Below are 72089 nucleotides of genomic sequence, written 5' to 3' on the forward strand. Positions count from 1 at the left end.
TTTAGATGATGCAAACTGGCATTCAACGCTAGTTCCATGCTGTATTCTGGAGTTAAACGCCAGAAACAGGTTGCAAAGTGGAGTTAAACGCCAGAAACAGGTTACAAACTGGCGTTCAACTCCAAAAGAAGCCTCTACACGTGTAAAGCTCAATGCTCAGCCCATGCACACACAAAGTGGGTCCCAGAAGTGAATTTCTACATCAATTACTCATTTCTGTAAATCCTAGTAACTAGTTTAGTATAAGTAGGACTTTTTACTATTGTATTTACATCTGGAGTTTCATCTTTAGATCACGTTTGGGGGCTGGCCTCTCGGCCATGCCTGGACCTTCATCACTTATGTATTTTCAACGGTAGAGTTTCTACACACCATAGATTAAGGTGTGGAGCTCTGCTGTTCCTCTTGAATTAATACAAAGTACTATTGTTTTTCTATTCAATTCAAGCTTATTCCGATTCTAAGATATTCATTTGTATCTCAATATGAATGTGATGATCGTGACAGTCATCATCATTCCCAACTATGAACGCGTGCCTGACAACCACTTCCGTTCTACCTTAGATTGAATGAGTATCTCTGGGATTCCTTAATCAGAATCTTCGTAGTATAAGTTAGAATCCATGGACGGCCATTCTTGAGATCTGAAAAGTTTAAACCTTGTCTGTGGTATTCCGAGTAGGATCTGGGAAGGGATGGCTGCGACGAGCTTCAAACTCGCAAGTACTGGGCGTAGTGACAGACGCAAAAGGATCAATGGATCCTATTCCAGTATGATCGAGAACCGACAGATGATTAGCCATGAAGTGACAGCGCATTGGACCATTTTCACTGAGAGGACAAGATGTAGCCATTGACAACGGTGATGCCTAACATACAGCTTGCCATATAAGGGAGTATGAATGATTGGATGAAGATAATAGGAAAGCAAAGGTTCAAAATGAACGCACGCATCTCTATACGCTTAATTCTCACCAATGAATTACATAAGTATCACTATCTTTATTTTATTTTATATTTATCTTTTAATTATTAAATCTCTATAATCAATTGAATCCGCCTGACTGAGATTTACAAGGTGACCATAGCTTGCTTCAAGCCAACAATCTCCGTGGGATCGACCCTTACTCACGTAAGGTTTATTATTTGGACGACCCAGTGCACTTGCTGGTTAGTTGTGCGAAGTTGTGACAAAGAACTAAGATTATGAACGTGCGTATTGAGTTTTTAGCGCCGTTACCAAGGAATGGAACCGTCATGATTTCTGCGCACCAAGTTTTTGGCACCGTTGCTGGGGATTGTTCGAGTTTGGACAACTGACGGTTCATCTTGTTGCTTAGATTAGGTAATTTTATTTTATTTTTAAGCTTTTTATTTCTTATTTTCGAAAATAATATAAAAAATTTTTTTTCTTCTTTTTCGTTTTTCCAAAATAATTTTCGAAAAATCCAAAAAAATTAATAAATCATAAAATCAAAAATAACTTTGTGTTTCTTCTTTGAGTCTTGTGTCAATTTTTAAGTTTGGTGTCAATTGCATTCTTTTATTTTTCTTAAAATTTTTTCGAAAACACATGCATTGAGTTTCTTTCTTGTTCTTCATGATCTTCAAGTTGTTCTTGATAAGTCTTCTTATTTGATCTTTAAAATTTCTTGTTTTGTGTCTTTTCTTGTTTTTCATGTGCATTTTTGCATTCATAGTGTCTAAGCATTAAAAACTTCTAAGTTTGGTGTCTTGCATGTTTTTCTTTTCTAAAAATTTTTTTCCAAAATAAGTTCTTGGTGTTCATCATCATCTTGACATTCAAAGTGTTCTTGGTGTTCATCTTGACATTCATAGTGTTCTTGCATGCATCATTTATTTTGATCCAAAATTTTCATGCATTGAGTCTTTTCGGTGTTTTTCTCTCTCATCATTAAAAATTCAAAAATAAAAAAAATATCTTTCCCTTTTTCACTCATAAATTTTCGAAAATTTGAGTTGACTTTTTCAAAATTTTTTAAAATTTAGTTGTTTCTTATGAGTCAAATCAAATTTTCAATTTAAAAATTCTATCTTTTTAAAATCTTTTTTATTTATTTTTATATATTTTCGAATTTTTTTTAAAAATTTATTTTCAAAATCTTTTTCCTATTCTTACTTCATATTTTCGAAAATCTCACTAGCATTTAATTTTTAGATTAAAAAAAATTTCAAGTTGTTACTTGCCTATTAAGAAAGGTTCAACCTTTAAATTTTAAAATCATATCTTTTTGTTTCTTGTTAGTCAACTAATCAACTTTGATTTTCAAAATCATATCTTTTTAATTTTTAATCATATCTTTTTGATTACTAATTTCAAAATCTTTTTCAAAAATCAAATCTTTTTAATCTCTTCTTCAATCGTATCTTTTCAATAATATCTTTTTTATAAATTGCAATCATATCTTCTCAATCAAATCTTTTTCAAAATAAATTTCAATCACATCTTTTTCAAAATCAATTTCAAAATCTTTTCTAACTTCTTATCTTTTCAAAAAATTGATTTTCAAATTTTTTTCAATTAACTACTTGATTTTTTGTTTGATTCTTATCTTTTTCAAAACTACCTAACTAACTCTCTCTCTCTAATTTTCGAAAATCACCTTCCCCTTTTTCAAAATTCCTTTTTAATTAACTATTTGTTTTAAATTTTAATTTGATTTAATTTTATTTTCCTTTCTTAATTTTCGAATTTTAACTTTAATTTTTAATTAAAAATAAAAATATTTTTTATTTTCATTTATTTAATTTTCGAAATTCTCTCCCCCTCATCTCTTTCTAATTATTTTAATTATCTACTAACGCTTCTCTTCTTCTTAAAAATTTGAACCCTCTCCCTCTTTCTGTGTTCGAATTTCTTTTCTTCTTCTACTCACATAAAGGAATCTCTATACTGTGACATAGAGGATTCCATATTTTCTTTTCCGTTTTCTTCTTTTTCATATGAGCAGGAACAAGGATAAGAACATTCTTGTTGAGGCTGATCCTAAACCTGAAAGGACTCTGAAGAGGAAGCTAAGGGAAGCTAAAGCACAACTCTCTGGAGAAAATCTGACAGAAATTTTCGAAAAAGAAGGAGGCATGGCCGAAAATAATAACAATGCAAGGAAGATGCTTGGTGACTTTACTGCACCTAATTCCAATTTACATGGAAGAAACATCTCAATCTCTGCCATTGGAGCAAACAATTTTGAGCTGAAACCTCAACTAGTTTCTCTGATGCAACAGAATTGCAAGTTTTATGGACTTCCATCCGAAGATCCCTTTCAGTTCTTAACTGAATTCTTGCAGATCTGTGATACTGTTAAGACCAATGGGGTTGATCCCGAGGTCTACAGGCTTATGCTTTTCCCATTTTCTGTAAGAGACAGAGCTAGAATATGGTTGGACTCTCAACCTAAGGACAACCTGAACTCTTGAGATAAGCTGGTCACGGCTTTCTTAGCCAAGTTCTTTCCTCCTCAAAAGCTTAGTAAGCTTAGAGTGAATGTTCAAACCTTCAGACAAAAAGAAGGTGAATCCCTCTATGAAGCTTGGGAGAGATACAAGGAACTGACCAAAAAGTGTCCTTTTGATATGCTTTCAGAATGGACCATCCTGGATATATTCTATGATGGTCTGTCTGAATTATCAAAGATGTCATTGGACCATTCTGCAGGTGGATCCATTCACCTAAAGAAAACACCTGCAGAAGCTCAAGAACTCATTGACATGGTTGTAAATAACCAGTTCATGTACACTTCTGAAAGGAATCCTGTGAGTAATGGGACGCCTCAGAGGAAGGGAGTTCTTGAAATTGATACTCTGAATGCCATATTGGCTCAGAATAAAATATTGACTTAGCAAGTCAATATGATCTCTCAGAGTCTGAATGGATTGAAGGAATCATCCAATAGTACTAAAGAGGCATCTTCTGAAGAAGAAGCTTATGATCTTGAGAACCCTGCAATAGCAGAGGTGAATTACATGGGTGAACCCTATGGAAACACCTATAATCCCTCATGGAGAAATCATCCAAATTTCTCATGGAAGGATCAACAAAAGCCTCAACAAGGCTTTAATAATGGTGGAAGAAACAGGTTTAGCAATAGCAAGCCTTTTCCATCATCCACTCAGCAACAGACAGAGAATTCTGAGCAGAATCCATCTAGCTTAGCAAATATAGTCTCTGATCTATCTAAGGCCACTGTAAGTTTCATGAATGAAACAAGGTCCTCCATTAGGAATTTGGAGGCACAAGTGGACCAGCTGAGTAAAAGAGTCACTGAAACTCCTCCTAGTACTCTCCCAAGCAATACAGAAGAAAATTCAAAGAGAGAGTGCAAGGCCATTGATTTAACCATCATGGCCGAACCTACAAGGGAGGGGGATGACGTGAATCCTAGTAAGGAAGACCCCCTGGGACGTCCAGTGACCAATAAGGAGTATTCCTTTGAGGAACCAAAGGAATCTGAGGCTCAATTAGAGACCATAGAGATTCCATTGAACCTCCTTCTGCCCTTCATGAGCTCTGATGAGTATTCTTCCTCTGAAGAGGATGAGGACATTACTGAAGCGCAAGTTGCTAAATACCTTGGTGCAATCATGAAGCTGAATGCCAAATTATTTGGTAATGAGACTTGGGAAGATGAATCTCCCTTGCTCACCAATGAACTGAATGCATTAGATAGGCAGAAATTACCTCAAAAGAAACAGGATCCTGGCAAATTCTTAATACCCTATACCATAGGCACCATGACCTTTGAGAAGGCTCTGTGTGACCTGGGGTCATGAATAAACTTAATGCCACTCTTTGTAATGGAGGAACTTGGGATCTTTGAGGTGCAAGCTGCCAGAATCTCATTAGAGATGGCAGACAACTCAAGAAAACAGGCTTATGGACAAGTAGAGGACGTGTTAGTAAAGGTTGAAGGCCTTTACATCCCTGCTGATTTCATAATCCTAGACACTGGGAAGGAAGAGGATGAATCCATCATCCTTGGAAGACCCTTCCTAGCCACAGCAAGAGCTGTGATTGATGTGGACAGAGGAGAGTTAGTCCTTCAACTGAATGAGGACAACCTTGTGTTTGAAACTCAAGGATCTCCTTCTGTAACCATGGAGAGGAAGCATGAAAAGCTTCTCTCACTGCAGAGTCAACTAAAGCCCCACAGTCAAACTCTAAGTTTGGTGTTAGGAGGCCACAACCAAACTCTAAGTTTGGTGTTGAACCCCCACATTCAAACTCTAAGTTTGGTGTTGGGAGGTTCCAACCTTTCTCTGATTATCTGTGATACTCCATGAGAGCTCACTGTCAAGCTATTGACATTAAAGAAGCGCTTGTTGGGAGGCAACCCAATGTTATTTAATCATATCTATTTTATTTTCTTTTTGTTATTTCGTGTTTTATTAGGTTGATGATCATGTGAAGTCACAAAAACTACTGAAAAATAAAAAACAGAATGAAAAATAGCATTGAAAACAGCACACCCTGGAGGAGAGCAGTCTGGCATTTAAATGCCAGAAACAAGCATCTATCTGGCGTTTAACGCCAGAAACAGGCACCAAGCTGGCGTTAAACGCCAGAAACAAGCTACATTTGGGCGTTTAACGCCAGAAACAAGCTACAGTCTGGCGTTAAACGCCAGGATTGCACAGCAAGGGCATTTTACACGCCTAATTGGAGCAGGGATGCTAAGTCCTTGACCCCACTTGATCTGTGGACCCCACAGAATCCCTTCAGGATCTGTGGACCCCACAGGATTCCCACATCTTCTTCTCTCCTCTTCACACCTTTTCATAACTCTCTTCCCCAAATATCCTTCACCAATCACCTCAATCACTCTTTCCCATCGCTTCTTCACCACTCACATCCATCCTCTCTTCCCCATAAACCCCACCTACCTTCAAAATTCAAACTAATTTCCCTCCCAAACCCAACCCTAATGGCCGAACCCTACACCCTCCCTCACTCCTATATAAACCCCTCACTCCTTCTTCATTTTCACACAATACAACCCTCTCTTCTTCTCCTTGGCCGAATACATCTTCTTCCCCCATCTCCTCCATTTTCTTCTTCTTCTACTACTTTCTTTCTTCTTTTGCTCGGGGACGAGCAAACATTTTAAGTTTGGTGTGGTAAAAGCATAGCTTTTTGTTTTTTCATAACCATTTATGGCACCTAAGGCCAGAAAAACCTCTAGAAAGAGGAAAGGGAAGGCAATTGCTTCCACCTCTGAGTCATGGGAGATGGAGAGATTCATCTCAAAGGTCCATCAAGACCACTTCTATGAAGTTGTGGCCAAGAAAAAAGTGATCCCTGAGGTTCCTTTCAAGCTAAAAAAGAATGAGTATCCGGAGATCCGACTTGAGATCCAAAGAAGAGGTTGGGAAGTTCTCACCAACCCCATTCAACAAGTCGGGATCCTAATGGTTCAAGAGTTCTATGCAAATGCATGGATCACTAGGAACCATGATCAAAGTGTGAACCCAAATCCAAAGCATTGGCTTACCATGGTTCGGGAGAAATACTTAGATTTCAGTCCGGAAAATGTAAGGCTGGCGTTCAACTTGCCAATGATGGAAGAGAATGCACGCCCCTACAGAAGAAGGGTCAACTTTGATCAAAGGTTGGACCAAGTCCTCATAGACATATGTGAGGAAGGAGCTCAATGGAAAATTGACTCAAGAGGCAAGTCGGTTCAACTAAGAAGGCATGACCTCAAACCAGTGGCTAGGGGATGGCTAGAGTTCATTCAACGCTCAATCATTCCTACTAGTAACCAGTCTGAAGTTACTATAGACTGGGCCATCATGATCCATAGTATCATGATTGGAGAGGAGGTGGAAGTTCATGAGATTATACCTCAAGAACTTTACAAGGTGGCTAACAAGTCCTCCACTTGGGCAAGGTTAGCCTTTCCTCACCTCATATGCCACCTCTGCAATTCGGCTGGAATTGACATAGAGGGAGACATCTTCATTGAAGAGGACAAGCCCATCACTAAGAAAAGGATGGAGCAAATAAGAGATCATGGACCTCAACATGAGCATGAGGAAATTCCTCACCATGAAATCCCTGAGATGCCTCAAGGGATGCACTTTTCTCCACAAAACTATTGGGAGCAAATCAACACTTCCCTAGGAGAATTAAGTTCCAACATGGGACAACTAAGGGTGGAGCACCAAGAGCACTCCATCATCCTCCATGAGATTAGAGAAGATCAAAGAGCCATGAGGGAGGAGCAACAAAGGCAAGGAAGAGACATAGAGGAGCTCAAAAGCACCATTGGTTCTTCAAGAAGAGGAAGACGTCACCCTCACTAAGGTGGACTCATTCCTTAATCTCCTTGTCTATTTATTTTACTGTTTTTCGATTTTTGAACTTTATGTTTTATTTATGTTTGTGTCTTTACTATATGATTACTAGTGTCTAAGTGTCTATGCCTTAAAGTTATGAATGTCCTATAAATCCATCACCTTCTTAAATGAAAAATGTTTTAATTACAAAAGAACAAGAAGTACATGGTTTCGAATTCATCCTTGAAACTAGTTTAATTATTTTGATGTGGTGATAATACTTTTTGTTTTCTGAATGAATGCTTGAACAGTGCATATGTCTTTTGAATTTGATGTTTATGAATGTTAAATATGTTGGCTCTTGAAGAATAAGGAAAAAGAAGAAATGTTATTTGATAATATGAAAAGTAATAAAAATGATTCTTGAAGCAAGAAAAAGCAGTGAATACAAAAGCTTGCAGAAAAAAAAAAGAAAAAAATATAGCGAAAAAAAAGAAAGAAAAAGAAAAAGCAAGCAGAAAAAACCAATAGCTCTTAAAACCAAAAGGCAAGGGTAATAAAAAGGATCCAAGGCTTTGAGCATCAGTGGATAGGAGGGCCTAAAGGAATAAAATCCTGGCCTAAGTGGCTAAACTAAGCTGTCCCTAACCATGTGCTTGTGGCGTGAAGGTGTCAAGCCAAAAGCTTGAGACTGAGCGGTTAAAGTCGAGGTCCAAAGCAAAAAAAAAAGTGTGCTTAAGAACCCTGGACACCTCTAATTGGGGACTTTAGCAAAGCTGAGTCACAATCTGAAAAGGTTCACCCAGTTATATGTCTATGGCATTTATGTATCCGGTGGTAATACTGGAAAACAAAGTGCTTAGGGCCACGGCCAAGACTCATAAAGTAGCTATGTTCAAGAATCAACATACTGAACTAGGAGAATCAATAACACTATCTGAACTCTGAGTTCCTATAGATGCCAATCATTCTGAACTTCAATGGATAAAGTGAGATGCCAAAACTATTCAAGAGGCAAAAAGCTACAAGTCCCGCTCATCTGATTGGAGCTAAGTTTCATTGATATTTTGGAATCTATAGTATATTCTCTTCTTTTTATCCTATTTGATTTTTAGTTGCTTGGGGACAAGCAACAATTTAAGTTTGGTGTTGTGATGAGCGGATAATTTATACGCTTTTTGGCATTATTTTCACATAGTTTTTAGTATAATTTAGTTAGTTTTTAGTATATTTTTATTAGTTTTTAAATAAAAATCACATTTCTGGACTTTACTATGAGTTTGTGTGTTTTTCTGTGATTTCAAGTATTTTCTGGCTGAAATTGAGGGACTTGAGCAAAAATCAGATTCAGAGGTTGAAGAAGGACTGCAGATGTTGTTGGATTCTGACCTCCCTGCACTCAAAGTGGATTTTCTGGAGCTACAGAACTCCAAAGGGCACGCTCTTAATTGCGTTGGAAAGTAGACATCCAGGGCTTTCCAGAAATATATAATAGTTCATACTTTGCTCGAGTTTAGATGACACAAACTAGCGTTCAACGCCAGTTCCATACTGCATTCTGGAGTTAAACGCCAGAAACAGGTTACAAAGTGGAGTTAAACGCCAGAAACAGGTTACAAACTGGCGTTTAACTCCAAAAGAAGCCTATACACGTGTAAAGCTCAATGCTCAGCCCATGCACACACCAAGTGAACCCCAGAAGTGAATTTCTGCATCAATTACTCATTTCTGTAAACCCTAGTAACTAGTTTAGTATAAGTATGATTTTTTACTATTGTATTTACATCTGGAGTTTCATCTTTAGATCAAGTTTGGGGACTGGCCTCTCGGCCATGCCTGGACCTTCATCACTTATGTATTTTCAACGGTAGAGTTTCTACACACCATAGATTAAGGTGTGGAGCTCTGCTATTCCTCATGAATTAATACAAAGTACTATTGTTTTTCTATTCAATTCAAGCTTATTCCGATTCTAAGATATTCATTCGCACTTCAATATGAATGTGATGATCGTGACAGTCATCATCATTCCCAACTATGAACACGTGCCTGACAACCACTTCCGTTCTACCTTAGATTGAATGAGTATCTCTGGGATTCCTTAATCAGAATCTTCGTGGTATAAGTTAGAATCCATGGACGGCCATTCTTGAGATCCGGAAAGTCTAAACCTTGTCTGTGGTATTCCGAGTAGGATCTGGGAAGGGATGGCTGCGACGAGCTTCAAACTCGCGAGTGCTGGGCGTAGTGACAGACGCAAAAGGATCAATAGATCCTATTCCAGTATGATCGAGAACTGACAGATGATTAGCCATGCAGTGACAGCACATTGGACCATTTTCACTGAGAGGACAGGATGTAGCCATTGACAACGGTGATGCCTAACATACAGCTTGCCATAGAAGGGAGTATGAATGATTGGATGAAGATAATAGGAAAGCAGAGGTTCAGGAGGAATGAACGCATCTCTATACGCTTATCTGAAATTCTCACCAATGAATTACATAAGTATCACTATCTTTATTTTATTTTATATTTATCTTTTAATTATTAAATCTCTATAATCAATTGAATCCGCCTGATTGAGATTTACAAGGTGACCATAGCTTGCTTCAAGCCGACAATCTCCGTGGGATCGACCCTTACTCATGTAAGGTTTATTACTTGGACGACCCAGTGCACTTGCTGGTTAGTTGTGCAAAGTTGTGACAAAGAACTAAGATTATGAACGTGCGTATTGAGTTTTTAGCGCTGTTATCAAGGAATGGAACCATCACGATTTTTGCGCACCATCCCCAAGGCACACTTATGACCGTAGATGTACAGCAGTGAAGAGCAGAGATCATCTTTCCCATGTAACCCAGAATAGATAGGCAGAACGTTGAAGATGAAGAGAAGAAGATATGATGTATGTATAAGGAAATGAAATAACCTTTTAGCTTCTGACTTCTTGATGCAGTTTGATGTGGGTGATTAGACTTCAACCTTTTGCTTAACCTTCTCTTTCTTGCTTCTTTGGTGAACAACTTAGGGACTAAGCTTTCTCTTTCTTCTCTGATTTCTGACCAAGAGGGAGAAAGTGTACGTTGCTTTTGGTGAAAGCACATGGGAGGGTTTGAATGAGAGAAGCAATCGGGCTTGGATCGGGTCTTTTCACTTTAGACTGTTGATTCCCTTTTTGCTTTACTCATTGGAGAATTCAGCTTGTGAGGGATAACTTGGGCTTGGATTGAATTCACTTACCTTTCAGCCCATTTTGAATTTCTTTGTCTATTTTTCTGGGCTACTGCAATATGGATTTTTGGCCTGCAATACGTAACAAAAAAAATTAAAACTAATTGGGTAATTAACCCAATAATCTAATGTTTGTCATCATCAATTATATTTATTAATTTCTTAACTCAACAATCTCTCCCTTGATGACAAACATAATTAAACATTAACCAAAAAGAATTAAATTTTAGTAGAGTTGAGAAACTTCCCTTTGAATGATGTTTCTTGCTTATGTGTTGCTCCCCCTTTCCTTTTCAAGAGTAGCTCCCCCTGGATTTATGCTCTTCTTTTTGTTCATGTTTACATTACACTTATAGATAGCACAATAAAGAGCTACACAAATTCATCTTGACTAAGGGAGTTTATACAATCAGCACCACAAATCCAGCCCAATACTGAACATATCATTTTAGCAACAAGACAAAGCATCAAGTTCCAATATTCATGCCAAAAAAATCTCAGCAGTAGCAAAAATTTGCAAATCAAATTTTCATGCCAAAACCATTGTGGCACCAGCAATAAAAAATCACAAAGAAAAAATCACAAGAAATTCAGTAGCAGCAATTAAATTCACCCAAAAAAATTCACTGCTCATGCTATTACTCCCCCTTTTGTCATCAAGGGTGGTGCATAGCCAACACCAAGTAAAATCCGTACCTTAAAACATGCAAGAAAGTGTTAATGCATAGTATAAAAACACCAAATTAATATAAAGTAAATGCAGCAATTGTTAAGGTATTACAGTCATCTGAATTAACAAAAGTAGTTCAAAAGTAACAAAAGAAACAGTTTTTATGAGACAAAAGTGAGCAAACAACAGCAGTTTCATAAGACAAATCTAGGCATCTGAACCAGTTCCCTCCGAATCAGCTTCCTCTTCAGCATCAGTGGCATGATCTTCATCTTGTTAAAGATTATCAATAAACTTCATAAATACGGCCACTCTATCCCTTGATTTTCGGAGGAAATTCTCATGCTTGCTTGCTAGCTTCCTTTGTTCCTTACTCATGGCAATCATGTGATTGGATTGGGAGAAAAACTCTTGGACCATGTCCAGAACAACATTAAACAGAGCAGATTTTTGTCCAGTGGATATGGAAGTGCCTTCAGTGGAAGGAAGAGGAGATTCCTCAGGAATGAACTCATCATCTTCATCATCTAGAACCACTCTCTCAGACCGAGTTGGTCCTTTTTGCTGTTTCACTGCACCACCTCCCTTTAGATATGAATGTTTATTTTCATAATCCTCATTGGACAAGTCAACACCAAAATGCTCAAAAATACAAGTTAGAAACATGCCATAAGGAAGGGCTTTGTCTTTTTCACTTCTAACAGAGTCAAACATGTATCTAACCATCAAATAAGCAAAAGAAATTTCTGTTTTAGTGAGCAGGGCATACAAAACAAGAGTGTCAATATAAGATACCCTTTGATATGAACCACATTGAGGAAGTATGATGTGGTTGACAATTTGGTGTAACTGAGCACATTCATATCCTAGGACTTTGTGAGTGGGTGTGATGCCATCAATCAAGGAAACATGTTCACAAATATGAGCCAAAGCATCATTGAAAGAGATGCCAACTCCTTCATCCCACTTAATAGAAGTATAAGCACAAGCCCCAACATCAGTATATTTCAATGAATCACTGATTGTAAAATAATATCTCGGCCCTTGACATAAGAATGCACACTACCCTCATGATATGTCATGTTAGCATAAAACTCTTTGACCAAAAGAGGGTAAACATGCTTTTTGATGTTAAAAAAGTAATTCCAGTCTAAAAATTTCAAATTTTCAACAAATGGAAAACCTTTCTTTTTTAGGTTTGGCAAATCAACAAGAAAATAGGGACACAAGGTACGGTACTTAATAACTCCTTCATAAAAGTCATTATTCATGACAGACTTAAATCTATAAGAATTATAATTGGAGTGAGATGTCATGAAATGGGATTTATGTGCAAAGGGATCAATGTCTGGTTCTCTAAGTGATTTAAGAGGGAGTCGAGGTTTACCTCTTTGAGAACGCAAGGGAACAGACCTTGTCTTAGGTTGAGTGGGCTCAGAGGAGGGTTCAGTCGCGGCTGGGCATTTCCCTTCGATGAACTTGGCTTTGATGAACCAGGTTTGGATGGAGGTTCCTTCGGTGGTGGCGTCTGCTTGGCTGAAGGAGGAAACCTTGAAGGGTTCTTAGTGCGTGCCATGGGATCAGATTGAGGAGGTGAGGTAGGAGGAGAAGGAGACGGAGTGAAGGTTCGGTCCTGAGAGTGAGTTGAGAGTTTTGGTTTTGCAGGAAGTTTGTATATCTTTTCACGAGGAGGCTTTTGAGATATGGTTTTCTTCCTTATTTGGTTGGTTTCAGACTTTTGAAGGAAGAGAAGCAGTAAAGGTAGTGGAGAGAAACCAAAGGGTTGGAGGAGTTATGGAAGGAGAAGAAGAAGTATTGGTAACCGTACTCAAAAGAAAATTTTTTAAACCATGCAACTGCATCACCTTCTTATTTGACTTGAAATGACTTGACATAATAAAAAGAAAGATTTGATTTTATTTAAAAATTAAAACGAAAATTAATTTTTAAAAAATTGAAATCTTTTTGGACTAAAGGACAAAAAGAAATAAACCAAAGCAAACAGGCCAACAAAAATAAAACAAAAAATATATATCATTCATATTGGGCCCAGAGGTGGTTGGATTTAAGGAAACACATAGGACCACTCATGTTCTGATTTTTGAGATTGGCCTAGATAAATCTGCACGTGCAACAAGCCCAGAGAATGCTGTTTGAAGAGAACGTTCTTCACTTGCCCAGAATTGTGTCACACCTGTTTGTGAGACAAAAACTCCAACAAATACATCAGCAACTTTCAAACAATGAATCATAGCTTAAAATTCCTAGGCTAGTCCTAAGCATGCAGAATCTATCCTCAGCTAGTGGTTTAGTAAAAATGTCTACTAATTGTTCCTCAGATTTAACAAATTGAATGATAATATCCCCTTTTTGAACATGTTCTCTAATTGAGTGAAACTTCATTTTAATATGTTTGGTCCTAGAGTGCAAAACTAAACTTTTAGAGATATTAATGGCACTCATATTATCACACAACAAGAGAATATTTACAGCATTTAACTTGTAATCTGCAAGCTGTGTTTTTAACCACATGAGCTGAGAACAACAAGAAGAAGCAGCTATATACTCAGCCTCTGCAGTGGATAAAGCCACTGTTGGCTGTTTCTTACTTGACCAAATATTCAAGGACTTTCCAAGGAAGCAACATAAGCCTGATGTGCTCCTTCTATCAACTCTATCATCGGCAAAATCTGCATCACAATAACCAACTGTAGAAAAATTATCAATCTTAGGATACCAAAGACCAAAATTAGATGCGTGATGAACATATCTAATGATCTTTTTAACTGCAGAAAGATGAGACTATTTTGGTTTAGATTGGAATCTTGAACACATTCCAACACTTTGTACAATATTGGGTCTAGAGGAAGTTAAATATATAAGAGAGCCAATCATTCTTCTATACCTAGTCTCATCTACATCTTTCTCAGTTTCTCCCTTGTCTAATTTTGAATTAGGGTGCATGGGAGTTCCCATGGGTTTGCTGTTTCCATACCAAATTTCTTAACTAGTTCCTTGACATACTTCTCTTGATGAATGAAAATACCATTTTCAGTTTGTTTAATTTGCAGCCCAAGGAAAAAATTAAGTTTACCCATTATACTCATGTCAAATTCACTTGTCATGAGTTTTCCAAATTCAGTACAAAGGGATTCATTGGCTGATCCAAAAATTATGTCATCAACATATATTTGGACTAGAATGAAAGAATCACTAGAATTTTTTATAAATAGAGTAGTGTCTGTGGTGCCTCTTTGAAAACCATTTTTCAAAAGAAAAGTGCTAAGTCTCTCATACCAAGCTCTAGAAGCTTGTCTCAAACCATAGAAAGCTTTTGATAATTTGAAAACATGGTTGGAAAATTCTTTATTTTCAAAACCTGGTGGCTGCTCCACATACACTTCTCTATCTATCACACCATTTAAGAATGCACATTTCACATCCATTTGATATAATTTAAAACCACAAAACGCAGCATAAGCTAAGAGAAGTCTTATGGCTTCCATTCGGGCAACAGGGGCAAAGGATTCATCAAAGTCTATTCCTTCTTCTTAGTCATATCCTTGTGCCACTAGCTTTGCTTTGTTTCTTGCAATGCTACCATACTCTCCTAGCTTGTTCCGAAATATCCACTTGGTGTCGGTCACTTTCTTTCCATTCGGCCTTGGAACCAATGTCTAAACTTGGTTCTTCTCAAACTCATGAAGCTTATCCTCCATTGCCTTTACCTATGAAGGGTCATCTAGGGCTTCCTTGACATTCTTAGGCTCCATTTGAGAGAGAAGAGCAACATTTGACTCTTCACTTGCCTTTCTAGTTGAAGACTGAGTTTTAACCCCATGAGAGATGTCCCTAATTACAAATTCCTCAGGATAATTCTTCAAGAATCTCCATTCACGAGGTCTGGTGGACTTGGAGGTAGATTCAGTCACCAAGGGATTAAGGGAATTGCTGGTTTCAGGTTCTCCTACAGATTCATGAGACAAAATGAAATTGTCTCTTAAATTTTTAGCTACAGCAGTTTCTGGTTCAGCTTGTCCAGAATTTCATTTTCATGATTTTGTGCAGTCTCATTGTCCTTTTGAGCTTGATTCCCTGCTTCACAATCTTCCAAAACACTTTGTACCAAGTTAGTATCACAAAATGTAACATGTATGGACTCCTCGATTATCCTAGTATCTTGATGATAAACTCTATATGCTTTACTAGTTGTGGAATATCCTACAAATAGACACTCATACGCCTTTGGATCAAATTTCCCTAAATTATATTTGTTATTAAGAACAAAGCATTTGCATCCAAAGATGTGCAAGTAATCCAAGTTTGGTGGGTAACCTTTCCAAAGTTCATAAGGAGTTTTTTTCAAAAATTTCCTTATGATTGTTCTATTCAAAATGTGGCAAGCTGTGTTAACTGCTTCAGCCCAAAGGAATTTCAGAACATTGCTCTCACAAAGCATAGCTCTTGTCATTTCTTGAATGCTTCTATTTCTTCTTTCCACAACACCATTTTGTTGTGGTGTCCTTGGACAAGAGAAGTTGTGAGATATTCTAAATTCCTCACAAAAGGATTCAAATAAATGGTTTTCAAATTCGGTTCCATGATCACTTCTTATAGAAGAGATCTTTAAATCCTTTTCATTTTGAATTTTCTTGCAAAAAGGTTCAAAGGCCGAAAAGGCTTAATTTTTGTGTGTAAGAAATAAAACCCAACCAAACCTAGTATAGTCATCCACAATCACTAAACCATAATGTTTACCACCTAGGCTTTGAGTTCTTGTTGGACCAAATAAATCAATATGTAGCAATTCAAGTGGCCTTTTAGTAGAGATGTCTTCCTTTGACTTAAATGAACTTTTTGTTTGTTTTCCCATTTGGCAAGCATCACAAGTGATGTCCTTGTCAAACCTTATCAAAGGAAGACCTCTTACTAAACCTTTCTTTACAAGTTTGTTTATTTGAAACATACTTGCGTGACCCATTCTCTTGTGCCATAGCCACTTTTCAGATTCTTTAGAATGAAAACAAGCTACATTTTGATCCTTTAGTTCATCAAGGGTAAGTCCATACACATTATTGCAGCGCTTAGCAATAAAAAGTACTTCATTGGTATTTTCATTTACCACACAATATTCAAGTCTTTTGAAAATCACTAAATATCCTAGATCACAAAGTTGACTTATACTTAAAAGGTTGTGCCTCAAGCTATTTACCAAAAAGACATCATCAATGAAAGTGGACTGATTATTACCTACTTTTCCAACAGTCACTATTTTACCTTTACCATCATATACAAAGGTCACAAAACCTCCATCATACTTGTTTAGTTTGATGAAGCAAGTTGATCTTCCAGTCATGTGCCTTGAGCATCTGCTATCCAAGTACCACATATCCCTTTTGTTCTTGGATGTTAGGCAAATCTGCAACAAAAACTTCAAGTAACCTTAGGTATCCAAATTAATTTGGATCCTTTGAAGTTAATCCATTTTGGTTGCCCAAGTGCATCGAAATCACACACAACATTGTGAATTTAGTTTCCTACAATTCTTTTTTCAATGAAACATTATGAATATGAGTGACCAAATTTTTTACAATTAAAGCAATAATTTTCTGATGCATGTTGCTGAAATTGAGGTGAGCTATTATGCTGGAAATGATTAAAGGATTGAAATTTTCTGGTTTTTGAAAGAGGTGCATGATAAACCCATATTTTATTATATATTTTGTGCTCAATTTAAGTGATTTATTCAATCCTTCACTCACTTATTCATGTTAATTGCATGGTTTTACTTTCCCTTCCTTATTATGTGATGTATGTGAAAAACATGTTTCCTATACTTTAAAAATAATTATTTTAATTACCCTTTTATTACCATTCGATGCCGTGATTTGTGTGTTGAGTAGTTTCAGATCTTCTAAGGCAGGAATGACTTAAAGGATGGAAAGAAAACATACAAAAATAGAAGGAAAGCACAAAATGGAGTTTTTGAAGAAGCTGGCAGCGACGCGAATGCATGGACGACGCAGCCGCATGCCTAGAGCGAAAAGGCAGCGACGCGAACGCGTGAATGACGCGAACACGCGCCACGAGCAAAACGTAGATGACGCGGACGCTTGACCGAAGCGAACGCGTGATAAAGAAAACTCCAAATGACGCGACCGCGTGACCCACACGGACGCGTGACAGAGGCCACGCACCAGAAATTACAGAAAACGCCCCCTGTGATTTCTGAAGCCCTTTTTGGCCCAGATCCAAGTCCAGAAAGCACAGATCAGAGGTTATGAAGTGGGAAAATACATCCATTCAAAGGAGAGCCTCCAATTATTCACTTTTGATGATTTAGATGTAGTTTTTAGGGAGAGGTTCTCTCCTCTCTCTCTTAGGATTAGGATTTAGGATTTTTCTTGCTTTCATGATTGCCCCTTTTTATCAGGTTCAACTTTCCATTTAATTAATTATTTTCTCAATTTGACTTATGAACTTTTCTATGTTACAGATGATTCCTTTAATTAATGTTATTTGAGGTATTTCAGTTTATTATTGCTCTCTTTTGTTTATGTTACTGTTACTTTCAATCTGAAGATATTTTTATTCGAGTAGATTTACTTTTCCCCTTTTGGTCTTGGTTAAGAAATCAGTAACTCAGGAGTTATCGAACTCAACGTGATCGATAATTGTTATCTTTGCTAATTGAATTAAACTTCAATAATTCCAGTCTTTTCTTAGGGATTGACCAGAACCTAAAGTTCAGACTAATTAGTCCACTTGATATTCCTTTGCTTTAGTAAAGGCTAACTAAGTGGGATTAAGACTCAATTCTCATCACCATTGATAAGGATAACTAGGATAGGATTTCCAATCATACCTCACCAAAAGTTTATTTTACAGTCATTTACTTAATTTAGTTGCAATTTAAATTCACTATCTCTCCTTACTTTCAAAACCCCAATTTACAATCTTCATAGCCAATAATAAGAACATACGTCCCTGCAGTTCCTTGAGAAGACGACCCGAGGTTTAAATACTTCGGTTATCAATTTTAAAGGGGTTTGTTACTTGTGACAACCAAAACATTTGTAAGAAAGGTTGATTGCTTGGCTTAGTAACTATACTTGCAACGAGAGTTTACTATAACTTCTATACCATCAATCCAACAGTTCTTCAGTGCATTTCTTTTGACAAACTGATTTTTGATATAATTGTTCCTCTTTGCAAAGGCATTCCAACCAGAATTTTTGAAAAATTTTTGGACTTTTCGAATATGAGGTTTTGTTGTAAAATGGTGGTTTTTTGAAAGCAACCTCATTATTCAAAATATATCCCAAACCTGACCTGTTTGAAGTAGGTTCGGTTCTGGGTGAATGCTCGGTTTCACTGGTGTAAACTTCATCAAATTTCTCCTCAAGTGTGGGAACATATCCAATACCAGATCTATTGGATATGGATTTAGTATTTGATGAGGAAGCCACAAATTTTATAAAGAAATTATTAAAAACTGCACTTTCTTTGGTTGTAGAAGGCTAAGAGAAGGGGGGGATTGAATCTATGACCTTTTTCGTTACTAAATTAACCTTTTTAAAACAAACTTGCAATATGAATTTGTTTGAACTTAGCAGCGGAAAATTTATGAGACAATTTCATTTTGTCTCATGAATATCAGAAAACAGAACAGAGCAGGGAAGAGAGAAGCTGACACCATCATGTATTCTGGTTCGGTTGCCTTGTGCAATACAACCTACATCCAGTCTCCACCACAATAGTGGTGAAATTTTTACTATAGTTAAAGTATTACATACACTAATTCCACAGGATTGACACAATCCTTTCACACTCAAGTTCTAACCTAACTTGACTTGGTTATACTAATACCTAACTCTTCCTCTTAGTACTAACCCAACTAAGAAAGAGGTACCTCACAGGTACAAGATACAAGACACAGAATCAACCTAAAGAAATCTGAAATAACTCTAGGCTTTTCACTCATGTGTATCTCTCTGCCTTTTACCACTCTTAGGCTCTTTCAATGACTATTTTATTCAGCCTTTTACCTCAAGAAATTACAGAAAGATAAACATTGAAAAGAAAATTACAATCTATAAAATATGAAGGAGATTGACTCTTCAACAGCCTCTTTGCTATGTGATAAACCAGATTTGCTAGCCTCTGATTCAGTTCTTCATTCTGGCGGAATGCTCCTTTGACTAGGAAGCACTGTCCAAGTAGATGAACTTCTTCAAAGAGGTCTTCTTAGAGCATACACCTCAAGAAAACTGGTTATCTCTCCTTGGCTTCTGAATGATGAACTAACTTCTTTTGTGTCTCCTTGCATGTTGCTGAGTTGCTCTCCCTAGGTCCACTCCTTGAGTTGTGTGCTTCACCAATTCACCACATCACTTTTTTCCATTAATCCTCAAAATAGGAACTTTGGTTCTGACCTTCTCTTGTTGACCGAAAGCCACAGAACAGCAGAAACAGATATCTTTAATGGTAAACCTAGATCTTGGCCATTGAAAAACAACTTAGTCCCCAAGATACACTTATGACCGTAGATGTACACCACTGAAGAGTAGAGATCATCTTTCCCATATAACCCAGAATGGATAGGCAGAACATTAAAGATGAAGAGAAGAAGATATGATGCATGTATAAAAAAATGAAATCACCTTTTAGCTTATGACTTCTTGATGCAGTTTGATGTGGGTGATTAGACTTCAACCTTTTGCTTAACCTTCTCTTTCTTGCTTCTTTGGTGAACAACTTAGGGACTAAACTTTCTCTTTCTTCTCTGATTTCTGACCAAGAGGGAGAAAGTGTACGTTGCTTTTGGTGAAAGCACATGGGAGGGTTTAAATGAGAGAAGCAATCGGGCTTGGATCGGGTCTTTTCACTTTAGCCCGTTGATTCCCTTTTTGCTTTACTCATTGAAGAATTCAGCTTGTGAGGGATGACTTGGGCTTGGATTGAATTCACTTACCTTTCAGCCCATTTTTAATTTCTTTGTCTATTTTTTTGGGTTGCTACAACATAGATTTTTGGCCTGCAACACTCAACAAAAATAATTAAAACTAATTAGGTAATTAACCCAATAATCTAATGTTTGTCATCATCAATTATGTTAGTTAATTTCTTAACTCAACATAGAGTGTTGGTGAGCTTGGAATGCGTTGAAAAGTTTATTGAGACGCGACTTAAAGGTGGGCCAAGAGGATTATATGATCATTGTCCCCTGTTAATGGAAGATAATAGAATGAAAGGGGGTCCGAGGCTGTTTCGAAGTCTAGACTCTTGGTTTATACATGAGAGCTTTCTCCGAATGGTGAAGGAGGAATGGCGGGGTTTAGTGAAAATTCAATTTACTAAAAAGTTGAAGGTTTTGACGGTACCTTTGAGTAGATGGGATAAGGAAAATTTTGGTGATATTGAGTTGAGGATAAAGAAACTGGAGAATAAAATCAGGAAGATAGACGATTTGGTTAGTGATGGGACTTATGAGGGAACTTTAGAGGCAAGAAGAAGGGTCCTTGTTAGCTGCTGTAAGAAATGGTATGTTCGAAAGGAACTACATTAAAAGCAGATGTCAAGATCTCGACATGTTAAGCACATGGATAATAATTCTAGATATTTTCATAACTTAGCCTCAATAAGAAGAAGGAGCAATATAATTGATGCTTTACTGATAAATGGAAGATTAGTGAGGAATCAAGCCAGGATCAAAATTGCTATTCGATACTTTTACAAGAACTTGTATCATCAGGAAGTGTTGTCGTTGATAGGTGATGAGCGGATATTTTATATGCTTTTTGGGGGTATTTTCATATAGTTTTTAGTAGGATTTAGCTACTTTTTAGTATATTTTTATTAATTTTTATGCAAAAATTACATTTCTGGACTTTACTATGAGTTTGTGTATTTTTTTGTGATTTTAGGTATCTTCTGGCTGAAATTGAGGGACCTGAGAAAAATCTGATTCAGAGGCTGAAAAAGGACTGCAGAAGCTGTTGGATTCTAACCTTCCTGCACTCGAAATAGATTTTCTGGAGCTACAGAAATTCAATTGGTGTGATCTCAATTGCGTTGGAAAGTAGACATCCAGGGCTTTCCAACAATATATAATAGTTTATACTTTGCTCGATTTTTAACGATGCAAACTGGCATTTAAACGCTAACTTCCTGCCCTATTCTGAAGTTAAACGCCAGAAACAGGTTACAAACCAGAGTTAAATGCCACAAACAGGCTGCAACCTGGCGTTTAACTCCAAGAAAAGCCTCTACACGTGTAAAGCTCAATGCTCAGCCCAAGCACACACCAAGTGGGCTCCAGAAGTGGATTTCTGCACTATCTATCTTAGTTTACTTATTTTCTGTAAACCTAGGTCACTAGTTTAGTATAAAAACTACTTTTAGAGACTTACTATGCACCTTATGACATTTTACATCAGAACTTGTATTTTCTACGACATGAGTCTCTAAACTCTATGGTTGGGGGTGAGGAGCTCTGCTGGTCTCGGGATTAATGCAATTACTACTATTTCTCATTCAATCACGCTTGTTTCTATTCTAAGATATTCACTCGCACTTCAACATGATGAATGTGATGATCCGTGACACTCATCACCATTCTCAACCTATGAACGCATACCTGACAACCACTTTCGTTCTAACTTAGATTGAGTGTGTGTCTCTTTGGTTCTTGGTTCACGAGTTTGATTGCCTCTCCTGACAACAGAGCATTCAAATCTGTGAGATCAGAATCTTCGTGGTATAAGCTAGAATCAATTGGTAGAATTCCTGAGATCCGAAAAGTCTAAACCTTGTCTGTGGTATTCCGAGTAGGATCCAGGAAGGGATGACTGTGATGAACTTCAAACTCATGAATGCTGGGCGTAGTGACAGTGTGCAAAAGGATCAATGGATCCTATTCTAGCATTAGTGAGAACCGACAAATGATTAGCCATGTACATGGACACTTTTCACTGAGAGGACGGCTGGTAGCCATTGACAACAGTGATCCACCAACATACAGCTTGCCATGGAAGGAGCTTTGCGTGCGTGAAGAAGAAGACAGTAGAAAAGCAGAGATTCAGAAGACAGAGCATCTCCGGAACCTCAGCCTGTTTCTCATTACTGAATCACAAGTAACCTTTATTTCATGTTATTTAGTTTTCATAAACAAAAGTAATTTTTATCATTAATCTCCTGACTAAGATTTACAAGATAACCATAGGTTGCTTCAAGCCAACAATCTCCGTGGGATCGACCCTTACTCACGTAAGGTATTACTTGGACGACCCAGTGCACTTGCTAGTTAGTTGTGCGGAGTTGTAAAAAGTGTGAATTAAAAACTTCGTGCACCAAGTTTTTGGCGCCGTTGCCAGGGATTGTTCGAGTTTGGACAACTGACGGTTTATTTTGTTGCTTAAATTAGAAAAAATTTATCTTTTTAGTTTAGAGTCACTAAAATTGCGTCTTCTATTATTGTTTTTGGTTAAAAAAATTTTTAAATCCTTTTTTTCTTTTTCAAATTTTTTCGAAAATTTTTTATAAACTAATAATTGAGTTTTTCTGTTTGAGTTTAGTTTCATATTTTAAGTTTGGTGTCAATTGCATGATTTTATTTTTTTCAATTTTTTTCGAATTATTAGTGCTCAGAATATAAAAATTTTTTAAGTTTGGTGTCCTTTGTGTTTTTGTTTTCTTAAAAATTTTTCAAAAGTTGTTCTTAGCATTCATCGTGATAGTCAAAGTTTTCCTGTTTGTTTCCTTTGTTTTGATCTAAAAATTTATGTTTGGTGTCATTTTTACTGTTTTTCTCTTTCTTCATTAAATTCAAAAATATATTTTCTCTTTATTTTAATTAATTTTTGAATTTTCCTTTACAAATTCAGATTTTTATTTTAAAACTTTTTATTCTATCTTATCTTAGTTTTGAAATTTCAAAATTCAAAATCTTTTTCAAAAATCATATCCAAAGTTTTTCAAATCTTCTTAATTAAGTAATTATTTTAGTTTTCAGATTTATTTTTCTCTTAGTTTTTGAAATTTATATTTTAATTTCTAATTATTTTATTTTATCTTATTATATTTATTTATTTTTAATTATTCGGTTTGTTTCTACTTAAATAAAATAAAAATAAAAATATATTTTATTTGCAATTCATATCAATTCCTTTTTATCCATCATGGACCTAAATGGAAATGAATAGTCCAGAAGGACTCTGGAGTCATATGCTAACTCCATTACTGCTGCATATGGGAGCAGCATTTGTATACCTCCCATCAAAGTAAGCAGTTTTGGGCTAAATCCTTAGCTCATTGTCATGGTGCAACAAAATTACCAGTATTCCGGTCTTCCACAGGAAGAACCTACTGAGTTTCTGGCACAGTTCTTGCAAATTATTGACACAGTACATGACAAGGAAGTAGATCAGGATGTCTACAGATTATTACTGTTTCTATTTGCTGTAAAAGATCAAGCTAAGAGGTGGTTAAATAACCAACCTACAGCAAGCATAAGAACATGGAAACAATTATCAAACAAATTCCTGAATTAATATTTTCCTCCAAAAAGGATGACACAGCTAAGGCTGGACATCCAAGGCTTTAAACAAGAGGATGATGAATCCCTTTATAACGTCTGGGAGAGGTACAGAGGGATGCTAAGGAAATGCCCCTCTGAAATATTTTCAGAGTGGGTGCAGTTAGACATCTTCTACTACAGGCTTACAGAAAAAGCTCAGGTATCTCTAGACCACTCAGCTGGTGGATCTATATACATGAGAAAGACTATTGAAGAGGCTCAAGAGTTTATCGATATAGTTGCTAGAAATCAGCATCTGTACATAAGTAATGAGTCCTCCATGAAAGAAGAAGTTAAGGCAGTATCAACTGACTTTAGTCCTCAGGAACAAGTTACTGAACTCAATCAGCAACTATCTTCTATACCAAGGCAGTTAGCAGAATTTAAGGAGATGCTACAAGAAACCAAAAATGCTAACAAGGATATGGAATCACAATTGAATCAGACAAAACAGCAATTATCAAAACAGATAACAGAGGAGTGCCAAGCAGTTCAATTAAGAAGTGGAAAAATATTAACTACCTCAACTCAAAGCAGCAGAAAGCTAAGAAAAGAACAGTTGACAGAGGATGAGCAACCTGCTTGATAAACCACTATTTTATGGTTTATCTTGTGCTCAATTGAGTGGTTTTTATCTACTCTTTACCCACTTATTCATACTATTTGCATAGTTTTACATTTGCCTTTCTAATTATGTGCTTTGATTGAAAACATGCTTCTTTGATCTTATATTTGCTTATTATTAATCCTCTCTTATCACCATTAGATGCCTTGATATGTGTGTTAAGTGTTTTCAGATATTATAGGGCAGGAATGACTTGGAGGATAGAAAGGAAGCATGCAAAAGTGGAAGGAATACAAGAAGATGAAGAAGTTGCTAAGTTGTCCAGCCTGACCTCTTCGCACTCAAACGACTATAACTTTAGCTACAGAGATCCAAACGACGCGGTTCTAGTTGCGTTGGAAAGCTAACGTCCGGGGCTTCGATTTGATATATAATATGTCATAGTTACCCTGATACTAGGTGACGCGACCGCGTGATCCATGCGGCCGCATCGCAGTGACAGAAATCAGCGTGTTTGAATTCTTCTCCAGCGATTTCTGGGCTGTTTTCGACCCAGTTCGCGGCCCAGAAAACACAGATTAGAGGCTATAAAGTGGGGGATTACATCCATTCATAGGAAAGCTTTCGAATTCACAATTTTAGGAGTAGATGTAGTTTTTAGAGAGAGAGGTTCTCTCCTCTCTCTTAGGATTAGGATTTAGGACTTCTCTTAGTTTTAGGAGTGACTCTCAATCCCAGGTTCAATGTTCTTTTATTTCTTTTCTCACTTTTGTTTATGACTCTTTATGATTGATTTTCTATTTTAATATATTTTGAGGTATTTCAGACTTATGATTGCTCTCTTTAATTTATGTTACTGTTGCTTCCCATCTGAAGGCATTTTTATTCCGGTAAATTTTACTTTTTCCCCTTTTGGTCTTGGTTAAGAAATCAGTAACTCAACATTATCAAACTTAACATAACTGATAATCGCTATCTTGCTAATTGAACTGAACTTCAATAATCCTAACTTTTTCTTAGGAAATAAATAGGATTCGAAGGTCAAACTAATTAGTCCCTTGACTTTCCTTTGCTTTAGTAAAGGTTGACTGAGTGGAATTTAGATTCAACTTTCATTATTGTTGAGAGAGATAACTAAGTTGGACTTCCAATTTCTCTTACCGTGCCAAAAGTTTGCTTTACAGTTATTTATTTATTTTTATTGCTTTGAAAATATACCTGTGCCCATTGCCCAAACTCCAAATTTCCCCAATTTACAAACTCATAACCAATAATAAGAACATACCTCCCTGCAATTCCTTGAGAAGACGACCCGAGGTTTAAATACTCGGTTATCAATTTTAAGGGGTTTGTTACTTGTGACAACCAAAATGTTTATATGAAAGGACTTTTGAAGGTTTAGAAACTATACTTGCAACGAGGATTTATCCGCAATTTCTAGACCACGCAAAAGTTCTCTCATCAAAATGGCGCCGTTGCCGGGAAATTGCAAACGTGTGCCTTATTATTGGTTATTGTAAATATTTTATTTTTGCTTGTTTATTTGTTTTTATTTTTGTTTTTATTTTTGCTTTTTCTTAAGTTAAGAGGTTATTGGTTTTTATTTTAAAAATTTTTATCTTATCTTATTTCAAAAATCAAATTTCAAAATTCAAATTTAAAAAATTTTCAAAATTCAAATTTAAAAATTTTCAAATTTCAAATTTCAAAAAATTCAAAATTCAAAAATTTAAAATTCAAAATTTCAAAATTTAATTTTCAAATTCAAAATTTAAATAACCTTTTAATTTAAAATTATTTTTATTTTCATTTTTAATTTTTATTTGATACTATGAACTCTCACCCCTTTGGCTATGAGTCTGGTTACAATAATGTTGCAGGAAGAAGAAATTACAATGAGAACAGGCATCAAGGTTGGAACAATCAAAGATGGGAGGAGCCACAAGAATTTGATCAACCCTCATGGCAACAACCAACTCCAATGGACTATCAACAACCACCACCATATGCCTATGAACCCTCTCCTCAACATAACTTTGGACCACCAAACTCACAAGCCCCTTTCCGCCATTCACCTCCATATGACCCTAACCCTCAACTACCATACCAACCACCTTATGAGCCATATGAACCATATATAGAACTACCCCAATTCCAACCCAATTACTCACAAGAACCACCACTTCAATATTCACCATCTCCATATCCATCAATCCAAGAGCACTATGATCCTATTTATGAAAGCTGAGTGCATCAAGAGACAAAGGATCGTCTCAAAAAAACAGTGGATCTATTTCAGGCAACCATTCATCAATTGGGGCAAGCAATAATGAGTCAATTAGCTTCCCAACGTTCGGACACTCAAGGAACCCCCATGGCTTCATGTGGACAATCTAATGAAGAACGTAGTATGAAGGAGATACTAGAAACTCCAGTGAACAGTACGGAGCATGATTTTGTACTGGAACAAGTAGAGGAAGCCGGAATTATTGAAGAAGAAGAATTGGTTGAAGACTTAGGAGATGCTGAACCTCCTTGGGAAAGTCAAAACATAGAGCCTCCTTCCAAGACGGTTGCAATTGATGTTGAGGAGGGTGTACAACCTCCAAGGCATATCACAGTTGAAGACTTGGAAGAGGTTGATCAAGAGATGGAGATTCAAGAAGAAGAAGCACAACCTCCCATGCCCTTGGAAAGCAATGAAGAGAAGATTGAATTGGAAGAAAGCTACCAAGAAGAAGAGGTTGAAATTGAAGAAGTTTGCAAAGAGGTGGTAATTATCAAAGAAAAGCACAAGGGAGTGGAGCTTGCAATTTCATTAAAAACACCTCCCCCTAAGTTGTCATCATCCTTCACAACATTCAAGTGGGTAAAATTCATATCCCTTAGCTTTCTAATCCCACTTGAATATGGGCTACTGGAGACGGATGGTCAACTTAGAGCTCTTTGTGGCATTAAGAGTAAGAGGAAGATGGTCAGTGGTAAGAATTGTCCTGCAAGGTTCATTATGGTTGGAAGCTTTAAGTTTAAACGCAAAGGTTGGTGTAAAGCTCAACTGAATGGGTCTAGAAAGTTGTTTGGCCGCTTTAGTGAGAATTCAGATTGCTTGCTACCCGGATGGAATCATGATAATCAACACAAAGACGGGTGTAAAAGCAAGATTTGGGATCCTGGAATCTGCTCTGACATTTGTCACCCCGGGAGCCTAAGAATCTGTTTGAAGCTTCTTAAGGGCTTTACATGCCTAGTTTGGGACCCCGAAAGCCATTGGAATCACAAACATTGGTGGAGATTCCTGGATCAGTACAAGCACAAGCCACTATAACACAGGAAGCTCATCCAATGTCCAACTTAAGGACTTTAACTAAAAGGGCTAGGTGGGAGACAACCTACCATGGTATGATTGTTTCTTTTTCATTTTTATTTAGTTTTATTTGTTTTTGAGTTTTATTTTATTATGTTGAACCTGGAGTTTTACATCACATTCATATTAACACTGCATTCTGTATTTTTTTCAGATTATCAAAGATAAAAAAAACACGCACGCGACGCGGCAGCGTCGCTGACGCGTCCGCGTCACCAGTGCAATGGGAAGAAAAGAAAATGAACAGAAAGTTACGCAGGAGCAGGGCTGGAGGCGTGCCAATGGCACAAATTACCCCACGCGACCGCGTCGCTGATGCGACCGCGTCATATGGGAATAATAGCCTCCCACGCGACCGCGTGCCCCCACGCGGCCGCGTGACCAGGATTTCGATGTCAAAAGGGTGCATGGCCGAAAGTCGAGCTGGAATTGGGCTGGACCCGTGCTAGTAGCACAAGCCCTGCCACGCGAACGCGTCACCCACGCGTCCGCGTCATATTGGAAATAAGGCCACCCGCGCGATCGCGTCAACCACGCGATCGCGTCACCCTGGATTTTGGCAATACTGAGTTTTGAACAGCGAGTTGTGCGACCGCGAGGCTGCACTCGCGCCACTAGCACAAATCGAGTCACGCGATCGCGTGCCCCACGCGTCCGCGTCACCCAACCTTATCGCGCACCATGCGACCGCGTCACCCACGCGACCGCGTCGCCAGCGTTGCACAACCTATCCAGATTAGTGCCAATTTTCTTATCTTTTCTTTTCTAATCCTAATTTCTTCCCTCTCTCGCCTTTCTCACTTTCTTTTTCTTCTTCTCATCCTTTTTCCCTCTCATTTTATTTTATTTTATTTATTTTCATACTTTCATTCATTGCATATTTTTATTTTTCTAAATTTATTATTGGTGTTCAAATGCTCTTATTCAACTGTTATTTCTTTTCTGGTATTATCTTGGTGCTTATGACTTGTTTTATTCTGGTTAGGTAATATTATTTAAATCAATGCCAATCTTTTATACCTGTATTACTTTTGTATTGATTTTTAATTTATATTATCTTTCCTTCCCCACTCTCTTTCCCATTGTTGCATATTCTGCACCACTGGTATGCCATGGCTTCTATTGTTTTCTCACTTACATGTTGTAGCTACTATGTAAATGAGACCCTTTTCATTTGGCATTAACCCAACCATACTTCATTTATTTTCTTATCTCTATTATTGGGTTACCTTTCTTCCCTTTTTCTTTCAGGATGGCCACCAGGAAGAGAACCGGAAGACGTTTACATGGGGAGACAGACAAGTCTATCTGCACAATCCTTAGAGAAAAGCAATAGTTGAAACAACCCGTCCACCTGAAAATCTCAGCATGCACCGAGGACGGTGTAATCTTTAAGTGTGGGGAGGTCAATACCGATCTCCATGGGTTGGTTACTCTTCTATCTCAACACCAATGGTTTATTTTTCTTGTTAGTTGTTGCATTTGCATATTTGATTGCATGTTTATTTGATTTTGTGCATATTTTATCACTTGGTTGAAGTAATATTTTCTTTTTCAAGAAATTCTTATAGTATTTCACTAATTTAAATTAAAAAAAAAATTTCTATTAAAACTTGTTTGAAGTTGTATTTGGAACATGGTTTTTGAGCCAAAGAACACACAACCTGTGAGATTTTGAGCTTATTTATATGGTTACATTATTTAACCATAAATATTTTATTCCTGTGTGTTTCCTTCTCTGTGATTGTAATCTATTTTTTTTGTTCCATTCTATATGTCCAATATTTAGTGTATTTACATGCTTGCATATGATTGAGGCCATTGTTTGATTTTAGCTCACTTATCCCAAAATTAGCATACCTTTTACATCACCCTTGTTAGCCCCCTTGAGCTTTTAAATCCCTTCTGATTTATAACCACATTACTAGCCTTAAGCAGAAAAACAAAATAAGAATCCCAAGTTGAATCTGGTTAGCTTAAGATAGATATTGTGTAAAATTTAAGTGTAGGAAATTTTATGGGAACATGGGATGATATGAAAAAGTAGGGAATTAAATTGAATAAGTTATTTGAAAATTTGGGAAGCATGCTCATGTGAAATCAAAATAATTAAATTACCATGTGCATTGAAGAAAGATATATTAAGTAATCAAATAAGGGGATACAAAAAAAAAGAAGAAAAGAAAAAATGAAAAAAAAATATATTACCCCAAATGCAAAATAAAAAGAATCAATGCACATGGGACAAAATTTGAAAATAAGTTTGATACATGAGCATGTAATACAAAAGTGGGAAAAATTTGGGTAGTTAGGTAAAGTATTTTAAAATTGTATAAAGTATGTATAAGTTAGGTGAGATCTTAGACTAATCAAGGATTCACTTTACTAGCTCACTTAGCCTTATATATACCCTTACCTTTGCCTCAACCCCATTACAACCCTGAAAAGACCTCATGATGTTTGCATTGGTACATTAAATATTTGTTGATTGGTTAGATGAAGAACAAGGTTTAGAAAGCATGATTAGAGAAGAGTAGAGTGATTAATTAACCCTATACACTTGAGAGATTAGAGTGATATACACTACCAGTGAGGGTTCAGTGCTTAATTCTATGTTCCCTGCATTCATGAGCTATCTTCTTACAAGTTTACTTGTTTTTACTGTATGATTTTAATTAGTGAAATCTGATTTATGTTTGTCATGGAAATTTTATTTACTTTTAAACCAAGTAGGTAGAAACATTTTTGCATGTAGTTGCATTCATATAGATAGGTTGCATTTCATACATCCTGCCATTCCTCTTCATCTTTATAGTTTCTCTTGAGCTTAGCATGAGGACATGCTATTGTTTAAGTGTGGGGAGGTTGATAAACCACTATTTTATGGTTTATCTTGTGCTCAATTGAGTGATTTTTATCTACTCTTTACCCACTTATTCATACTATTTGCATGGTTTTACATTTGCCTTCCTAATTATGTGCTTTGATTGAAAACATGCTTCTTTGATCTTATATTTGCTTATTATTAATCCTCTCTTATCACCATTAGATGCCTTGATATGTGTGTTAAGTGTTTTCAGATATTATAGGGTAGGAATGACTTGGAGGATGGAAAGGAAGCATGCAAAAGTGGAAGGAATACAAGAAGATGAAGAAGTTGCTAAGCTGTCCAGCCTGACCTCTTCGCACTCAAACAACTATAACTTTAGCTACAAAGGTCCAAACGACGCGGTTCTAGTTGCGTTGGAAAGCTAACGTCCGGAGCTTCGATTTGATATATAATATGTGATAGTTACTCTGATGCTAGGCGACGCGACCGCGTGCTCCATGCGGCCGCGTCGCAGTGACAGAAATCAGCGTGTTTGAATTCTTCTCCAGCAATTTTCGGACTGTTTTCGACCCAGTTCGCAGCCCAGAAAACACAGATTAGAGGCTATAAAGTGGGGGATTGCATCCATTCATAGGAAAGCTTTCGAATTCACAATTTTAGGAGTAAATGTAGTTTTTAGAGAGAGAGGTTCTCTCCTCTCTCTTAGGATTAGGATTTAGGACTTCTCTTAGTTTTAGGAGTGACTCTCAATCCCAGGTTCAATGTTCTTTTAATTCTTTTCTCACTTTTGTTTATGACTCTTTATGATTGATTTTCTATTTTAATATATTTTGAGGTATTTCAGACTTATGATTGCTCTCTTTAATTTATGTTACTGTTGCTTCCCATCTGAAGGCATTTTTATTCCGGTAAATTTTACTTTTTCCCCTTTTGGTCTTGGTTAAGAAATCAGTAACTCAACATTATCAAACTCAACATAACTGATAATCGCTATCTTGCTAATTGAACTGAACTTCAATAATCCCAACTTTTTCTTAGGAAATAAATAGGATTCGAAGGTCAAACTAATTAGTCCCTTGACTTTCCTTTGATTTAGTTAAGGTTGACTGAGTGGAATTTAGATTCAACTTTCATTATTGTTGAGAGAGATAACTAAGTTGGACTTCCAATTTCTCTTACCGTGCCAAAAGTTTGCTTTACAGTTATGTATTTATTTTTATTGCTTTGAAAATATACCTGTGCCCATTGCCCAAACTCCAAATTTCCCCAATTTACAAACTCATAACCAATAACAAGAACATACCTCCCTGCAATTCCTTGAGAAGACGACCCGATGTTTAAATACTCGGTTATCAATTTTAAGGGGTTTGTTACTTGTGACAACCAAAACATTTGTATGAAAGGACTTTTGAAGGTTTAGAAACTATACTTGCAACGAGGATTTATCCGCAATTTCTAGACCATGCAAAAGTTCTCTCATCACTGCTACCCAAAATCCCTCTGAGGACAGTAAGAGCCCAAAGAAGAATAAGTCTGGCATTCAAACTACAGAAAAGGGTGAAAAACTGGCGTTAAACGCCCAATCCATGTCCAGTTCTGGCATTCAAACGCCAGAAAAGGGTTGGAATCTGGCGTTAAACTCCCAATCCATGTCCAGTTCTGGCGTTCAAACGCTAGTGAGGGATCAGACACCTACAAGTGCTGATAATAACTCCCTCAAGAAGGCTTCTCAACCCGCCTCTATAGGAAATAAACCTGCAGCAACTAAGATTGAAGAATATAAAGCCAAAATGCCTTATCTTTAGAAACTCTGCCAAGCAGAACAGGATAAACAATTTGCCCGCTTTGCAGACTATCTCAGGACTCTTGAAATAAAGATTCCGTTTGCAGAGGCACTTGAGCAAATACCCTCTTATGCTAAGTTCATGAAAGAGATCTTAAGTCATAAGAAGGATTGGAGAGAAACAGAAAAAGTTTTTCTCACTGAAGAATACAGTGCAGTCATTCTAACAAGCTTACCAGAAAAACTTAAGGATCCCGGAAGCTTTATGATACCATGCACATTAGAGGGTACTTGTACCAAGACAGCTCTATGTGACCTTGGGGCAAGTATCAATCTATTCCCTGCATCCACTATTAGAAAGCTTGGCTTGACTGAAGAGGTCAAACCAACCCAGATATGTCTTCAACTTGCTGATGGCTCCATTAAATATCCATCAGGCATAATTGAGGACATGATTGTCAAGGTTGGGCCATTTGCCTTTCCCACTGACTTTATAGTGCTGAAAATGGAGGAGCACAAGAGTGCAACTCTCATTCTAGGAAGACCTTTCCTAGCAACTGGACGAACCCTCATTGATGTCTAAAAAGGGGAAGTGACCTTGAGATTCAATGAGGATGAGTTCAGGCTGAACGCTGTTGAGGCAATGAAGCATCCAGACACATCAAAAGACTGCATGAGTGTTGATATTATTGACTCCCTGGTAGAGGAGATCAACATGGCTGAGAGTCTCGAATAAGAGCTAGAAGATATCTTTAAAGATGTTCAGCCTGATCTAGAGGAATCAGAAGAAATAAAAGAGCCTCTGAAAATTCTTCAGGAAGAGGAGAAACCTCCTAAACCCGAGCTCAAACCACTACCACCATCTCTGAAATATGCATTTCTGGGAGAAGGTGACACTTTTCCGGTGATCATAAGCTCTACTTTAAATCCATAGGAAGAGAAAGCACTACTTCAAGTGCTAAGGACACACAAGACAGCTCTTGGGTGGTCCATAAGTGATCTTAAGGGCATCAGTCCAGCAAGATGTATGCACAAGATCCTATTGGAGGACGATGTTAAGCCAGTGGTTCAACCACAGAGGCGGCTAAATCCAGCCATGAAGGAGGTGGTGCAGAAAGAGGTCACCAAGTTACTGGAGGCTGGGCTTATTTATCATATTTTTGATAGCCCCTGGGTGAGCCCTGTCCAAGTTGTCCCCAAGAAGGGAGGCATGACAGTAGTTCATAATGAAAAGAATGAATTGGTTCCTACAAGAACAGTTACAGGGTGGCATATGTGTATTGATTACAGAAGGCTCAATACAGCCACCAGGAAGGATCACTTTCCTTTACCATTCATAGACTAGATGCTAGAGAGACTAGCAGGTCATGAATATTACTGCTTTTTGGATGGCTATTCAGGTTACAACCAAATTGCAGTAGATCCTCAAGACCAAGAGAAAATAACATTCACATGTCCTTCTGGAGTGTTTGCCTACAGAAGGATGCCTTTTGGTCTGTGCAATGCACCTGCAACCTTTCAGAGGTGCATGCTTTCTATCTTCTCTGATATGGTAGAGAAATTTTTGGAAGTCTTCATGGATGACTTTTCAGTATTTGGAGACTCATTCAGCTCCTGCCTTGACCATTTAGCACTTGTTCTGAAAAGATGCCAAGAGACCAACCTAGTTTTAAACTGGGAAAAATGTCACTTTATGGTGACTGAAGAAATTGTCTTTGGGCATAAAATTGCAAACAAGGGAATAGAGGTGGATCAAGCTAAAGTGGAAGTAATTGAAAAATTATCACCACCTGCCAATGTTAAGGCTATCAGAAGCTTTTTGGGGCATGCAGGATTCTATAGGAGGTTTATAAAAGATTTTTCAAAAATTGCAAAACTTCTGAGCAATCTGCTAGCTACTGACATGCCATTTGTGTTTGACACAGAGTGTTTACAAGCATTTGAAACTCTGAAAGCTAAGCTGGTCACAGCACCAGTTATTTCTGCACCAAACTGGACATTACCATTCGAACTAATGTGTGATGCCAGTAACCATGCCATTGGTGCAGTACTGGGACAGAGGCATAACAAGCTTCTGCATGTCATTTATTATGCTAGCCATGTTTTAAATGATGCACAGAAAAATTACACAACCACAGAAAAAGAGCTGCTTGCAGTGGTTTATGCCATTGACAAGTTTAGATCATACTTAGTAGGATCAAAAGTGATTGTGTACACTGACCATGCTGCTCTTAAATATCTACTTACAAAGCAGGATTCAAAACCCAGGCTCATAAGATGGGTGTTGCTTATGCAAGAGTTTGATATAGAAATAAAAGACAGAAAAGGGACAGAGAACCAAGTGGCTGATCATCTGTCCCGGATAGAACCAGTAGAAGGGACGTCCTCCCCCTCTATTGAGATCTTTGAAACCTTTTTGGATGAGCAATTGTTTGCCATTCAGGAAACACCATGGTTTGCAAACATTGCAAACTATAAAGCTTTAAGATTCATACCCAAAGAATACAGCAGGCAGCAAATAAAGAAATTAATTTCTGATGCAAAGTACTACTTATAGGATGAACCATATCTCTTTAAGAGATGTGCAGACGGAATAATCCCTAGGTGTGTGCCCAAGGAAGAGGCACAGAAGATCTTATGGCATTGCCATGGATCACAATATGGAGGACATTTCGGAGGTGAGCGAACAGCAACCAAGGTTCTCCAACGTGGCTTCTACTGGCCTACTCTCTATAGAGATTCCCGAGAGTTCGTACGTAACTGTGACAGTTGCCAGAGAGCTAGTAATCTGCCTCATAGTTACGCCATGCCTCAACAAGGGATCTTAGAGATTGAGTTGTTTGATGTATGGGGTATTGACTTCATGGGGTATTTCCCACCATCATACTCAAATACGTATATTCTGGTGGTAGTAGACTATGTATCTAAATGGGTAGAGGCAATTGCAACACCCACTAATGATACTAAGACAGTGATGAAGTTCCTCCAGAAACATATCTTCAGCAGGTTTGGTGTCCCTAGAGTACTAATCAGTGATGGAGGCACTCATTTCTGCAATAAACAGCTTTACTCTGCCATGGTCCGATATGGAATTAGCCACAAAGTAGCAACTCCATATCATCCACAAACAAATGGGCAAGCTGAAGTCTCTAATAGAGAACTAAAAAGAATCCTGGAACGGACTGTAATTGTCCGTAAAAGGGATTGGGCAAAAAGCTTGGATGATGCTCTGTGGGCATACAGAACAGCATTCAAGACTCCTATAGGAACCTCTCCATACTAGCTTATGTATGGCAAGGCCTGTCATCTGCCCGTAGAACTGGAGCATAAGGCTACTGGGCAACCAGATTCCTAAACCTTGATGCTAAGTTAGCTGGAGAGAAAAGATTACTCCAGTTAAATGAGCTAGAGGAATTCAGACTCAAATGCTTTCGAAAATGCAAAAATTTACAAGGAGAAAGCAAAAAGGTGGCATGATAAGAAACTGTCATCCAGAGTCTTTGAACCAGGACAAAAGGTTCTACTGTTTAACTCTAGGCTCAGATTATTCCCAGGGAAACTGAAATCCCGGTGGAGAGGATCATATGTGATTGCAAGTGTGTCACCATATGGCTGTGTGGAGCTTCAAGACATTGATTCTAATAAGAAGTTCATTGTTAATGGACAGAGAGTCAAGCATTACCTTGAAGGCAATGTTGAGCAAGAATGCTCAAGGCTGAGACTAGATTAAAAGCTCAGTAAGGTCCAGCTGAAGACAATAAAGAAGCATTCGCTGGGAGAAAACCCAGCCATTAGCAAGAGTTATAGAAGGATTCAGAGGATTCACAGAGAAAAGGAGCTCATTGGCACGAAAATGCCAGTAAGAAGTGTTTTTGGGCGTTAAACGCCCAAAAGAAGCATCAACTGGGTGTTTAACGCCAGTAAAGATACCTTTCTGGGCGTTAAACACCAGAATGGGTACCATTCTGGGCGTTTAACACCAGAATTACAGCATCCTGGGTGTTTAGAAAAACGCCCAATGACAAAGGATTTCTGGCGTTTAACGCCAGCCAGAAGCAATAGCTGGGCGTTAAACACCCAAAAGAAGCATCAGCTGGGCGTTAAACGCCCAAAACAAGCAACAATTGGGAGTTTAACGCCAGAATTGTGGAGGGGAGGAAGTTTTGTTTCCAACTCATTTTTTTTCAAATTTTCATGATTTCATCCATAATTTCTTACATAAACATGTTACAAATTTTTATCTTTCAACTTCAATTTCAATAAATAAATAAATAAATAAATAATGATAATAAATTTTATATTAATCCTAAAAGTTCTCCTTAATCTTTCTTTAATTTCTTCTCATATCTTTTTTCAACTCACATTATCTTTTCAAATTCAAATTTATCTTTTTCAAATCTCTCTCATATCTTTTCAATTTTAAAATTTCATCTTTTGAATATCATATTTATCTTTTACAACTCACATCTTCTATCATATCTTTTACAACTCATATCCTCTATCATATCTTTTATAAATCATATCTTCTATCATATCTTTTTCAAAATTTTCGTGCCCACCCCCCTCCCTTTTAAATTGCCATTCGGCCACCCCTCTCCTCTACCATTCGAATTTGGCTCTCCTTCTATTCTTCTCCTTTCCTTTGTTTTGCTTGAGGACAAGCAAACTTCTAAGTTTGGTGTGTTTTTCCATGATCACCAAGCCAAGACTCACTAAGATCATAGCCCCCAAGAGAAAACAAATCACTTCAAGACGGAAGAAAGAGAATAATCCAAAACCACTTTGGAATCAAGAGAGGTTCTTAACAAAAGAACATGCAGACCATTACTACAAAATAATGGGTCTAAGATCAGTGATCCCGGAAGTTAAATTTGATCTGAAAGAAGACGAATATCCGGAGATCCAAGAATAAATTCGAAAAAGGGGCTGGGAAATCCTAGCTAATCTTGAGACAAAGGTGGGAAGAAACATGGTTCAGGAATTCTACTCAAATCTGTGGCAAACAGATAAGCAGAGAAGGACTGGAACCGCCTTCTACACCTTTCATTGGACGTTCTATACTGCCCACCAGTAACCGCTCTGAAGTCACTCTCAAAAGAGCAATGATGATCCATTGTATTATGCAGGGAAACGAAGTGGAGATTCATCATCTGATTTCTTGTGAGCTCTACACAATTGCAAACAAGAACTCCAAAGAAGCCAAATTGGCTTACCCAAGCTTAATATCTCTGCTATGCAAAGACACTGGGGTAAAGATGGGAGTGGATGAGTATATCTCAGTCGAGCACCCAATCACTAAAAAGTCAACGGAAGGACAACAAGTGCAAGATAACTCCATCAAAAGGAGGGCATAGGAGTTCCTCCCAGAAATCCCTCAGATTGACTATTAGACCCGCCTAAAAGCATCTGTCACCAAGCTGCAAGAAGCTATGGATCAACTGAAAGAAGAACAACAAGTTCAAAATAGCATGCTCTGCAAACTGCTGAAAGAACAAGAGAAGCAAGGGCGTGAGCTACAGGATCTGAAGCGCCAGAAGCTGTCTCTTGAAGGGCCAAACACCCCACAGATTGAAGGAGCATCCATCTCCCAAAATAAAGGTTATTGAGTCCTAATATTAACTCTGTGATAACTTTTGCTATTAGAGATCCACCCTAGGAGTCACATGAATAATAGTAATTAGTATCTTTATTTTTATTTTTATTTTTATATTATTTCCAAGTAAGCTATAATTTATTTTTCTCATCATCATTAAACATAAATAAAATAGCAGATTTTTTAGAATAAGGAGGCAGTTTTATTTTCGAGTTCTTAATAAGAAAAATTCAAATTATTTATATGTGGTGGCAATACTTTTTGTCTTCTGAATGAATGCTTGAACAGTGCATAATTTTTGATAGTGAAGTTTATGAATGTTAAATTTGTTGGCTCTTGAAAGAATAATGAAAAAGGAAAAATGTTATTGATAATCTGAAAAATCATAAAATTGATTCTTGAAGCAAGAAAAAGCAGTGAATACAAAGCTTGCGAAAAAAATGGCAAAAAATAAAAGAAAAAGCCAATAGCCCTTTAAACCAAAAGGCAAGGGTAAAAAAAAGGATCCAAGGCTTTGAGCATTAATGGATAGGAGGGCCTAAAGGAATAAAATCCTGGCCTAAGCGGCTAAACCAAGCTGTCCCTAACCATGTGCTTGTGGCGTGAAGGTGTCAAGTGAAAAACTTGAGACTAAGCGGTTAAAGTCGTGGTCCGAAGCAAAAAGAGCGTGCTTAAGAACTCTGGACACCTATAACTGGGGACTTTAGCAAAGCTAAGTCACAATCTGAAAAGGTTAACCCAGTTATGTGTCTGTGGCATTTATATATCCGGTGGTAATACTGGAAAACAAAGTGCTTAGGGCCACGGCCAAGACTCACAAAGTAGCTGTGTTCAAGAATCAACATACTAAACTAGGAGAATCAATAACACTATTTGAATTCTGAGTTCCTATAGATGCCAATCATTCTGAACTTCAAAGGATAAATTGAGGTGCCAAAACTGTTCAGAAGCAAAAAGCTACTAGTCCCGCTCATCTAATGAGAATTTGAGCTTCATATAAAACTCTAAGATGTTATTGCCTCTTTATTTTCTTTCTATCCTATTTTATTTATCTAGTTGCTTGAGGACAAGCAACAGTTTAAGTTTGGTATTGTGATGAGCAGATATTTTATACGCTTTTTAGGGGTATTTTCATATAGTTTTTAGTAGGATTTAGCTACTTTTTAGTATATTTTTAGTAGTTTTTATTCAAAAATCACATTTATGGACTTTACTATGAGTTTGTGTATTTTTCTGTGATTTCAGGTATTTTCTGGCTAAAATTGAGGGACCTGAGCAAAAATCTGATTCAGAGGCTGAAAAAGGACTGCAGATGCTGTTGGATTCTGACCTCCCTGCACTCAAAATAGATTTTCTGGAGCTACAAAAACCCAATTGGTGGGCTCTCAATTGCGTTGGAAAATAGACATCCATAGCTTTCTAGAAATATATAATAGTCCATACTTTGCTCGAGTTTTGATGATGCAAACTGGCGTTTAAACACTAACTTTCTGCCCTATTCTGAAGTTAAACGCCAGAAACAGGTTATAAACCAGAGTTAAACGTCACAAATAGGCTGCAACCTGGCGTTTAACTCCAAGAGAAGCCTCTACACGTGTAAAGCTCAATGCTCAGCCCAAGCACACACCAAGTGGGCCCCAGAAGTGGATTTCTGCACTATCTATCTTAGTTTACTCATTTTTTGTAAACCTAGGTCACTAGTTTAGTATAAAAACTACTTTTAGAGACTTACTATGCACCTTATGACATTTTACATCAGAACTTGTATTTTCTACGACATGAGTCTCTAAACTCCATGGTTGGGAGTGAGGAGCTCTGCTGTGTCTCGATGGATTAATGCAATTACTACTATTTCTCATTCAATCACGCTTGTTTCTATTCTAAGATATTCACTCGCACTTTAACATGATGAATGTGATGATCCGTGACACTCATCACCATTCTCAACCTATGAACGCATTCCTGACAACCACTTCTGTTCTACCTTAGATTGAGTGTGTGTCTCTTTGGTTCTTGGTTCACGAGTTTGATTGCCTCTCCTGACAACAGAGCATTCAAATCTATAAGATCAGAATCTTCGTGGTATAAGCTAGAATCAATTGGCAGCATTCCTGAGATCCAAAAAGTCTAAACCTTGTCTGTGGTATTCCGAGTAGGATCCGGAAATGGATGACTGTGATGAACTTCAAACTCATGAATGCTGGGAGCAGTGACAGTGTAAAAAAGGATCAATGGATCCTATTCCAGCATTAATGAGAACCGACAGATGATTAGCCATGTACATGGACCCTTTTCACTGAGAGGACGGCTGGTAGCCATTGACAACGGTGATCCACCAACATACAGCGTGCCATGGAAGGAGCTTTGCGTGCGTGAAGAAGAAGACAGTAGGAAAGCAGAGATTTAGAAGACAGAGCATCTCCGGAACCTCAGCCTGTTTCTCATTACTGAATCACAAGTAACCTTTATTTCATGTTATTTAGTTTTCATAAACAAAAGTAATTTTTATCATTAATCTCCTGGCTAAGATTTACAAGATAACAATAGATTGCTTCAAGCCAACAATCTCCGTGGGATCGACCCTTACTCACGTAAGGTATTACTTGGACGACCCAGTGCACTTGCTGGTTAGTTGTGCGGAGTTGTGAAAAGTGTGAATCAAAAACTTCATGCACCAATAGGTTTTCGGGGTGGAATAGTTAATCAGATTCAGGATGAGGAGGATGTAGAATTGGAGAGGTTGACATCGGTTGAAGAGATAAAGGATGAAGTATGGGATTGTGAGTCGTCTAAGGCTCCTTATAACCCACCTCCCAAAATGTTCATGAAGGACCTATACATGTTCCTAACTTGTATCATACCTGATCCAAGCAATCCAAATGCTAAAATAGATGTCTTTTTGTAATCCTTGGTGGATGAGTTGATGGAGTTTAGGGTTTAGGGTTTAAGGTTGTGTTGATGTGGACCATTAACGAATTTTCTGCGTACGGGATGTTATCAAGTTAGTCCACTCAAAGTAGAATGTCGTGTCCCATTTGTATGGAGGATACAAAGGCATTTCGGCTGACAAATGGGGGTAAGAATTCGTAGTTTGATCGTTATCAAAGGTTACTCGATATTGATCTTCCTTTTCGGCGCAACAAAGACTCATTTAGGAAGAATAGAACTGAACAAAAAGAGGCACCCATGCGATTGAGTGGTTTGCAAGTTTAGTATTGAGTCAATAGAATCCCAAAGATAACGGGCACGTGTGAGACCTCCGGGGTAGTAAGGAGTATAATTGTACCAAGCAGAGTATATTTTGGGACTTGTCTTATTGAAAAGACAATTTGATTCAACATTGTCTTAACGTGATGCACATTGAAAAGAACGTGTTTGATAATATCATGCACACGGTAATAGACGATGAGAGAAAAAAGGTTAATGATAAGGCAAGGTTAGACTTGATAGACATTTGTAGACAGCCAGATCTAAACTTAACGAGACTTGATAACGGCTGGTGGGCTAAACCAAAGGCAGTGTTAGCTCTAACGAAGGACCAGAGATTTTTTTATGGTTATGCCTCTAACTTGAGTAGGTGTGCAAATGTCTCACAAGGTAGGCTTCCTGGGTTGAAGAGTCGTGATTGTCATATCTTTATGGAATCATTGCTTCTTGTTGTGTCCCGAAAATTTCTTACCAATATCTTGAAACCACTTATAGGAATAAGTGAGTTTTTTAGGGATTTATGTTCTACAAAACTTAACGTAAATGATCTCCCAATAATAGAGAAGAAAATTCCGATCATATTTTGTAAGTTAGAGAGGATGTTTCCTTTCGAATTTTTTGACATCATGGAATATTTAGCAATCCACCTGCTGTACGAAGCAAGAGTATGTGGGCTAGTCTAATTTAGGTAGATGTACTTGTTTGAGAGAATGATTAGATCATTCAAGTACATCGTGAAGAACAGAGTTCGGATCGAGGATAGTATCTGGGAATCATTCCTAGCTAAAGAAACATCTGCATTTTGCTCCTTCTATTTTGAGCCTCACGTTGAGTCACGTAGAACAAAAGTTGGAAGGAATGATGAGAGGGGAGAATCCTTGTCAGGAGGATCAACGTATCTAATATTTGTTCCGGAAGGAGTTGCAATGGGTGCGGGTAGTGAATATTGGGTAATGAAAAAGGAAATTGATGCCACATATCTATATGCGTTGCTTAACTGTGATCAGGTTTTACCCTACTTGATGTGAGTTTTTAAGCCTTCGTAACTATTGTATTTAGTAAGATATTATCTTCGTTATCTAATCAAAACTTTATTATATTGAAATTTTCTTATTTATCTAATTGTATCATAGGTTATTCCAAGAGATAAATCCTGAGACATCACTGAACAATTTTTCCAATTGGTTCAGAGAATCCGTCAGAGTGCATCAAGCTGACACAGCAGATTCAGAACTAGTTGCACTTAGTTGGGGTCCAATGAATATAGACACAAGCTACCTGATATACAATGTTAATGGATATCGGTTCCATTCTTTACAATGGTTGGTTGGAAAGAAAACAGATAACATCGGGTTCTGGATTCGTGAAGATTCAGGCGGTGGTCATTCTGATTGGTATGATGTGTTGCACAATATAATTTAATTAGAGTATTTTGGTCGCACTACATACAAGGTGTTTGTGTTTAAATGTCAATGGTATGATCCAAGTTCGCGACAAATAACACGAAAGCATAAAGACTACAATATCATTGAAGTAAATGTGACCAGGAAATATAGGCACTACGATCCTTTTATTCTACCTCAAAATGCACGACAAGTATACTATTTGCCTTATTCGGAGTCATGCAAGTCTAGTTGGGTGGTTGTGGTTAAGACTAAGCCAAGAGGTCACATCGAGTCTGATGGGACAGAGGGTCAGGAACCTTTCCTAATTCATAACCTAGCCCCTTCGAAAAAAGTAGTCAATACTGGTGTTCCGATCACTTTAGATCGGCTGTTATAGATGATGACATTATTAACCTTAGAGTAGATGACGACACACTACCACTAGACAATGACGATCTTCAAGAAGAAGACGGAGTTGATTAAGAAGAAGAAGAAGAAGAAGAAGAAGAAGAAGAAGAAGAAGAAGAAGAAGAAGAAGAAGAAGAAGAAGAAGAAGAAGAAGAAGACGACAAATTCGAAAATTAGAAAATTACCTCAAAAAAGGAGGATAATGAACCAGAGGAAGAAGATGATGAATCTGAATAAGATTAATGTCAATATAGTTTTATCTTATGTATTTCGTTAACAAACTTTTGTTTCATGTTTACATTCTGTATATTTGATATTTTACATCATATATAAATTACTATTTTCAAATAAAATACTAATTTATTCGATGTTAATTAAGAGTTGACTATCAATGGTTAATTATCGGGGTACATCATAGATTGAAAAAAATAGAAAAATATTTACCCTACTAGCAGATTTACCGATAGAAAATCCCAACAGTAGCGACCATTCATATTTTTTTAAATAAAAACCTTTTCTGTCGGATTTACCGTCGGACAAAGTGGCTCGAAGGCTCATTTTATGGCGCCAATGTTACTGTCGGATTTTTTTCGCCGGTAATGTTACTCAAAATTTTTGCCCCTGAACAATCATATATCGATGCTAAATTCATCGCAAGTTACCGGCAGATCTGACGGTACATATTTACCAGTGAGGTTTATACCGTCGGATTTAGTCAGATGGAAAATTCGCCGGTAAACATGGTGCTAGCGGATTTTTTTGTTTTTCCACCAGTAAATTCAATGGTAATCAGTATTTTTCTTGTAGTGAACTATTTGTTACAAATGACTCACACACACAAACTCTAACTCTCACCCCCCCTTTTTATAGCCATCCACCTTCTTAATGGATGGTTATGATTAAATATAATCAACGGTCCAAATTGATCATCTAGAACCTTTACTACAAATATTTATTCTACCACATTTCTCTAAATTCTTCTAGATTATTCCATACTATACTTCATACTTTTATATACATCCACACTCTTCTAGAATACTCTATGACCTTCTAAAGTCTTCTAGAACCTTCTAGGATATTCTAGGACCTTCTAGGACATTCTAGAATATTCCGGAACCATCTAAAGCATTCTCAAATACTCCAAAAAATTATACAAATATTGTTAAATCAAATCTTCTAAAATTTACTGTGACATAAAAATTAAAATATACGATATTTTTTAATTTTTTGCTTTATTTAGGGATTAAAAAATTTGGATATGGATATTTTTTTTTGTATTAGTCCAGAACATAAAAACGTGTGGTGTTGTATTTTAGGGTAGTGGGCTCAACTTTCTCACAGTGAGTGAAATATGTTTTTTTTTAATTGAATGAAAAAACTTTTTATTATGTGCGAGATGCATTGTTAAAAATTTTTAAAAATAATTGAATCTTTTATCTCACAGCATGGGAGTTTTTTTTTTTATTTTGAAATAACAAAACTATTTATGTATGTTGTATATTTTATTTAACAATATATTTAGCATAAATACTGTTCATACCCTGGCCCAATGCTAAAGGCCCAGGTCCAAACGAGAGACCCAATCCAAAGGATTGACCCTCCCTCTACACCTTCCCTCAAGAAGTCGGTTCTTATCACGACCTGCTCTAAGGAAGTCAGAGTATAGATTAACTGGCAGATAACACCTATTCGAATAGGTAACTGCCCCTAGAATCTCTTAACCCACTTCCAGGAGCCATATCCCAACTTCCCTAAGATAAAGGGACGGTTAATCCTCTTTAAAAGGAGGATCTACTCCAACGGTGGTTATTGGTTTACCACTATAAATACACTGATATCCTTCAGGTATCTCTAAGCCCCAATACTCTCTAGGCCTGCTTACACCCTTGCTAACTTAAGCATCGGAGTATCTTTGTAGGTACCACCCCCCATTCTCTCATACACAAAAGTCGGACGGAGGCCCCAAGGCGCGGTTGATAAACCCCATATTTAGAGTTTATCCTGTTTTAGATTTAGAGGGTTTTATCATCTCTTACCCATATTTATTTAATGAAATAGCATGGTTTCATGATTGTCTCCTAATTTGTGCTTAAGTGTGAAAACATGTTTTTTTTAGGCCCTTAATTGTTTAATCTTGAGTTACCCTTGATTCCATTAGATGCCTTGATATGTTTGTTAAGTGATTTTAGATTTAGGAGACAAGAATTGGATCAAGGGAATGAAGGAAAAGCATGTAAAAATGGAGAACTCATGAAGAAATGAAGGAATCGCAAAAGCTGTCAAGCCGACCTCTTCGCACTTAATCGACCATAACTTGAGCTACAGAGGTCCAAATGATGCGGTTCTAGTTGCGTTGGAAAGCTAACATCTGGAGCTTTGAAATGATATAAAATTTGCCATAGTCACATCGCGTTTAAGGGCACGCACACGCACTGTACATGTACGCGCTGATTTGCACGTGATTCATTACAAGCAAATTCGTGGCTAGCGAATTCTAAGGCATTTTGGGCCCAATCCAACTCATTTCTGATACTATTTGACTCAAAGATTGAGGAGGGATGAGACATCTAGTCATTAGTTGAGTTTTATTTTAGTTTAAGGATGCTTTAGTTAGTTTTAGAGAGAGAAGCTCTCACTTCTCTCTAGGATTAGGAGTAGGTTAGATCTAGATTAGAATTTCTTAGATCTAGGTTAATTTCATGCTTTGATTTACTTTTCCTTTTGAAATTCTTCTTCTTCTACCTTTCCTCTCTCTAGTTTAGCATTTAATTCTTGTAATTCTTTACTTTTATGTTCATGCACTTTTGTTTCTTCTATTTTCATTTCAATGCAATTTATGTTTTCATGTTCCTTTGTTGTTGATTTGATTTATTGTTGTTTGATTCCTTGCAATTGAGTAGTGTAGATTTACTTTCCTTGCAATTTTACTATACTTTTCTTTTGTGCCTTCCAAGTGTTTGATGAAATACTTGGTTGGATGTTAGAGTAGAATTTTATGCTCTTGGCTTGGGAAGGTAACTTAGGGACTCTTGAGTTGCTAATGTCCAAGTGATTGACGATTGGGAGCCATTAACGCTAGATCTCACTAATTGATTTGGTGGAGACCTAGGACTTATGGTCTTGGATTGACATAGCTCACTTGACTTTCCTCTATTAGTTAGAGGATGACTTAGTGGGGTTGATCCTTGTCAATTCTCATGTTGTGGTTAGTGATTAGGATAGAGATCCTTGACCACCAAACCTTGCCAAGGTCTTTTTAGTTATTAGTTTACTTCCTTGCTATTTACATTTCATGTCTCCTATCAAAAACTCCAAAACATGCTCCATAACCAATAACAAGACACTTTATTATAATTCCTAGGGAGAATGACCTGAGGTTAAATACTTCGGTTTATAAATTTAGGGGTTTGTGCTTGTGACAAACAATCTTTTGTATGAAAGGATTATTGTTGGTTTGGAAACTCTATTGCAACGAGACTTCATTTGTGAAATTCTAAACCACACAAAAGTCTTTCTCATCAAAATGGCGCCGTTGCCAGGGAGTTTCAATGGTGTTATGTTATTGGTTATTGTATATATGTGAATAGTGTGAATATCTTGCTTTTTGCTTTATTTGCTAGTTATAGAATTTTGTTTCTCTTGTTTTCCATTAGATTTTGTTTCTTATTTTCTCTTTTCATCATGAATTCTCACTTTGGCTATGAGTTTAGTTCTAAATATGTTGTAGGAAATGAGGACTATAATGAGAATGTGTATCAAGGATGGGACAATCAAGGGTGGGAGGAGCCATATGCATATGATCAACCCTCTTGGCAACAACCTCCACCAATGCACTATGAAGAAGAGCCATTCTATGATGCATACCAATCTAATGGCTATGGTGAATCTCCTTGTGACTTTCAAGAACCACCACCATATGCCTATGAATCATATCCTCAACATGAACCTCAACCATACTCACAAGCCCCCTATCACCAAACACCTCCATATGACCCTAATCCATATCCATCCTACCAACCACCTTTTGAACCATATGAGCCATACACGGAACCACCATTCCAATATCAATACTCCCCAGAGCCACCTCAATATACACCACCACTTTACCAAGAAGAACTACCTTCCTATTATGAACCCTTCCTCTAAGACAATGAAACCTCTTATCCACCCCAATCCTCAATGGATGAAACCCTTGGCCTTATACTTCAAGGACAAGGAGAAATTCAAAGGGAGACACTAGAATTTGTGGCTACCTTGACCAAGGTAGTAATCATTTTAACCTCCCAATGCTTGAGCACTCAAAGCACTCCCATGGTCACATGTGAAGAATCAATTGAAGAACAAAGCATGAAGGAGAGATTGGAAACTCCGGTGGAGAATGAGGAATGCCACTTTGTATTAGAGAAATTGGAGGAGCCTATGATCATTGAAGAAGAGGAAGAAGTGGTTGATGACTTAGGAGATGCGGAACCTCCTTGGGAACCTAGAGTTGAAGAGAACCTCTCCAAGGCGATTGAATTGGATGTTGAGGAGGAGAGTGCACAACCTCCAAAACAATTTTTGAATGAAGACTTGGACGGAATGAAGCAAGAATTGAGTTCCCTTGGTGATGAAGATCATGCATCCAACCTTTTTGGTGGTGAATCCTTTGAATTTGAAGAACCTTCTCCCAATAAGATGGAAATAAATGTGGAGGTAGATTTCTCTCAACCTCCCATTTATGATTTGAGTGATGGAAAAGAGGTAGATGAAATTGATGAACAAATGGTTGAAATTGAAGAAAGTTGTCAAAAGGTGGAGGTAGTCAAAGAAGAACACAAGGGAGTAGAGCTCACAAGCACATTGGAGAAACATCTTCCCAAGCCACCACCATCCATTCTTTCATTCAAGTGGGTAAATTCCTTATACTTAAGCTTTATTTTTCTCCTTGAATATGGTTTGCTTAAGACGGATGGTCAACTTAGACATATTTGTGGCTTTAAGAGTAAAAGGGATATGGCTAGTGGTTGGAAACATTATTCTAGGTTCATTATGGTTGCATGTTCAAAGTTTAATTGCAACGGTTGGTGTAGAACTAGATTGCTTGGGTCTAGGATGTTGTTTGGTTGCTTAAATGAGAATTCCAAAACTATGGTACCACATGGATCAATGAGAATCAACTTCAAGACGGGTGTGAAAATAAAGTGTGGGATCCCGGATTACAAGAAGAGGATCAACTTTGGGAGCCCCAAGCTTGTGAAGAACTCCATCAACACTTGGTGCAACAAATAAGAAATCTTGGGACACAATGGAGAACCAAGCATTGGTGGGAGTTTCAAGATGAATTCAAGCACAAGCCACCTTGAGAGGAGCTCCCCATAAGTCCAACTTAAGGACAATAAACAAAAGTACTAAGTGGGAGACACCCCACCATGGTAACTTCTTTTTATTTTCTCTTTTTGTACATATTGGTAATTAGTTTAAACTTATGTTTTTGGTTGATTTGTTGAGTATAATTGATAGTTTAGCATGTTAAATAAGGTTTTATGGTGTTTTGGTAGCTATTTGGAAGTTTGGAATGCTTGGATTGGTGCAAAAACATAGACAAAAATTTTGAAAAACAGAGCACCATCCGCGCGTACGCGCACTACGCGCGTATACGTGCATCAAGCATTTTCACCTACCCACGTGGACGAGCCATGTACACGTACGCGTGGATTGAGAAATTCCACCCCCAAGCCAAAATCACGAAAGTTGTGCGAACGTTGCGCGCGCATTGTGCCTTTCGCATAAAACCACTCGCGCGTATGCGTACATGACGCGTACGCGCCACTCTCGAAATAAGCCATCAACTCGAACGCGGCATGTACGTGTACGCGTCGCATCCAATGCACCATCTTCCACATGCGTGCGCCATGCACGCATATGCGCGGATGCCCTTCCTTCAACACATCTCTTTTCTTCTCCTCTTTCCATTTCTTTCCTTCCCCTTTCTTCTTCCCTTCTTCTACCCTTCATCTAACACTCCCAAACACCATTGATGACCATTTATTTTAGTTAACTAATTAGTTAGTTAGTTAGTTGATTAGTTAGTTTTAGTTAATTTTCATTTCATTTTCTCTTTTTCATTGTAAGTGTTGGATTGTTATTCTTGTTTACCATTAATTGCTGCTGAGTATTAAAAAGGGATGTTATCTTAACATCATTATGTTTATAAACTTTGTTGAATTCTATTGTTGAGGTTATATTTCACTACTTGGTTTTGAGTTTTTCATGCTTACCTTTTAAGAATACCAAGTGATGAGAATTGCCTTCGAGCTTGTAACTCTTCTTGAATTGTATGATTTGGCCACCATGTGATTTGAACCTTATTCTTTGATTAGGCAAACTCTTGATATTGGATGTTGTACATTTACTTTAATGCATTGTGTTTCATGATTATATGCATCCATATGCTTTTAGCTTGAATGCTTTCATACTTCTTTAATGCTTGTTTTACCTTACAAGTTTACTTAAAGCATCTCAAGCACACTAGGATAAGTGAAGTGCATGCTTCTTTTGTGACATCGCTTTTTGTGCTAGTGTGCATTCTAAAAGGCGCCTAATTTAGAATTCACACACTCATTCATCATTACTGTCACACTAATTCACTCACTCAATTCTAGTGATCATTACCTCATTCCAGCATTGTATGCTTCCTTGCTTTTGTATTTTCTTATCTTATGGTGTTATTTTCTATCTTTTTTATGAACGATGCACCACAAGCAAAAACAAAAGCGAGACAAAGAACACGCAGCGACCGGTTGACCTACCAGCTGAAGGTGGCAATCCGGAGAGTCGTCGTACCCCCTTGCTCATCTTTGAATGCACCGAGGACGGTGCAAACTTTTAAGTGTGGGGAGGTCGTCCGACCGGTCAGCAATTTTGGGTGACAAGTTTCTAATCTCAACACTTTTGCATTTCATTTTTTGGTTTTTAGGATTTTTATTGCATTTTCTTAATTTTGCATATATATATACATAATAAGCTTAGTCAAAATAATGAAATTTTTCGAGAAATTATCTATAGGGCACCTCAATTGATTTGAGTGAAAACTTTTCTTAAAACTTGCTTGAATTATACATATATTGTGGATCATGTTTTTGAGCTAAGAATACAAGCAAGTGAGTTTTGAGCTTAATTGTGTGGTTACATCTTATAACCACTTATTTTTCCTTCTTGTGTGTATTATTCTCTTTCTATGATTGTAATCTTTGATTTGTTTGATTCTTTATGTCCATTATTTTGTGTATTCATGCATTTATATGATTGAGGCCATCATTTCATTTAGCTCACTTACCCAAAAAGCCTTACCTTTTATCTTCCTTTGTTAGCCAACTTTGAGCCTACGATTAATCCACTTGTTTTTCATTTTAGCACATTACAAGCCCTAAAGCGAAAAACAATAAATGTCCTTTATTTAGATCTTTGATTAGCTTAGGCTAGTGTGTGTGTGTGTGTATCATTCAAGTGTGGAAACCTTGGGACATTGGGTGAATAAAAGGGTAGTTTTGTATTTTTGTTGAAAATATTGGGAATTGGGTACATGCTCATGTGTAATGAATGTAAAGCCTTATGCATTGATGTTCTTGTATGTAGCTTGAAAAAAAATGAAAAAAAATAAATAAAAGAAAAAGAAGAAAAAGATATATATATATATATATATATATATATATATATATATATATGTGTGTGTGTGTGTGTGTGTGTGTGTGTGTGTGTGTGTGTGTGTGTGTGTGTGTGTGTGTGTGAAAAAGAAAAGAAAAGAAAAAAATAGAAAAAGAAAGAAAAAGAAGAAAAACAATAAAAAGGGGACAAAATGCCCCAAAGCGAAGCTCAATAATATCAATGTATAAGTGTTGTGAAATAAAAAAAAAAAAAAAGAGAAAATGCACGAGTATGTGAAAAACTGAAGAATGGGTAGTTAGGTTAGCTTTGAATTGTATAGGTTGCTATATAGGTTAGGTGGGAAGTTTAAGGTAATCAAAGATTCAAATTTCAAGTCCACTTTACCAAATATGCATCCCTACCTTGACCCTAGCCCCATTACAACCAATGAAAAGACCTCATGATACTTGTATGCATGTATGAAATAAATGTTGATTGTTAGATGAAAAACAAATCTTAGAAAGCATGAAATAGAGGATAATTGAGTGAATCAACCCTAAACACTTGAGCGAATAGAGTGCAAACACATCTGGTGAAGGTTTGATGCTCAATCATATGTTTTCACCTATGATCATCTCTTTTCATGCAAGTTTATAAAAATATTTAATAACTCAATTCAATTGTGGTTTGGCATGGGTGTTAATACCCTTAGCCTTTGTGCATATATGTATTCTTGGAAATTAATTTATTTTGACCAAGCAATTGTATTCATGTAGATAGATGCATATAGTTTAGGTTGCATTTAGATTATTTTACATTGAATAAATGTTGATGCCCTTTGCTTTCTTTTGGTTTAAGCATGAGGACATGCTTGGTTTAAGTGTGGGGAGGTTGATAAACCCCATATTTAGGGTTTATCTTGTGTTGGATTTAGAGGGTTTTATCATCTCTTACCCACATTTATTCAATGAAATAGCATGGTTTCATGATTGTCTCCTAATTTGTGCTTAAGTATGAAAATATGTTTTTTTTAGGCCCTTAATTGTTTAATCTTGAGTTACCCTTGATTCCATTAGATGCCTTGATATGTTTGTTAAGTGATTTTAGATTTAGGAGGCAAGGATTGGATCAAGGGAATGAAGGAAAAGCATGTAAAAATGGAGAACTCATGAAGAAATGAAGGAATCGCAAAAGCTGTCAAGCCGACCTCTTCGCACTTAATCGACCATAACTTGAGCTACAAAAATCCAAATGATGCGGTTCCAGTTGCGTTGGAAAGCTAATATCCGGGGATTCCAAATGATATAAAATTTGCTATAGTTGCATTGTGTTTAGGGACACACACGTGCACTGTACGCATACGTGCCGATTTGCACGTGATTAATTACAAGCAAATTCGTGACCAGTGAATTCTAAGGCATTTTGGGCCCAGTCCAACTCATTTCTGATGCTATTTGACCCAAGGATTGAGGAGGGATGAGACATCTAGTCATTAGTTGAGTTTTATTTTAGTTTAAGGATGCTTTAGTTAGTTTTAGAGAGAGAATCTCTCACTTCTCTCTAGGATTAGGAGTAGGTTAGATCTAGATTAGAATTTCTTAGATCTAGGTTAATTTCATGCTTTGATTTACTTTTTCTTTTGCAATTTTTCTTCTTCTACCTTTCCTCTCTCTAGTTTAGCATTTAATTCTTGTAATTCTTTACTTTTATGTTCATGCACTTTTGTTTCTTCTATTTTCATTTCAATGCAATTTATGTTTTCATGTTCCTTTGTTGTTGATTTGATTTGTTGTTGTTTAATTCCTTGCAATTGAGTAGTGTAGATTTACTTTCCTTGCAATTTTACTATATTTTTCTTGTGTGCCTTCCAAGTGTTTGATGAAATGCTTGGTTGGATGTTAGAGTAGAATTTTATGCTCTTGGCTTGGGAAGGTAACTTAGGGACTCTTGAGTTGCTAATGTCCAAGTGATTGACGATTGGGAGCCATTAACGCCAGATCTCACTAATTGATTTGGTGGAGAACTAGGACTTATGGTCTTGGATTGACATAGCTCACTTGACTTTCCTCTATTAGTTAGAGGATGACTTAGTGGGGTTGATCCTTGCCAATTCTCATGTTGTGGTAAGTCATTAGGATAGAGATCTTTGACTACCAAACCTTGCCAAGGTCTTTTTAGTTATTAGTTTACTTCCTTACCATTTACATTTCATGTCTCCTATCAAAAATCCCAAAACATGCTCCATAACCAACTTTATTGTAATTCCTAGGGAGAACGACCCGAGGTTAAATACTTCGGTTTATAAATTTAGGGGTTTGTACTTGTGACAAACAATCTTTTGTATGAAAGGATTATTGTTGGTTTGGAAACTATATTGCAACGAGACTTCATTTGTGAAATTCTAAACCACACAAAAGTCTTTCTCATCAAAATGGCGCCGTTGCCGGGGAGTTGCAATGGTGTTATGTTATTGGTTATTGTATATATGTGAATAGTGTGAATATCTTGCTTTTTGCTTTATTTGCTAGTTATAGAATTTTGTTTCTCTTGTTTTCCATTAGATTTTGTTTCTTATTTTCTCTTTTCATCATTGGTGCACGAAATTGTGATCTCAGGCAACGGCGCCAAAAACTCTGTACGCACGTCTTAATAAATTGTTTTTCATTCACAACTTCGATACAACTAACCAGCAAGTGCACTGGGTCGTCCAAGTAATAAAACCTTACGTGAGTAAGGGTCGATCCCACGGAGATTGTTGGCTTGAAGCAAGCTATGGTCACCTTGTAAATCTCAGTCAGGCGGATATAAAATAGTTATGGAGTTTTCGAAAATAAATAATAAATAGACAGAAAATAAAGATAGAAATACTTATGTATATCATTGGTGAGAATTTCAGATAAGCGTATAGAGATGCTTTCGTCCCTCTGAACTTCTGCTTTCCTGCTGTCTTCATCCAATCAGTCCTATTCCTTTCCATGGCTGGTTTTATGTAAGGACATCACCATTGTCAAGGGCTACTTTTCATCCTCTCTGGAAAATGGTCCGATGCGCTGTCACTGCATGGCTAATCGTCTGGAGGCATCACCGTGGTCAATGGCTGCATCCTATCCTCTTGTGAAAATGGTCCAAATGCTCTGTCACAGCACGGCTAATCATATGAGGTTCTTGATCATACTGGAATAGGATTCACCCTCCTTTTGCGTCTGTCACTACGCCCAGCACTCGCGAGTTTGAAGTCCGTCACAGTCATTCAATCCCAGAGCCCTACTCGGAATACCACAGACAAGGTTTAGACTTTTCGGACTCTCATGAATGCCGCCATCAATCTAGCTTATACCACGAAGATTCTGATTAAGAGATCCAAGAGATAATCATCCAATCTAAGGTGGAACGGAAGTGGTTGTCAGGTACGCGTTCGTGGGGGAATGATGATGATTGTCACGTTCATCACATTCATGTTGAAGTGCGAATGAATATCTTAGAAGCGGAATAAGTTGAATTGAATAGAAAAACAGTAGTACTTTGCATTAATTCATGAGGAACAACAGAGCTCCACACCTTAATCTATGGAGTGTAGAAACTCTACCGTTGGAAAATACATAAGTGAAAGGTCCAGGCATGGCCGAATGGCCAGCCCCCAAAACGTGATCAATATGATCCTAAGATGAACTAAAAATCATAAGATGTTTAATACAATAGTAAAAAGTCCTATTTATAATAAACTAGCTACTAGGGTTTACAGAAGTAAGTAATTGATGCATAAATCCACTTCCGGGACCCACTTGGTGTGTGCTTAGGCTGAGCTTTAGCTTTCCACGTGCAGAGGTCATTCTTGGAGTTGAACGCCAGTTTGTAACGTATTTCTGGCGTTCAACTCTGGCTTGTAACGTATTTCTGGCGTTTAACTCCAGACAGCAGCGTAGAACTGGCGTTCAAGGCCCTTTTACGTCGTGTAAACTCGGCCAAAGTATGGACTATTATATATTGCTGGAAAGCCCTGGATGTCTAGTTTCGAACGCAATTGGAAGCGCGTCATTTTAAGTTCTGTAGCTCTAGAAAATCCACTTTGAGTGTAGGGAGGTCAGAATCCAACAGCATCAGCAGTCCTTCTTCAACTTCTGAATCTGATTTTTGCTCAAGTCCCTCAATTTCAGCCAGAAAATACCTGAAATCACAGAAAAACACACAAACTCATAGTAAAGTCCAGAAATGTGAATTTAATATAAAAACTAATGAAAACATCCCTAAAAGTAACTAGATCCTACTAAAAACATACTAAAAACAATGCCAAAAAGCATATAAATTATCCGCTCATCAATCATGAACTCTCACTTTGGCTATGAGTTTGGTTCTAATTATGTTGTAAGAAATGAGGACTATAATGAGAATGTGTATCAAGGATGGGACAATCAAAGGTGGAAGGAGCCATATGCATATGATCAATCCTCTTGGCAACAACCTCCACAATTGCACTATGAAGAAGAGCCATTCTATGATGCATACCAATCTAATGGCTATGGTGAATCTCCTTGTGATTTCCAAGAACCACCACCATATGCCTATGAATCATATCCTCAACATGAACCTCAACCATACTCACAAGCCCCCTATCACCAAACACCTCCATATGACCCTAATCCATATCCATCCTACCAACCACCTTTTGAACCATATGAGCCATACACGGAACCACCATTCCAATATCAATACTCCCAAGAGCCACCTCAATATACACCACCACTTTACCAAGAAGAATCACCTTCCTATTATGAACCCTTTCTCCAAGACAATGAAACCTCTTATCCACCCCAATCCTCAATGGATGAAACCCTTGGCCTTATACTTCAAGGGCAAGGAGAAATGCAAAGAGAGACACTAGAATTTATGGCTACCTTGACCAAGGTAGTAATCAATTTAACATCGCAATGCTTGAGCACTCAAAGTACTCCCATGGTCACATGTGGAGAATAATTTGAAGAACAAAGCATGTAGGAGAGATTGTAAACTCCGGTGAAGAATGAGGAATGCCACTTTGTATTAGAGCAATTGGAGGAGCCTATGATCATTGAAGAAGAGGAAGAAGTGGTTGATGACTTAGGAGATGCGGAACCTCTTTGGGAACCTAGAGTTGAAGAGAACCTCTCCAAGGCGATTGAATTGGATGTTGAGGAGGAGAGTGCACAACCTCCAAAATAATTTTTGAATGAAGACTTGGAAGGAATGAAGCAAGAATTGAGTTCCCTTGGTGATGAAGATCATGCATCCAACCTTCTTGGTGGTGAATCCTTTGAATTTGAAGAACCTTCTCCCAATGAGATGGAAATCAATGTGGAGGTAGATTTCTCTCAACCTCCCATTTATGATTTGAGTGATGGAAAAGAGGTAGATTAAATTGATGAACATAGGGTTAAAATTGAAGAAAGTTGTCAAAAGGTGGAGGTAGTCAAAGAAGAGCACAAGGGAGTAGAGCTCACAAGCACATTGGAGATACCTCTCCCCAAGCCACCACCATCCATTCTTTCATTCAAGTGGGTAAATTCCTTATACTTAAGCTTTATTATTCCCCTTGAATATGGTTTGCTTGAAACAGATGGTCAACTTAGACATATTTGTGGCTTTAAAAGTAAAAGGGATATGGCTAGTGGTTGGAAATATTATTCTAAGTTCATTATGGTTGCATGTTCAAAGTTTAATTGCAACGGTTGGTGTAGAACTAGATTGCTTGGGTCTAGGATATTGTTTGGTTGCTTAAATGAGAATTCCAAAACTATGGCACCCACATGGATCAATGAGAATCAACTTCAAGACGGGTGTGAAAATAAAGTATGGGATCCCGGATTACAAGAAGAGGATCAACTTTGGGAGCCCCAAGCTTGTGAAGAACTCCATCAACACTTGGTGCAACAAATAAGAAATCTTGGGGTACAATGGAGAACCAAGCATTGGTGGGAGTTCCAAGATGAATTCAAGCACAAGCCACCTTGAGAGGAGCTCCCCATAAGTCCAACTTAAGGACAATAAACAAAAGTGCTAGGTGGGAGACACCCCACCATGGTAACTTCTTTTCATTTTCTCTTTTTGTACATATTGGTAATTAGTTTAAACTTATGTTTTTGGTTGATTTGTTGAGTATAATTGATAGTTTAGCATGTTAAATAAGGTTTTATGGTGTTTTGGTTGCTGTTTGGAGGTTTGGAATGCTTGGATTCGTGTAAAAACATAGACAAAAATTTTGAAAAATAGAGCACCATCCACGCGTACGCGCACTGCGCGCGTACGCGTGCATCAAGCATTTTCGCCTACCCACGTGGACGCGCCATGTACGCATACGCGTGGATTGAGAAATTCCACCCCCAAGCCAAAAACCCGAGAGTTGTGCAAACGTTGCGCACGCATTGTGCCTTTTGCACAAAACCACTCACGCATATGCGTACATGACGCGTACGCGCCACTCTCGAAATAAGCCATCGACATGGACGTGCGATGTACATGTACGCGCCGCATCCAACGCACCATCATGCGTGCATGCGCCCCATGCACGCGTACGCGCGGATGCCCTTCCTTCAACACATCTCTTTTCTTCTCCTCTTTCCATTTATTTCCGTCCCCTTTCTTCTTCCATTCTTCTACCCCTCATCTAACACTCCCAAACACCATTGATGACCATTTATTTTAGTTAACTAATTAGTTAGTTAGTTAGTTTTAGTTTGTTTTCATTTCATTTTCTCTTTTTCATTGTAAGTGTTGGATTGTTATTCTTGTTTACCATTAATTACTACTGAGTATTAAAAAGGGATGTTATCTTAACATCATTATGTTTATAAACGTTGTTGGATTCTATTGTTGAGGTTATATTTTGCTACTTGGTTTTGAGTTTTTCATGCTTACCTTTTAAGAATACCAAGTGATGAGAATTGCCTTCGAGCTTGTAACTCTTCTTGAATTGCATGATTTGGCCACCATGTGATTTGAACCTTATACTTTGATTAGGCAAACTCTTGATATTGGATGTTGTGCATTTACTTTAATGCATTGTGTTTCATGATTACATGCATCCATATGCTTTTAGCTTGAATGCTTTCATACTTCTTTAATGCTTGTTTTACCTTACAAGTTTACTTAAGGCATCTCAAGCATACTAGGATAAGTGAAGTGCATGCTTCTTTTGTGACATTGCCTTTTGTGCTAGTGTGTGTTCTAAAAGGTGCCTAATTTAGAATTCACACACTCATTCGTCATTACTGTCACACTAATTCACTCACTCAATTCTAGTGATTATTACCTCATTCCAATAATGTATGCTCCCTTGCTTTTGTATTTTCTTATCTTATGGTGTTATTTTCTATCTTTTTCATGAACGATGTACCACAAGCAAAAACGGAAGCGAGACAAAAAACACGCAGCGACCGGTTGACCTACCAGCTGAAGGTGGCAATCCGGAGAGTCGTCGTACCCCCTTGCTCATCTTTGAATGCACCGAGGACGGTGCAAACTTTTAAGTGTGGGGAGGTCGTCAGACCGGTCGGCAATTTTGGGTGACAAGTTTCTAATCTCAACACTTTTGCATTTCATTTTTTGGTTTTTAGGATTTTTATTGCATTTTCTTAATTTTGCATATATATACATAATAAGCTTAGTCAAAATAATGAAATTTTTCGAGAAATTATCTATAGGGTACCTCAATTGATTTGAGTGAAAACTTTTCATAAAACTTGCTTGAATTATACATATATTGTGGATCATGTTTTTGAGCTAAGAACACAAGCACGTGAGTTTTGAGCCTAATTGTGTGGTTACATCTTATAACCACTTATTTTTCCTTCTTGTGTGCATTATTCTCTTTCTATGATTGTAATCTTTGATTTGTTTGATTCTTTATGTCCATTATTTTGTGTATTCATGCATTTATATGATTGTGGCCATCATTTCATTTAGCTCACTTACCCAAAAAGCCTTACCTTTTATCTTCCTTTGTTAGCCAACTTTGAGCCTACGATTAACCCAGTTGTTTTTCATTTTAGCACATTACAAGCCCTAAAGCGAAAAATAATAAATGTCCTTTATTTGGATCTTTGATTAGCTTAGGCTAGTGTGTGTGTATGTATCATTCAAGTGTGGGAACCTTGGGACATTGGGTGAATAAAAGGGTAGTTTTGTATTTTTGTTGAAAATATTGGGAATTGGGTACATGCTCATGTGTAATGAATGTAAAACCTTATGCATTGATGTTCTTGTATGTAGCTTGAAAAAATGAAAAAAAAATAAAAGAAAAAAAGAAAAAGATGTGTGTGTGTGTGTGTGTGTGTGTGTGTGTGTGTGTGTGTGTGTGTGTGTAAAAAAGAAAAGAAAAGAAAAATAAGAAAAACAATAAAAAGGGGACAAAATGCCCCAAAGCGAAGCTCAATAATATCAATGCATAAGTGTTGTGAAATAAAAAAAAAGAGAAAATACACGAGTATGTGAAAAAGTGAAGAATGGGTAGTTAGGTTAGCTTTTAAGTGTATAGGTTGCTATATAGGTTAGGTGGGAAGTTTAAGATAATCAAAGATTCAAATTTCAAGTCCACTTGACCAAATATGCATCCCTACCTTGACCTTAGCCCCATTACAACCAATGAAAAGACCTCATGATACTTGTATGCATGCATGAAATAAATGTTGATTGTTAGATAAAAAACAAATCTTAGAAAGCATGAAATAGAGGAGAATTGAGTGAATCAACCCTAAACACTTGAGCGAATAGAGTGCAAACACATCCGGTGAGGGTTTGATGCTCAATCACATGTTTTCACCTATGATCATCTCTTTTCATGCAAGTTTGTAAAAATATTTAATAACTCAATTCAACTGTGGTTTGGCATGGGTGTTAATACCCTTAGCCCTTGTGCATATATGTATTCTTGGGAATTGATTTTTTTTTTGACCAAGCAATTGCATTCATGTAGATAGATGCATATAGTTTAGGTTGCATTTAGATTAGTTTACATTGAATAAATGTTGATGCCCTTTGCTTTCTCTTGGTTTAAGCATGAGGACATGCTTGGTTTAAGTGTGGGGAGGTTGATAAACCCCATATTTAGGGTTTATCTTGTGTTAGATTTAGAGGGTTTTATCATCTCTTACCCACATTTATTCAATGAAATAGCATGGTTTCATGATTGTCTCCTAATTTGTACTTAAGTGTGAAAACATATTTTTTTAGGCCCTTAATTGTTTAATCTTGAGTTACCTTTGATTCCATTAGATGCCTTGATATATTTGTTAAGTGATTTTAGATTTAGGAGGCAAGGATTGGATCAAGGGAATGAATTAAAAGCATGTAAAAATGGAGAACTCATGAAGAAATGAAGGAAATGCAAAAGCTGTCAAGCCGACATCTTTGCACTTAATTGACCATAACTTGAGCTACAGAGGTTCAAATGATGTGGTTCTAGTTGCGTTGGAAAGCTAACATCTGAGACTTTGAAATGATATAAAATTTGCCACAGTTGCATCGCGTTTAGAGGCACGTACACGTACTGTACGTGTACGCACCGATTTGCACATGATTCATTACAAGCAAATTCGTGGCTAGCAAATTCTAAGGCATTTTGGGCCCAATTCAACTCATTTCTGATGCTATTTGACTCAAGGATTGATGAGAGATGAGACATCTAGTCATTAGTTGAGTTTTATTTTAGTTTAAGGATGCTTTAGTTAGTTTTAGAGAGAGAAGCTCTCACTTCTCTCTAGGATTAGGAGTAGGTTAGATCTAGATTAGAATTTCTTAGATATAGGTTACTTTCATGCTTTGATTTACTTTTCCTTTTACAATTCTTCTTCTTATACCTTTCTTCTCTCTAGTTTAACATTTAATTCTTGTAATTCTTTACTTTTATGTTCATGCACTTTTGTTTCTTCTATTTTTATTTCAATGCAATTTATATTTTCATGTTCCTTTGTTGTTGATTTGATTTGTTGTTGTTTAATTCCTTACAATTGAGTAGTGTAGATTTACTTTCCTTGCAATTTTACTATGCTTTTCTTTTGTGCCTTTCAAGTATTTGATGAAATTCTTGGTTGGATGTTAGAGTAGAATTTTATGCTCTTGGCTTGGGAAGGTAACTTTGGGACTCTTGAGTTACTAATGTCCAAGTGATTGACGATTGGGAGCCATTAACGCTAGATCTCACTAATTGATTTGGTGGAGACCTAGAATTTATAGTCTTGGATTGACATAGCTCACTTGACTTTCCTCTGTTAGTTAGAGGATGACTTACTGGGGTTGATCCTTGCCAATTCTCATGTTGTGGTTAGTGATTAGGATAGAGATCCTTGACCACCAAACCTTGCCAAGGTCTTTTTAGTTATTAGTTTACTTCCTTGCCATTTACATTTCATGTCTCCTATAAAAAACCCCAAAACATGCTCCATAACCAATAACAAGACACTTTATTGTAATTCCTAGGGAGAACGACCCGAGGTTAAATACTTTGGTTTATAAATTTAGGGGTTTGTACTTGTGACAAACAATCTTTTGTATGAAAGGATTATTGTTGGTTTGGAAACTATATTGCAACGAGACTTCATTTGTGAAATTCTAAACCACACAAAAGTCTTTCTCATCAAACCTGTTCGGAGGTTTCCTTCCTCAGACGATTGGGCCAACCCAGCGAGTCCAGCCCATTAATCTCCGGTTACCCAACGTAACATTGGCGCCGTTGCCGGGGACCCAAGAGATCAACCAGTAATGGCGGATAATTCACCAGAAGATGGTCATACAGCATCTGATTCTGAGCAAGAGAATCTCGACGCTGGAAACAACGATACGAATATGGCCACCCACCAGGGTGACGCCGATCAGAATAGAGAAGGCACTTCAGGATTGAAAGGACCTAATGGCAAACTCTTCTGATGGGCGCGAGTCCGTAAAGGACGGACAACCCCATGCAACCGACTTCATGGGGCTATTCCACGGCCATCAAGGGCGTTTAAAACAACTGGAGCAGGAATTGGAACGCCAACAAGAGACGGAGAGAAACTTAAGGAGTGAGATAGCGCGACAAAAAGAGCTAGAAGAAAAGCTCTTAAGGCTGGAATCCACTCTCAAAAATCGAAACTCCCACAATGACCGAGAAGATTCCCCCCCTGGGAGGAGAAGATCCGTTCTGCGAGGACATAATGAGGGCAAAAGTTCCAAGAAACTTCAAAAGCCCTGATATGAACCTCTATAATGGAACCACTGATCCGAAGCATCATCTAAGTAACTTCAAAAGCCGGATGTACCTGGCTGACGCTTCTGATGCTACTCGTTGCAAAGATTTCCCGACCACCTTGTCGAAAGCAGTAATGAAGTAGTTTGACAGCCTCCCTTCAAGATTGGTCACTAGCTTCGAAGACCTCTCGTGGAAGTTCTTAATGCGATTCTCCATCCAGAAAGATAAAGTAAAGCACGCACCGAGCCTCCTGGGGATAAAACAAGAGGTCGGGGAGTCTTTACGAGACTACATGGAGAGATTCAATAAAGTATGCCTGGAGATTCAAGACCTGCCCACAGAAGCAGTTATCATGGGACTAGTAAATGGACTCCGAGAAGGTCCCTTCTCCCAGTCCATATCTAAAAGGCACCCCGCCTCCTTGAGCGATGTACAAGAACGAGCTGAAAAGTACATCAACATGGAGGAAAATGCCAGATTGCGAGAATCGAGTTGGAGACTTGGGCACCCTAACTCATCAAAAGAAAAAGAAAGGGAGCCCAAGAAAAAAGATGAAGTCAGCTCTGAAAGGCCTAGGAGATATCACTCTTATACTCCTCTGAGAGTTTCCCTAGTTGACGTCTACAGGGAAATCTGCCATATTGAAAGACTACCTCCCCCTAGACCCATCAAAACAAAAAGGGAGGAAGTCGTGGTGACTACTGTGAGTACCATAAGCTATATGGTCACTCAACAAATGAGTGTTACGTCCTTAAAATGTGATAGAAAAGTTGGCCAGAGAAGGTCGGCTCGATAAATATCTCATGGAAAGGTCGGACTATCAGGAAAAAAGGAAGCGAGACGACGAGGATCGTAGAGATCCACCCCCACAAACCCCAGAAAGACACATACATATGATCTCGGGGGGGTTCGGGGGAGGTGGCCTCACAAAGTCGGCTCGCAAAAGATATTTGAAGGAAGTCTACCAGGTCGAGAGCCAGGTTCCCGACTTTTCCACTATCTCGTTTACAAAAGAAGATGGACAATGAGTCATACCTGGACATGACGATTCGGTAGTAATAACCATGATCCTTGCCAATGCCCATCTTCATAGGACTCTGGTGGATCAGGGAAGCTCTGCTGACATCCTCTTCAAACCAGCATTTGATAAGTTGGGGTTGGGTGAGAAGGAGTTGAGAGCCTACCCTGACACCCTGTACGGACTAGGGGACGCACCAATAAAACCACTGGGATACATACCCCTTCACACCACTTTTGGAAAAGGGAAAAAATCCAAAACTCTGAGTATCGACTTCATAGTCATCGACATAGGGTCAGCTTATAATGCCTTAATAGGCAGAACTACCCTAAATCGGCTCGGAGCAGTGGTATCCACCCCTCACCTATGCATGAAATTTCCAACACCAGAGGGAATAGCAACAATCAGGGGAGACCAGAAAATAGCAAGGAAATGCTACAATGAAAGCCTAAACCTAAGAGAGAAAGGAAAGGAGGTACACACCATTGAGCTCGGAGGAGTCAGAGCTAAGGAAGAATTGCGACCACAACCAGGGGAAAAAACTGAGGAGGTGCAGGTCAGAAAAGAGGAAGGAAAAAACACTAACATAGGAACCGATTTGAAAGAAGAATTGAAAGAGAAGCTCATAAAACTCATACGAGAAAATTTCGACCTCCTTGCCTAGAAAGCTTCCGACATGCCCGGGATAGACCCCGAACTCATGTCACACAAACTATCAGTTTACCCCAGATCGCGTCCTGTTCAACAAAGAAGACGGAAGCTCGGACCCGAAAGGGCTCAAGTGGTGGAAGAACAAATGCAAGCACTCTTAGAAGCCGGATTCATCAAAGAGGTCAAATATCCGGCCTGGCTAGCAAACGTGGTGCTGGTCAAAAAGCAAAACGGCAAGTGGAGGATGTGCGTCGATTACACCGACCTGAACAAGGCGTGTCCCAAAGACCCATATCCACTTCCAAGCATTGATACTCTAGTAGACTCCAGATCAGGGTATCGGTACTTGTCGTTCATGGATGCATACTCGGGATACAATCAAATCCCGATGTACAAGTCAGATCAAGAAAAAATATCATTCATCACACCCAGAGCAAATTACTGCTATGTGGTTATGCCATTTGGCTTAAAAAATGCGGGTGCCATATACCAAAGGTTGATGAATAAGGTGTTTGCATCTCACCTTGGAGGGCTGATGGAAGTCTATGTAGACGACATGCTAGTAAAAATCAAGGATGAGACCGACCTCTTGGCAGACCTTACACAAGTATTCAACACCATAAGGTTGCATGGGATGAGGTTAGATCCCGCAAAATGCACCTTCGCAGTAGAGGCCGGAAAATTTCTAGGATTTATGCTTACATAAAGAGGAATTGAAGCCAATCCTGACAAGTGTAAAGCAGTCCTAGAAATGAAAAGCCCGACTTGCTTAAAAGAGGTCCAACAATTGAACAACCGACTTGCCGCCCTCTCCAGATTTTTGGCAGGATCAGCATTAAGATCCCTACCACTTTTTTCCTTACTAAGAAAAGGATGAAATTTTGAATGGACTCCTGAGTGCGAAGAAGCATTTCAGGAGTTCAAAAGATTTTTAAGCCGACCTCCCATTCTGACCCGACCTAAAGTCGGGGAAGAACTCGTCCTTTATTTGTCCGTAGCGGATAAGGCTGTAGCATCAGCCCTGATACGGGAAGACGAGGTCGGACATCATCCTGTATACTTCACCAGCAAAGTTCTACAGGGCCCTGAATTAAGGTATCAAAAAGTCGAGAAGTTTACGTACGCCTTAATCGTAGCTTGTCGAAGGTTACGACCTTAATTTCAAGCTCACGCAATAAGAGTCAGAACGAACCAACCTATGAAGCAAATCCTCCAGAAGACGGATATTGCGGGTAAAATGGTTCAATGGGCAATAGAGTTATCCGAGTTTGACTTAAAATATGAGACTCGGACAATAATAAAAGCCCAGTGTCTCACCGACTTCATGGCCGAATATGCAGGAGACCAAGAGGAAGAATCCACCACGTGAGAGTTATACGTGGATGGATCCTCTAACAAAATAGGAAGTGGAGCAGGTATAATACTGGTCAACGAAGGGAGAACCCAAATAGAAGTCTCCCTCAAGTTTGAATTCCCAGCTTCCAACAACCAGGCAGAATATAAAGCCTTGATTGCAGGGTTAAAACTAGCAGAAGAAGTCGGTGCAACAAAAGTAGTAGTAGTATACAGCGACTCTCAGGTGGTGACCTCTCAGATAAGTGGAGAGTACCAGGCTAAAGACCCCAACATGAAAAGATACTTGGACAAAACCTTGGAGCACCTTAGGCACTTTACAAAAACCGAGATCAAGCATATAACTCGGGATCTCAACACCAGAGCAGACGCCCTCTCTAAGCTAGCAAGTACCAAACTAGAGGGAAATAATAGAAGCCTGATCCAAGAAACCCTCCAAGAGCCCTCTGTAGCAAAAACAGAGGCCAAGCAAGACGTTCTTGAAGTTTCCGGATTAGACCTCGGGTTGATGAACCCCTTGATTGAATATCTAAAGTTCGACATCCTACCCCAAGAGAAAAAAGAAGCTAAGAAAATCCGGAAGGAAGCACAAAACTATACTCTGGTGAGGAATATCCTTTACAAAAGAGGGATATCAACACCATTATTGAAGTGTGTCCCGACCTCAAGGACGACTGATGTCTTGGAAGAGGTCCACAATGGTATATGCGGAAATCATCTCAGAGCAAGGTCCCTGGCTAGAAAAGTCATCCGAGTCAGGTTTTACTGGCCGACTTTGCAGAAAGATGCCACCGAGTTCGTAAAGAGGTGTCAACCATGCCAAATGCATGAAAACTTCCATGTCGCTCCCCTCGAGGAGCTCATAAGTATAACTTCTCCATGGCCTTTTGCTAAATGGGGATTGGACCTGTTAGGACCCTTTTTCCAAGCTCCAGGACAAGTAAAGTACTTAATTGTGGGAGTAGACTACTTCACAAAATAGATAGAAGCAGAGCCATTGGCCACCATCACTGCCCAGAGAAGTCGGAAGTTTCTCTACAAAAATATTATCACAAGGTATGGGGTACCGCACTCCATCACCACGGATAATGGTACCCAGTTCACCAACTCAACCTTCAGAAACCTGGTAGCCAGTATGAAGATCAAACACCAGTTCATCTCGGTAGAACATCCACAAGCAAATGGACAAGCCGAGGCAGCCAACAAAGTTATACTGGCAGGACTAAAGAAAAGGTTGCATGATGCAAAAGGAGCTTGGGCCGAAGAACTCCCCCAAGTACTATGGGCTTATCAGATGACACCTCAGTCTGCCATAGGAAAAACACTCTTCCGACTTGCATATGGCGTAGAAGTCATGATACCAGTAGAAATCAACGAGTAAAGTCCAAGGGTGATCTTCTATGACGAGGTCGGGAACGTACAGGGGCACAAAGAGGAACTTGAACTGCACCCTAAAATCCGAGAGCAAGCCCAGATAAGAGAAGCGGCACTAAAGCAAAGGATGACTGCAAGGTACAACAAAAAAGTCATTCGAAGAAGTTTCAACCCAGACGACTTAGTTTTGATCAGAAATGACATTGGAGTCAACAAGTCGGGAGATGGAAAGCTAGCGGCCAATTGGAAAGGACAATACAAAATTAATGAGGTCTTAGGCAAAGGCTACTATAATGTGACCGACTTAAACGGCACCGAGCTACCTAGATCGTGGCATGCTTGTAATATGAAAAGGTACTATAGCTAAGAGCGAACTCTATTCCCTGATGTACTCTTTTCCCAACTTCATGGTTTTTTCCCAAAGGGTTTTTCTGAAGGGGGGTTTTTAACGAGGCATCAAAATGGAGGCTAAGGGACTACAAATTATCAACAAACCCTTAGTAGCAATAAAGTACCTTTGCGAATAAATAAAGATCTTTTTCCAATATCTCTTTATAAATTCTTTTTATCTTTTTTACCCTTTCTACGAAACACGCCGACTTAAACTTGACAAAGCGTGAAAATCTCATGAATCGACCTAGATGGTCGTCAGGATAAAACGATGAGGTACAAGTCGGTGTAAAGAGGTTATAAAAGTAGATCATCAAAAACTCGGAAACTAGTCGACTTACAAGTTGGAAAAATCGAGGACGAATGAAATGCATCGTAAAAATAACCTAAGTTACAGAAACTCCATAAATCAAAAATTGAGTATAAGGAACAACCAAAAGAGATAAGAAAATCCATCAAAAATCAAAGGCACAGACTGTCCCAGGTTTCTACGAGTTCAAAAATGACTTAGAACAAAAGACAGCCAAGCCAAGATAAAAAGATTTTCAAGAAAAAGATTTTCTCAAAGGATTTTTCGCAAGAATAACACAAACAGAAAATCATGCGCGCAACAAAAAGTGTCCTAAACCTTTATCCAAAAAGGGTATTTTTAAATATTTTATTTATGGCCATAAGAGGTCGAGAAATGTCAAGTCACCATCACCAAAAAAACAAAAATATAAAAATTATTTAAAAACAGGGGGCCCACAGGCCGGGCCCCCATATAGTCATCATAATTTAGTTAGAAGAAGGCAGACCACCACCAGAAGGAGAAGGGCCATCACCACCAGGACCAGAAAGAGAAGTCGGAACAGCATCGGAAGGAGTCGGAGCAGGCTAGTCGGGACCTTCAGAAGGAACCTTCGAGGAACTCGGAGCATCACCCCGAGGAGGAGACTCAATTATCCTTTGCCCCCAAGTCTTCAACTCGGAATCCGTTTCAGGTCGGGGAGGGGAGACAATTGCACCATTCACCACGATCTTGTCAGGATCCAAGAGAGAAAGATCCAAGTCGGGGGCAATAACTCCGACTTGTTCCTTAAAGATCCTCCATGCCTCCTCTGCCCCCTCAGCAATTGAATCCTCCAAATCCTGAAAGGAATCCCGACACCCAGAGAGCTCCTTCTTCAGGTCTAAGTTCTCCGTAAACAGCCTGATATAATTCTGCTCTGCCTTCTCCTTAAGGCCCTCCGCCATGGCAGACTGGCCCATCAACTTCTTCTCCCTCTTTCGAATCTGATCCTTCTCCTCCTTCAACTTGGTAACCTCCTATTTCAACTTCTTTTCCTCCTCCTGGTATAGAGAAATTCTCCCCTCAAGCTCATCAACCTTTAGGACTGAACCCAAAGAACTAAGGGGAGTATGTTCAAAAATATCCAGGAGTCTCGTACACACCCCAGTTGCCCAGATGCTCCCCTGAACTATCACATTCAGATGGTTCCGAACCATAGCATTATCCATATTAATGGATGAATGAGGAAAAATATAGTTTCGGACAAATTGGAGACCATCGAATGTAGCCCCGGAAGAAGAGCCAGAAGTCTTTCGCTTCTTCTTCTCGGGTTCAGGAGAAGATCGGGACGGAGGAGGAGAAGGAAAAGAAGAAGTAGAGGAAGAGAATACCACAAGGAGACGAGATGAAGTCCCCAAATTATGAGGAGGATGAGGAGAGGGAGGAGGAGGAGGAAGATTGCCAGTGGCCCTCGCCCGAGATCTCTTTTTGGCATCTTGAACTTTTTGATAAGAGGAGGCAAAAGCTTTCTTCACCATTTCTGAAAAAGGAAAAGACAGGAAAACCAAGTTACAAGGAAGTCAGAATCCCAGAATCAAAAATAATTAAAACAAGTCGGAGCAAAATCAAACAAATCGGAACCAAATCAGAAGAAACCATATCTACCTAGTTGAGTCTGTACAAAGGTCAAAGACCCCTGGAGGAACTTTTTCGTATCAAGATAAGGGGCTCTCCCCCAAACTTCTCAGAGGAACCCCACAACAGCCTCTTCAACCTCGTCTAAATCATCCAAACTATACTTCTCCACAGGAGAAGCCTCTGACCAGTATAAAGAGAAACGGGGAACGAAGTTTTCATCCAGAAAAAAGGGGTGGTGACCCTCTACAACTTGAACTTTAAAAAAGAAATTTTTAAAGTCATGAAAGGATTCATCAAAAAGATTGAAAACTCTCCGACCTTGAATAGCGTGGAAAGATACCCACTATTGTTTGTTATTTTGTCCACTAAAGGGCTTGGTCATATGAAAAAGATAAAAGAAAATCCTCAAAGAGGTCGTAAAATCTAAAGCCTGGCTGATAAGTTGGTAAACCTTCAAAAAACTCCAAGAGTTGGGATGAAGTTAAGTAGGAGCAACACGGCAATGGTGCAGAACAGAAATCTCAAAGACAAAAAAAGGCAAGAACACTCCCAGTCAAGTAAAAAGATTCTCATACATGAAAAAGAAATGAGGGTCCTCCTCAGAAGCCCTCACAAAACAAACCCGGTCTTCCGGACCCGGGGCAACCAGCTTATATTTTGGCTTGTCCTCATCAAAAGCACAAATCCTATGATGCGTGCAAAGATCAGTGATGTAGTCAGTATCTACCAAATGTTCTTCTCCAAGAACTGTAACATCCACCCACTGAGCGAGGGACTCTAGAGAAGACATTTCTCCCTATATAAAAGAAGATAACGAAACCTACAAAGAAAAAAGAAAAAAAAAGGATAAAAAAGAAGGTCTCTAAGGGGCCTGTGATCAGATCCTCAACAAAACAGAGTCACTAAGCCTATAGTCAATACTCCTCTCAAAGGAAAAGCATGCAAACAAAAGCATTTGTAAAACAGAGAGAGCAGAGAAAAGAACTAACATTTGCTTAAAAAAGGGGGGAAGCGGTAGTGGCTCGGAGAAAGGAGGAGTCCCTTCGAACAGAGGTTTCTTTTGGATAGAGAATGCAAATACAACAGTTTTCAGAAATGAAACAAATAAAGAGAGGGAAAATATTTATAAACACATTAGGGGCATAATAGTAAAAACGGAGCCAGTCATTAATGAGACGCGCCGTTACCAATGTAACCGCTCCCCATGTGTAAATAGGCAAATCCCTAACCGACGCGACGTTTGATTAGACACGACTGTTGGGGAACTTTGAAACACGTCGGTTCCGAAAAATCACGTCGGTTCCGAAAACAGGTCGGTTATAAGCCCAAGTCAAAATACTCGAGCCCAACTCTTAAAAGAAATTGTACTTGAGTAGGGGCACTGTTCATACCCTGGCCCAATGCTAAAGGCCCAGGTCCAAACGAGAGGCCCAATCCAAAGGATTGACCCTCCCTCTACACCTTCCCTCAAGAAGTCGGTTCTTATCACGACCTGCTCTAAGGAAGTCAGGAGTACAGATTAACTGGCAAATAACACCTATTCGAATAGGTAATTGCCCCTAGAATCTCTCAACCCACTTCCAGGAGCCATATCCCAATTTCCCCAAGATAAAGGGACGGTTAATCCTCCTTAAAAGGAGGATCTACTCCAACAGTGGTTATTGGTTCACCACTATAAATACACTGATATCCCTCAGGTATCTCTAAGCCCCAATACTCTCTAGGCCTGCTTACACTGTTGCTAACTTAAGCATCGGAGTGTCTTTGCAGGTACTCCCCCCAATTATCTCACACACAGAAATCGGACGGAAGCCTCAAGGCGCGAACCTGCTTGGAGGTTTTCTTCCTCAGACGATTGGGCCAACCCAGCGAATCCAGCCCATTAATCTCCGGTTACCCAACGTAACAAATACATTAAAAGAAGAATGGTAGACGGTCATCAGAATTTATTGTTTTGGTCATCAGTTAGTTACTAATATTTAAAAAGAGGAATGCTAGGGGTCAGCAATTTTTGTGATTTGTAGCCATCAAATAACCATCAATGATGGTTTTAATGGTGTGAGATTGGTGTGAGATTTCATCCAATGGCTCACTTTTCTTTGCTGGTTACATGCTGGCCAGAATTTAACAAAGTTGTTGGTCCCCTAGACTTTTCCATATAAAAATATGAGATAAAGTATGTTATTAGATTATTAGAATAAAAAAAATTAAACTAAAAAAATTAAGTTGATGATTAAATAATGGCCAAAAACAATAAATTCTGATATCCCTAACATTTTTTTATAAAATACTTTAATATTAATACATATAGTAACTTTTATATTCCATAATAATTTACTACAATTAAAAATATGAATATTAATATGCTAATGAGTTATAGCTCAAATGGCATAGTTTCTTCATATTCAATTAAGAGGTTGCAGGTTCGAGTCTCCTATCTTTAGTAATATATATATATATATATATATATATATATATATATATATATATATATATATATATATATATATATGAACATTAATATATAATTTTCATATTATTAAACATAAAAATCTCATACTTTTAAAGTTAATAATAATAATATATAATTTTAAGATTATTACACATGATATAGATAACAATTAACAATGAAAAAAATTAACAAACGCTAGTTACATACTTAAAAAAAAAATTTGAATTATGTATTTTACCTTCTAATATTATTTTTCACGGTAACATAATTTTGCTTCATAATTACCATATTGTTAACATATATATAATCATATTTTACTTTATCTGCATATATAATAGGGTTAACTACTAATTCAGTATTCGAAAAATTTAGCTACTGATCAAAAGATTCTTAAACGATATTATCGACAAAACAACTCTTGAATAATTTGAAAATATAATAAAAAGAACCAATAAATATTATACTTTTTATAAGTAACCAACAAACTTTCATATTTAGCAAATCACTTAATTATTAGATCTAAATTTTTGTAACAATATTTAAATAAATATTTAGAAAGTGCACAAAAAATTAAAATAAAATATAATTTTTAATTTTTTTTACTTTTTCAAATAAATATGATCATTCACAGTAAAAAAATTTTGACAGTTTACTCTATATAATATTACTATAATAATATTAACATAACAATACAGCATAACTCTATTAATATGCAAAACTAATAATTTTGTTTGTTGTTGTTTTTACTCCATTTATTGTATTGAATTTCTTGTTCAAAAAAAAATATGCAAAACTAATAATAAAATATAAATTTATATAACATACAAATAAATATTAATATTTGTATAGACACTCTCATTAGATCACAAGATATATACTCTTGTCAGTGTCATAGGACATAGGTGCAGGGTTCTAACACTTGACGACTCACCAGCATCTCGCATGGCTCACCATATTCATGTTCAACTCCCTGCTACACCACTCAGATGCCCATCACCAACAATAAATCAATATAATAAATAATTTCTATTATTTGAAATTATTAGGGCAATCTCAAACAATGTCCACCACCTTCGTATACACCCTCTTGTATACTTTTTGCTGCTGTATTAAAAATAACAACCATGGTAAATATACATTAAAACTAGTTACCGTAATAAAATACACATTAAAATATAAAATATATATTAAAAATAAGTTATATTAT

The 72089-nt window shown here is 37.8% G+C and overlaps 1 protein-coding gene, 1 long non-coding RNA gene and 1 other non-coding gene across 4 annotated transcripts in view; 1 reads left to right on the plus strand and 2 right to left on the minus strand.

Moving 5' to 3' along the window:
• Positions 1-3495: 3495 nt before the first annotated feature.
• LOC148562715 (small nucleolar RNA R71) lies at positions 3496-3603 on the minus strand. Its single transcript, XR_015886409.1, has one exon. It is a non-coding gene; the product is annotated as a small nucleolar RNA R71 (small nucleolar RNA).
• A 16924-nt stretch (positions 3604-20527) lies between these two features.
• LOC148562716 (uncharacterized) lies at positions 20528-43024 on the plus strand. Its single transcript, XR_015885773.1, has 3 exons — positions 20528-20976; positions 40597-42412; positions 42752-43024. It is a non-coding gene; the product is annotated as an uncharacterized LOC148562716 (long non-coding RNA).
• Positions 43025-71682: 28658 nt separating this feature from the next.
• ACS (acetyl-CoA synthetase) overlaps positions 71683-72089 on the minus strand; it is a 9119-nt gene continuing 8712 nt past the window's right edge. Inside the window, exon 19 of one of the 2 annotated variants that reach the window (XM_088492231.1) lies at positions 71683-71983. The gene's annotated coding sequence lies outside the window, so the exon portion shown is untranslated. Of the gene's footprint in view, positions 71987-72089 lie in introns of both variants that reach the window. The other variant, XM_088492232.1, reaches the window with a different exon arrangement.

This window comes from Arachis ipaensis, chromosome B6, assembly GCF_059453495.1.
Source record: "Arachis ipaensis isolate K30076 ecotype BB chromosome B6, ASM5945349v1, whole genome shotgun sequence".
NCBI classification, from domain to species: Eukaryota; Viridiplantae; Streptophyta; class Magnoliopsida; order Fabales; family Fabaceae; genus Arachis; species Arachis ipaensis.